Source organism: Zosterops lateralis (assembly GCF_965231275.1).
Source record: "Zosterops lateralis genome assembly, chromosome: 30".
Taxonomy (NCBI): domain Eukaryota; kingdom Metazoa; phylum Chordata; class Aves; order Passeriformes; family Zosteropidae; genus Zosterops; species Zosterops lateralis.
In genome coordinates, this window is record NC_139790.1 from 4,953,303 (window position 1) to 5,022,972 (window position 69,670).

Consider the following 69,670-nt stretch of genomic DNA (forward strand, 5'->3'; position numbering starts at 1 on the left):
GCCCAAGAGAGAACATCTAGTTTCTCTCAGTTATACAGGTCTCAGGTTCGTGGGTGCTACAAGGGGCAGGGCAGGGGGCAAGTGACCATAGGGAAGAGAGGAACAGGACACCCAGACCCAGAGCCAATGAGGAAACAGGGAAAGGGGATACCATGGGGTAGGTGATGCACTTGTGAAACCCAGAGATAAGATTGCACAATGTCTGCAAGGATCCATGGGGGAGAAGCCTTTGCCTACACCTGGGAGGGGTGTTTTTAATCTTCGCTTTTCCAGGGCAAGGCACTTGGAAATTCTTTTAACAGCACAAGGGACTCCACATGTTATAAGCAAAGAAATGTTTCATGGGGCTAAAGGTTCAGTGTTGTAAGTGAGTAATGTTTCTGAAAGTTTTCTGTGTTCAAAGTTGTAAGAGAGCTATAAGAGAGTTGATGACTGTGTGAACACTGAGGGCCAAAAAGTGGTGACTGTTTAAAGAGATGACGTCATGTCAGCGGTGTCAGCACTCCAACCCCGGATTGGTGGATGCAATGGACCAATCATTCGCCGCCCTGGCAAAATGATTGGTCCAGGATGATCCTCGGTAAAGGCCAATCAGAGTCCCGACAAGGAGCCAATGGGAGAGAGGATCCTCAGCACCCCAATCAGGAGAGAGCAGAGAGGGATAAAGGGGACTTTGGGACTTGGCTGGGGCTTCTCCGGTGGAACTTTGTGTCCTAAGGAGCACCCAGTGTTTTTACGCTTACTTGGTATTTTTCTCTAGCTTGTCGGGTGGTGCCTGGGCTTATCTCGGGCTTCTGTCCTTGGTGGTTGCAAAAATAAGCAAGGTGCCTTTTTTTTTTGTTCCATTTGAGTCCCTGCCTTGTTTATTACGATGTCTGGAGAGTCATTCGGGATACCATGCACCTAGAAGCAGTCCTGAGGAAGGACCGGTCCTGGGAAGATGGACACCCAGAAGATATTTTGCACCCTGGATTGTGGACTTCTTCAAGACTGTGGACAGGACAGCTGGTAATTTCCTGAAGAACCACCGAGGACACGACAACCCAACCCGAGAAGACCCTCCGAGAGGGAGTGGGGCTCATGGTGCACAGGTTGGTACTGGGAGTGGGGATTTCTGCCAAAAGGGGGTAGGAGTGTGCAAGAGTGAGTCAGTGAGATGGGGGCTGGTAGCCAAGACCCCCAAAGGGACAAGGCCCTCCTGGTGCTGCCGTTCCAGACTCCTGCGAGGGGGTGGCCAGGAACGGAGGGAAGCAAATGAAGAGTGTGGACGTCTGGTACCCCTAGGGACCCTTAGAGGTGGGAGACGGGGGAGTATCCACCTTTTCACCGCTCTCACCCACGCAGGCTCCCATTTCTCTGTAGTTCTAATGGGAAGGGCACAGCATGAGGGGTTTTTTGTCTCCTGGGTGGGACAGGGGATTCTGAGAGGTGGATTTTGGAACCAGGGTAGTCAAATTCCAGAAGTCCACCTGGGGAGTATTATACCTCAAAGCAGACCGAGGACTGGTGGGGATTTGCGTTTGGGGAATTAGGACCCTTAGAACTGGGAAACACTCCGTACCCGGTGACCAACAAATTAGGGTGGCTGCTGGATAGGGGATTTCCCCCTTTCTGGCAGGGGAGGGGGAGAGGAGTCCAGTTAAAGGGGAATTAGGATCTCAACTATTGGGAATCCAAGGGGGGATTCATAGGTGGGGAAGGACAAGACTCCTTCATGAAAGGGAGTATGCAAGTGGCTCCTCATGGAGCAGACACTGAGTGGGAGAGCCGCCGGTTGCGGGAGGACCCCCACACTCACTAGGTGTGGGAGGGACAGTAGAATCTGTCAAGATAGAAAAAAATTATTTTTTTAATTTCCTCTGAGAATTTAAGTCAACTGAATTTCAATTTTGAGTCTAAGGCTACTTAGACAATGTAATTTCCTCTGAGAATTTCCTCCGAGAATTTAAGTTAACTGAATTTTAATTTTGAGTCTAGGACTACTTAGACCCATTTTGTTGGTAACAGTTGCTTTATTAAAAATGATTTTTTTGTGGATAGTATATTTGTCTTGACCTTGTAGAGTTTTGTTTAAATTGTGATTGCAGGAAGTCTGGTGAGCAAGGTTCTGGAGTGAGGAAAAGCCAAGAGTCCCCAGACCACTCATTAGCAGAGGAGGAATGATTTAGCGATGAGCAAAGAGCCCCAACGACAGAGGTTCTGAGGCAATATTGCCATCTCATGTGGCACAGCGCCACTGCCATTTTGTGAATTCTAGTTGCTCATGTCTTTTGGCAGCAAATTCTTCTTTGTTCTGTCTTACGAACATATTTGTGTTGATTATCAAAGCCCTATATATTCTCTACAATGTTGTTCAGATGTTTGCTGATTAAAAGCCTCAAGACAATCAAAACAAATACAACGATGTACAAGAAGCACTGTGCTATTTCTACAAAGTGTTAAAACAATGACCACAGCGTAAAATTAAAGTTACTGGATTACAACAACCAGGACAAGGCAAACAAAAACACTTTCTCAATTCTACTGATAGCGCTATTTTCCTAAGTGGCTGTTCGTTAACAACTTGAAATGCTGTGGTTTCAGGACGCAAATGTTGACACTGCAAAAAGCCGATCAGTTGTGCAGCTGATTCGGCAGAAAATGATCTTTGTCTCCACTGTCGCCTGTCTTCTGCTTCAGCCATGCAGGTGTCGTAGATCTGCTGGGCACCCACAATGGGCCTTCACCCATATAAACACATATAAACACCACCATTAAGAAGAACTGGTGCAGGACCTTCCTAGATCCCTGCTTTAAGGTCCTGGTAGGTTACAAGCAAATCAGGAAGACTCTGTGGCCATCCACTTTTTACAGTCCAGTGATGAATAACAACAGGAATTTCTTCTCGTCCTTCTGAGACATAAAAAGTTTATCGTGAACAGGACTTGATTAAGTCTCTGATGAGGATCTTTTCCGTCTCCTTGCTGCTTTTGCAAATAGCTTTTCAAAACTTGATGGGTGCGTTCAATAACAGCTTGACCAGTGGGAGAGTGTGGAATGCCAGTGATGGGTTTCACTCCCCATTGCCTCATAAACACCTTGACAGTTGCACCAACATAGGCAGGACCATTATGTGTCTTCACAGTTTCTGGAACACTCATAACAGCCAAACAGGCAGTGAGGTGCTTGCATACATGCTTTCCTTTTTCTCCTGCTCGAGCAGTGGCCCATACCAGTTTTGAATGTGTCCACAGATACATGTACATACTTCAGTCTTCCGCACTCTGCTATATGTGTAACATCCATTTGGCAGATCTCTAAGGCTTTGAGACCTTTGGGGTTGACACCCAGACCAAGGCCTGGCCCATGATGACTACATTGTGGGCAAGCACGAACAATTCCATGTGCCTCAGCATGCAAAAGTCCAAACTGTCTTCTCAAGGCTCTTGCATTCTAGTGAATACATCGTGACTGTTTTGTGCTTGGCCAAACTGATCTTGAGGAGGCATATGCCTAACTGTGCTCACAAGTGCATCAGCACGAGCATTTCTTTCTCCTAAACCTTGATCCTACTGATGACTTCAAATGTGGATGACACAACATGGTTTTGTTCGAATTTTAATTGCACTTGCGAGTTGTATAAACAACTGCCATAATCTTGAATTTTTTGTTTCTTTTAGCAAAGCACCTTCAACTTGTTTGTGCTACTCCAAAAACATAATCAGACACCACATTCAAAGGTTCTTGATGCCAGGTAGAAATGGCCCAACACACTGCTGAGAGTTCCAAAGTCTGAAGCAAATCTTCAACGCTTCCTTGAAGGTGTTGAGATCTCCAGACATCTCCTTTCCAAACACAAACTGCTTTGTGCCAGGCTCTTCCAGCATCCATAAATACAGTTTTTCCTTTCAAAGGTTGTTGCACACCCTTTGGTCATTCAATCCACTGATTTTTATAAATTTTCTGCCATAGAGATCCTTTTGGTTGTTCAGAGTGGACCACACCCAAATATTCTAACAATGCTTCTTGCAATGGGCATGCATGTCGAAGCTGCCATGTGAGGTCTTCTGCTCGGACAGTGTCCTGGTTTAGGATGAATTAGGGGAGAACCTCCAAAGGAATCCCCTAATAACAAAACCTCTACCACCCCTCCCCCAGCTCTGGGTTTGGGAAGGAATTTCTCGAACAAAGTGGAAAAAACCGGTTTATTGACAAATGAGAGAACACCCCCCGACATAAGGGGAAAAAAAAGAAAAAAAAAAAAAAAGCTCAGGTTACTGTGAGGGGGAGGGCGCAGAGCTTCTTTCGCGGGCTCCAGAGATCCTCGGACTTCTCAGGTCAGGTCAAGTCTGGTGCCGGTGCAAAATCTTAAAAGGGGGGGGGGGGCGGGGAAGGGAAAAGAAGGAAAGAAGAAAAAACAAACAGAGGCGGCAGAAAGAGAAAAAGCAAGCAAAGCAGCAGCAAAAAAACCCCAAACCAAGCAAGAAGCCAGAGCAGCCAAAAAACCAGCAGCTAAGCAGAGAGAGCAGAGCGAGTGCCCGCCCAGCCAACAGGAAAACAGAGACAGCTGTTAGACATAACAATGTGGTCCACGATATGGGATAGGAGGCACTGTCAACCCAGGACAGACAGCTATACTGATGTCTGCAGGTTGTGTTCCAGAGATTTCTCAGTTCTGTTCTGCCCTTATCGAATGACAGCTCCAATAGCTTCCGTTTGAGTATAAATACTGACGGGTGGCAAGGCGGGCAGAAAAATCCACTCCAAAATCAAGAATTCAGGTTTCTTCTTGTTTTGCTTCTTGTTGCCAATGGCATCAATGGCATTTAATCCTGGGTCACATTCCCCCTTTTTCTTTTGCCATTGACAGATGACTGCAAAAGGACCATCTTCTGAATTGACAATCAAGAAAGACAAAGGTACTTCTGGAAGTTGTTGAGAGGCCCAACCTGACTGAAGTTTCTGACTTAACATGAACAGGCACTCTCGCTGTTGATCAAACAGTTGACAAGGCTGATCAGCATCATGACCTCTTCAAAGGGGCAACAATGGGCTAAGATCTTAATTTGTGATTCCCGCAATGGTCCGAGCCCATTGCAAATCTCCCAAAAGTTGTTGAGCATCTCGCAGAGTACAGATGTTTGTGGAGAGAACAATTTTCTGTGGGCTTATTTGGGAGTCAGAAACGTTCTACCCTAAATACTTCTATGGTGCTGTCTGTTGCATTTTTTCAGGAGCTACAAGCAGTCCTTTGTTTGCCAACAAGGCACAAATGTCTTTGAGCTCTTGATTGCTGAATGCTTGCTGTCGTGCAAATAAAATGTCATCCATGTAATGATAAATGATGGCCTCATTCAAACGCTGTCCAACTGGTTTCAGGGCCCAAGCGACATAAAGTTGACAGAGAGTGGGTGAGTTGCGCACTCCCTGGGAAAGCACCACCCATTCCAATTGCTGAGAGGGTTCTCCTTTGTTCACAGATGGCACAGTGAAAGCAAACCATTGAGTATCTTAGAGCAAAGTGCAGTAGTGAAAAAAGAGTCTTTTAAATCACGAATTAGCAAAGGCCATTTATGTGGCAGCATGACTGGAGATGGTGAATCTGGTTGCAAAGCTCCCGTAGCTTGCATTTGTAAATTGACCTGTCGCAAGTCGTGCAGCAATCCCCATTTTCCTGACTTCTTGGGAATTACAAAAATTGGTGTGTTCCATGGGCTAACTGATGATTTGATGTGGCTAGCAGCTAATTGTTCTGCTACTAATTGTTGTGCAATTTGTAGCCTCTCAGTTGTCATTGGCCACTGATCCACCCAAACCGGTCTTTCCATGAGCCATTTGAGGGGTGGAATTGGAGGCTGCTCTTCAGTGGCCTGTCCTAAAAAGGCTGAAGTGGTGTTGTGGTGATAACAACTCCAACTTGTGACAAGACATCTCGTCCAATCAATCCTTCTAAATCTCCTGGCAAAGGCATCACATAAGGTCGCAAAGAAATTGATTGTCCTTCAGGAAAACAAAATGTCACTGATGCACGCTGAGATGAGGAGCAGTTGCATCACCCACGCCTAGCACTTGTCCTGGTGGTGTCTGGAGTGGCCATTCAGCAGGCCATCTCTGCTTCCTCAATATAGACACATCAGCTCCTGTGTCAAGCAGTGCAGTAGTTCTTTTTGTTTTCCCCATACATGTGATAGTAAGAGTCTGATGGGTCTTTGTGAAAATGTTTGTATAAAACAAACTGCAGGTCCTGTGCAACCAAATCCTCCAGTTCTTTGTTTTCCCAAAGATTCTTCTTCTTGTAAGTCTTTCTGAAAAGCAAAATGTGGTTGATTGTTAAAAATAGCAATTATTTGAGCTATCTTGCTCCCTTTGGGTACAAATATTGATGGATTTAAAGTACAAGCCATAATATGTATGTGTCCTTCAAAGTCACAATCAATGACACCTGGAATTACAATGAGTCCTTTCACACCAGCTGATGATCTTCCAACCAGAATTCCTCCAAGAATACTGTCTTGACTTGAAAGAGAGCCTGTAGAATTTGATGGAATTTTTTAAACTGCAGTATTATTTAAAGTAACGTCTACTGTTGTTTGCACATCTGCTCTGAGGCTCCCTCTGGGTGCTGGCCATTGTTGATGAAGGGATCCCATGTGGGCCCTACTGTTCTCTTTGCGCGCCTCCCTTGGCGCTCTTGATTCCGTTTCCTCATTTTCGACAAGCTACAGTAGCATGACTATCAACTTGACACTTGTCACACCAGACAGTCTGACTACAATTTGTTCATAAATGTCCTGATTGTCCACACCGATAACATGGTCCCAGAATTCCTCCTTGCCTCCTTTTGGGACAAACAGTTGTTGAATGTCGCTCCCCTGCTTTCAAAGCAGCTGCTATTAACTTGGACTGGGATCCCATTGCTTCTTTCATGACTTCAGCTACCATAGCAGTCTGAGATTGTTGCTCTGCTCTGCTGACACGCAAAAGCATTTCATCAACAGGTGATCCTTGTGGTAAATTCACTAGGATGGACTTTGTTTTGCTGTTGGCATTGTCAAAAGCAAGCAGTGGAAAAAGATGATCTTTCATTTCAGTTGGTAAATCTGAATTCTCTTTGAGTGACTCCCACAGATGATTGACGAAATGAGAGTAACTTTCACTGAGCCTTTGCTTTACATTACAAAAGGTTGCAGCCTTCTTATCTTGTGATATACTAAACAAAGCTTCTTGAGCAAGTTGAGCAACCAAATGATGCCAAGCCAAATATGTTAATTGAGTTGATGTAGATGCATAATTTCCTCTGCCTGTAATCATGTCTGCAGTAATTCCATATAAATCATGTCCTTTGGGTCTTTGCTTATTTGCTTCTATTTGTGCTTTCTAAAACCATTCATTTTCCCACATTAAAAATCCAGATGGAGTCAACAACAATCTTGCTAAATTCTGACAATCCACTGGAGCCATAACATCTGCTGTAAAGATCCATGTTAAAATAGATTTTGCAGCTTCAGATTTCAGTCCCTGCTGAGTGACAGTTTGCTTTGCTTGTTGCAGAATCTTCCAGTAGTGTGGTCTCCATCTGGCCATTTGATTTACATCATCTACTATGACTGGACAGGCAGTGGATGCTGCTGCTTGCCATTCTCCTTCAAGTATAGCATCATGAATGACTCCTGACTACTGAGAGGATGAATTTCACTGTACTTGCATAGAATTCAATTGATGGGGTGTGATGGAGGTCAAATTTTCTGCATCCAATTGTCTGAGTTCCATTACATTCTGACATGGCTGTGTACAGGTTGTCCAAGAAGGAGCTGTTGGCTTTCCTTAATGTTGGTCTCTTCCTTGTTGCTCTACAGTGACACCTTTTAATTTTTCTAAAACTTTTTTCATCATATCTTCTGTTTGTTCTTTCCCAGGCTGTTGTGACACTGGAGTGTTATTTCCGGACTGACTTGAACTGCTCGATCCACTGGATGGCAGTCGTGGATAACTTTTCTGAGAATCACAGCAAAATTTTGGTTTTTGCCCAGCTTTTCGGTCTGATTTTGTTGGCATGGATTCAGACACTTTTTCTTGCTTTTTCACATGGTGCTTGTATATTTCAACTGAACTCTCTGGTACCGCAACCATGCCTCTCATGGGCTGCATGAAACCAGTCCCAAAATGATTTGTAAAGCATCCAGGCTTTGACTTTTCAGCACTCACAGAAGGCTCAGGGCTCAGAACTTGCAAAGCAATCATTGCCACCTGTTGTTCAGCTTTCATTTCCACCAGTGCTCCAGACACCAATTTCCAAATGCCCCAAAAGAAGCTCTGAGCTTCTTTTCCTACTTTCCCTCCTTCAGTCACTTTCTGCCAGAGACATGCTCCAATGCCTTGTCATTCCCCAGGGCTAAACAGCAGAGGGATTTCTTGTGAAAGGCCTTGCTTCTGTGCCCACTTCACTAAATCGTGAAGGTGCTTTGCTTCTGCTGCTTTGCCTCTCTTAGAATATTTTGCAGCAGGTGAACTGCAGCATCTAACTCCATTTGTTCTTACCTTGCAGAAGTCTGAGGCGTGCTTCTCAGAAATCCAGCTCCCACGTCTCTCTGCGATGGGGCCACTTCTGCGTCTCCTTCGTTGGAGCTCCCGTCTCTGTGTCCAGAGTTTGAAGCTTCACTGCTGGTCCATCACCACGGCGGCGGTCACCAATTACTGCGAGGAAGGAGGCCGAGTATCAAACGACACCAATATGATTAGGTTTGATCTCCTCGTTTATTCTTTATTCCCTATACTTATGTGGTTACAGAGTAGAAGCAGGCACAGCTAAACAACTTGTGGTGGGTTAAAATCTCATGTTCAGGCACTCTAAATGATTGTTCATTGACTCACATCTTTTGGCAGCAAATTCTTCTTTGTTATGTCTTACGAACAGCATTTCTGTCTTGAAGCATCTATCAGAAGGTACAACAACTTGTTACATGTCTTCAGCTTCCCTGGGGAGGCATCCCTGAAAAGGACCAACAAATGTTACATTTGCTACTTTCTTGCTAATTCAAGGCAATGTAAGAACAGCACAGCCGGCAGCAGGCACAGTACAAAACCTCACACTATTCCTGGATTGCAGGGATTGTTCAAACCTTCGATCAATAAATTGTGGCCTCTCTCTTCTAAAAACTCTTCTACAAATAACAAGACAAAACTATATATGTAGTGAAACAAGAAACTGGCAGCAATCAGGACTAAGTCAGGTAGAACCCTCAGGAATATTTCAGATAATACCCCTAATCATTAATACATGTGAAATTAGGTAATTAGCAATCTCTGAAATACTGTACCATCATCCCAGAGTCTGCAGACAGCTGATAAACCACAAATCAGTGAAGATTTGGACAATCATTCTCCGCATAATGATTCTCCAGGCTCTTGCAAAGACAGGTCCAGCTCTCATATCCATAGGGTCAAATTGCCAAGTCAAGGTGACTTGAATATTGTTTTAAGGCAGAAAACACCTGGGTCTGTTGGCAAATTTCCCATCCACATAGAGCTAAGGCTGGCCACTGCCTGAGCTCTAACTGGAAGAGAATTCTCTAGTCATATTTCAAAACAAGGCTCCTAAGAATCTTAGGGTGAAAGATTAATTGAACCATCTAATAACTGGTCTCCTCTGAAATTCCCTCAGGATAGGGATGCCTTAAACACAGCAAACTGTCAGAGTGCTTCTTCTTAGTAACAAGAACTAAAGGTCTTGCCAATATCCTCAATATCCTCAGTTCAAAGGAGGTTTTCCACAAAGTTCAGATATCCTTTCTTGGAACTCTGAAAAATACTTAAACATCATAAGACAGCACTGGGTCAAACCACCGAGCTAGTGGAGAAACTAGCATAAACAGCTAGAGAACAATGTAACACATACTTAAAACAAAGTCCTTAACAACAGCAGTTACAAAATGCTTACAGCAATGAAAGAAAAAATAAATAAAATCTTGAAACAACAGCTGTTTTCTAAGAAGCTGGCTATAACACAATAATATCACCTTATGAATAATACCTATTATCATATCAGTAACCTCACACCATACAATTAATTTTCACATTTCATGGTTGAGATAAAAACAGTCAGGCTACAGACTCTTGTCCAAAGATGTGAAAAGGTCCTGGTTTATTCTTTTTTTATAATTCAGCCATCCTGATCCTAACAATTCACTGACCTTTGACTGCAATAAACTCCCACCGTAGGGTTCCTTTTGCAGACTGACTGCTGGTTATTTCTTACTAGAATATGATTGTGTTCTAGTAGGACTATGACAGTAGAATACAAGTATTCCCTTGCTGCCTCTAACCATAGGCCTTCACCAGCTCGACTAGGACTGCAAAACTCCTACTGCAGGCTCCAGCTACCAACCTAGACTGACCTCACAGCAGATTCCTCACAGCAGTAAGGGTCTCTCCCATTTGTCAGTCTTCTAGTCTTCCCAAACCATTTCTCCAATACTTTTGGTTCCTTCTTCCTCAGGATCTTCCCCTGATTAGCTAAGCCTTTCTTTTTATCATGCTTAAACCACGGTTGTGACTGATCAGGGGTGAAGTCACCTGTAACCTTTTGTCTTAAAAATACAGCAGTTGTAACTATTTGCAAGAGTTGAGATAATATATTCTAAACAGTCATGTATTTATAACTGTAAAATGAAACAAAAAGGGAGGTAAAATTATGAGCTCTTTCACCAAAGGAGTTGGAATCCGAAAAACTGGATGGAAGCAAAAAGAGACCACACTGACAAACCCAGTTCAAAGCTGAAAAGACACACAGCATCCCACAGCAAGGATGGACAACAATACTCCATGAAGAAGAAGGCCAGAGAGTCTCTCTAGCACTCAGAATATGGTCCCCAACAGCTTCCTCCTTCTGCTCAAGCTCCAAGACATCAAAAGGCCTGAAGAACCCCTAGAAAACACAGAAAAGCCTGTTGTACTGCACTATTGTTCTATTGCACTGGGTGTTTCTTTGTTGCACCTCCCCATGAGGTTTTGAATCCCCTTCACCTGATAACCCCTATTTTTCCCTTCCCCCTGGTTCAGTCCCCATTGGCCAACAGACCCCCCTCCCCTCCTCCTTTTCCCTGGGGATTAAAACTCCCCACACAGGGAGTCTGGCCCTCTTTCTCTTCCTGGGTTCCAAGGTGTAGGTTCTACATAAAAGCTGTGGGACTGTGTCCCATGAAGATGAAGAGTGCCTTTTGTCTTTTATCTTCATCCTAGCCCAGATTTCCCCCGTGGTCCATAGCTTGCCAGGGTTGGACCACAGGGGAGAATGAATTTTAGGGCAAAAGCCCTAAACAGCTCTGCCTCCTGCACAGCCCTCACGGCCACAACCCATGGGATCAGGATGCATAAAAAAGAAAAACACTCAACAACTGACTAGGAAAAGCCATACTAACTCAGACTGAATAACACTCAAACCTGGTATCAATGAATTTTGACAGCAATAAAGCTTAACCAGATGAACTCAATAGAACTCTGCCCTAAAAGGACTTCAAATTCATAAAATGTAGCTCAATTATTACTTCAGGAAAACACAAGGTACACTTAAGAAAAGTCAAGTCAACCATCATACTCAATACAATTATAAATATGACAAGATGTAACTTGTTCTACTATGATCAACACAAAAATAAAAAGAAAAAGTGAACAATCCATAAGTAGAATAATCGCATGATGGCATACTGGAGGGGTAAAAGTCTCAACAAGCATATGAAACTTATAAGTAAATCAGTTACGAGAAAAACCCATGGCAACTACAAATTTCACCAGAACAGGAATTTAGTAAAACTTCTTAAAGTGCAGGGTTACTGAAAAACAAATATAATAACATGCAATTTGACAGAGTGCTGAACAGCTAAGTAGCTTCTTGCAACTGTACCTTGTGTTTTCTCAGCTGGCAAATTTGCCAACATTCTTGTTTAAGAAATCAGAAATTGTTGAAATCTTTGATAGGTAATAAGGCACTGCATTTATTGCTTCTCATATCTCCAGCAACCTTAACACTTAAAAATTTGGCTTCATTCAAAAAACAGAATTAACCTAAAACCCCCCACATCAACGTGGTTTCAAGGCATACAATCAAATTGCATCCTCTTCCATCTACAAACAGGAGATCATTAGCAGGTCATCACAGCTGCTTTCAGTCAGAGTTGCCTTTTTACTGAAAAAATAAAAAAACTATACTTTGAAATTTAGAGAAGCATCTTTTAACAAAACTTAAGAAGAATTTTAAATTAAGCAACACTTAAATGTGATACAAACAAATCTGAAAAGAATTCAGCATCCAGATACCAAAGCAATAAGACAACAGTAAGTCTTGGTTTGGCAAGACAGGTGTCTGCCAGGGAAAGCTGGGGTTTCCCTTGGAACGGAGAATGTAAACTGCCCCCTTTCCAAATTATTAAAATTTTGCAATTAAAAGCTTTTCAGGCAAAAATCTGGGAATAGGAATAACAGTTTCTTTACTAGAAATATTAAGATACAAATGTTGCTGTACAAACAAACAAGCAAACAAAACAGAGTGAAAATCCTAAAACCCCTGACAGAGTCAAAAATACAACCGTGTTGGTCAGGGTGTTGGAAGCAGTCCAAAGTAAGCCCTCCTGGAGTGGCAGATGTGGTTCTGTTGGAGTAGAGATGGTCCTGTAGAAAGGGACCAGTAATGGCCAGATGGGTCGGATCTTCCTTTCGGAATCCAGTGGAAAACCAGAGTCTGGTGTCCCTACATCTCAGTTTTTATCTGGGTAGGAATGGTTTGGCTCTCCCCACTGGGTGAAGCATCTCCCAATGGCATAATGTAATGTATCATGTCATTGGTGAGCCTTAATGGCCCAGTAACAGAAGATATCCCCTGGAGGGTGGAAAGAGATAAAGAACATTGTTCCACCTGGTTTTAACAGCTGGCCCATTATCAGAAGGCACTCCCCCCCCTTCCCCCCTGGAGTTACAAGAGATAAAGAAAACAATCCCCCAGCTAGTTTCAACAGATGGAATAGAATTATTTTTTTTTGTTACATAACCCAAGATATTATCCATCCCTTATTCTATTACCATCTGCATCATGCCTAAATCAATAAACTCTACTATAAACAATGAACTCTTCCACCAAATTCACACTTAAAATTAGGTTTCCCTGTGGCACACAACAGGTTTCCCCATCTTTTTGCATTACCCACCAAGTGTAACCAGGCCCTGGAGCAAAAACAATCCCATGGATGGGTTTGCCTTTGCCTGAGGTGGAGTTAATCCAAACAGTCTTTCCTAAAATACCTTTCATGTCTACCACAGGGACTTTATCTCCATCCACTGTGTGCAAGGGTTCAGACTGGGCAGGACCAGCTCGGTTGATGGACCCTTGGGTGTTGACCATCCAGGTCGCCTTTGCTAAGTTCATTTCCCAGTTTTTGAAGGTCCCCCACCAAGTGTGTTCAGGGCAGTCTTAAGTAGTCCCTTAACCATTCAACTTTCCTGGCAGCTGGTGCATGATAAGGGATGTGCTATATCCATTCAATACCATGTTCTCGGGCCCAGGTGTTTATAAGGCTGTTCTGAAATGGGTCTCATTGTCTGACTCAATTCTCTCAGGGGTGCCATGTCTCCACAGGACTTGTTTTTCCAGGCCCAGGATGGTGTTTTGGGCAGTAGCATGAGGCACAGGGTAGGTCTCCAACCAGACAGGTGTGTTGCTGTTCATGGCCCCAGTGAAAACAGTTCTTCTTGCAGGTAACCAGGTCGAGAGGGCTCACGATCTGACTGTACTCAGGAATGTGCATTCTCCAAAGGCCTATGGCACCTAGGAAAGCTTGTTTTTCCTTCTTGCTGGTCGGTGGAGACATTGCTGTGATCTTATTGATGACATCAGTGGAAATCTGATGCCATCCATCTTCCCACTTAATTCCCAGAAATTGGATCTCTTGAGCAGGTCCTTTAACTTTGCTTCTCTTGATAGCAAAACCAGCTTCCAGCAGAATCTGGACGACCTCCTCTCCTTTCTCAAACACTTCAGCTGCAATGTTCCCACACACAATGATGTCATTGATGTACTGCAGATGTTCTGGAGCCTCACCTTTCTCCAGTGCAGCCTGGATCAGCCCATGGCAGATGGTGGGGCTGTGTTTCCACCCCTGGGGCAGTCGGTTCCAGGTGTACTGCACACCTCTCCAGGTGAAAGCAAACAGAGGTCTGTATTCTTAAATGCAGTAAAACCAGGATTTTGGCAGCAGCTCCAGGTGCTCCCAGTCCTCCTCCAGCTCTCCTGGAGCCCCTTAAGGCCCTACCAGGGGCTCTGAGCTCTCCCTGGATCCTTCCTTTCTCCAGGTGAACATTCCCAACTCTCCCAGCCTGGCTCCAGAGGGGCTCCAGTTCCTCTGGGCTGCCCTAGCAGCTCCCCACCCTGCAGGTGGGCTCCCAGCTCTGCAGGTGGGGGTCTCACCTGAGCAGGGCCCAGGGGCACAATCCCCCCGGAGCTGCGGCCCACACTGGGGCTCAGCCCAGGGCACCTTTAGGCTCGTGTCCAGGCTCTCACCCACCCACACGGTGCCCATTGGAGGGCACCTCACTGTGGAGGTGACATCAATTATACCAAAATAACCAACCTTACGGTGTTTGCGTTATTTTTCATCCCGTTTGGTGCTGCCGCGGTCGCTCCCAGGTCAGAGATGCCGATTCCCGCTCGGCACCAGCGGCTCCTGCGCAGGTGCCGGGAGGGGCAGACCCGAGCGGCTCCTTTGTGGCGCGGAACGCCATTGGTTGCCGTGGGGGGCGGGGCTTACGGGCGGTATATAAAGGCAGGGAGGCGCGGCGCTCCCCTCAGCGCCGTTCCCGCCGCTGGTGAGGGTAATTCCGCCATGGCCGCCGCGCTCTGGCCCCTCCGCGCCCTCGGCCGCGCCGCGCTGGAGCCCCGCGCCCGCCGCCTGCACCTCAGCGCCGCCCGGTACGGCCCGGGATGCCGGGGGGGTGTGGGGATGGTTGGGAGGGAGGTGGGAGCGGCGCCCGCCCCGATCCGCCGGGTCTCGGCGCGCTGCGGGATGTGCAAGGGGAGGCCCGGCCCGGTTCGGGCGCCCCCCCGGCCCGGGGTCGCGGCCCGTTTGGCCCCTGCGGTTCCGGGAGGAGCGCGCGGGCCCCCAGCGGCCGCGCCGGGCGCTGCAGGCTGATGAAATCTCGCGGCCGCCTTGCGTGGGAGTGTGGGGCTGCCCCGCGCACGGAGGGAGCGAGAGCGCCCCAGAGCGGGGTGCCCCGGGGGACGGGGACGGAGACAGCGCGGGGTGAGCATGGGGATCCCCCGATCATCCCCCAGAACGAGAGGGACAGAGACCGCCCCGCAGTGGGGCTCCTCCCGTGCCAGGAGGACCGAGGCACCCCCAGGCACCCCCCAGGGTGAGGGAGATCGAGACCTCACTGATCATCTTCCAGAGTGAGAGACAGAGAGCCCCCGGGCACTGGGGTGAGAGGGACAGAAACCCCCTGAGGGAGAAGGAAGGAGACCAACCCTTCTTCTTGATTATTCCTTGGCATAGGGGGGACAGAGACCCCAGAGTATTCTCTGGTTTGACAAGGACAGAGACTACCCTGAGTACTCCCTGGGCCCTGCGGTGACAGGGACAGAGACCCCTGAGCATCCCACCCTGCTTCAGGCTGTTCTGAGCTCACTCTTTGCCCCTGAGAGCCTCTGGTGCTTCTCCCTTTCACTAGGAGCAGGGCAGCCCAGTCTCAGGAGAAGATCCTGGTGAGTTTTGGAGCAGTCCCCAGGGAATGGGAACAGCCCCGAGGCTGCCAGAGCTTAGGGAATGTTTGGACAACGCTCCCAGGGAGGCACAGGACGAGAGTTTGGAGTGTAGTCCCAGGATAAATGATTCTAGTGAGTCCCTTCCAGCTCGAGATATTCTGATTCTGCCTTACTTGTTTCTGGCTTTGATGTAACTGAGCTGATGTAAATGTACTGCTGGATGTGGCAGAGCACAAAGATGCCAAAGGCCCCCACAAAGCACAAGGGACAGAGCCTTTTCCCCCTGGTTTTCCTGCTCCATCCTGCCCGGGGCTGGCAGCTGATGGCCCCGAGGCTGTGGTGACACTTTCCTCGCTGCAGGGGGGACGCCGTGGTGATCTCAGGGAGGAAGCTGGCCCGGCAGATCCGGCAGGAAGCGCGGCACGAGGTGGAGCAGTGGGTGGCTGCAGGGAACAGGAGGCCACACCTGAGCGTGGTGCTGGTGGGGGAGAACCCAGCCAGCCACTCCTACGTCCTCAACAAAACCAAAGCAGCGGCTGATGTGGGTAAGTGTGAGGTTTCCTTCCCAAAAAGTGCTGTTTTGTTGGAAATCCTCGATGCTGGAAGGTTTTTGGGATTCACCCACCTGTTGGCTTTTCACCTTCACCCAGAATTTGGGTTCTCGTGGCTGCCCAGTTGTACTGGGGTGTGATTAAATGTGATCCATTGTTGGATCCTTCAGGGCAACTCAAGCTCTGTGGTTGGGGTTTTTCAGCTTTTCCAGAGCCATAAAATGCACAGGAGAGGATTTTTGGCCTCCTTTTCCCATCTGTCTGGGACACATCCCCTGCTCAGCAGTCTTGCTTCCCTCTGACTCCTTCTCATCCTGCAATCCAAGGTCCTGCCTGGGATCAGGAGCTGTAAATGATGTTGTTTAACCTGGGTCCTAAACAGCTGAAGCTGCTTTTGGAGCTGGGATTTTTAGGGAAACATCCCTTTTTTACCTTGTCCAGAGGCCTCTCAGGTTTTATTTTCATGGTAGCAGCCTTTGCTTGGGATCCTCCCTGCTCTGGAAGGGTCCCAAACACACTTTCCCAGGCCACCAGCCTCATGTAATCATCCTCAACAGCAAATCCCAAGACTTGTGAAGGTCTCTCCAGCCTGGAACTGCACAAACCCTTCCATCCTCAGTGTACACCTCCCAGATTTAGCCAGGCAGCAAAACGAGACAGTTTAAATCCACAAAATCTGGGAAAAACACTGTTTTGTGCCTCACTGACACCGTGGGTTTGGCAATTCCAGGGATCAGCAGTGAGACCATCCTCAGGCCGGCCTCCATCACCGAGGAGGAGCTGCTGGAGTTGATCAGCAAACTCAACAACGACGCAAACGTGGACGGGCTGCTGGTGCAACTTCCCTTGCCTGGTGAGCAGCTCTGTTCCCCCCCTGCATTCCTAGGAAGCTCCCAAAGGTTGCAGGATGGGGTAGCACAGGGAGGGATCCTGCCCTGATCCTCCCCCTCAGCACCAGCTGCCTGCAGGGGTTCAGTCTCTGGTCACAGAATCTATTTCTGTCGGGGAATATCAGCTTCCCAAGCTGGGAGTTTGAGCTGGGTATGGCCTTGGGGCTGCCTGAAAATACCCTCAGTGTCAGCAGGGCTGGGATTGCTGAGTGCTTCCAGTGCCCTGTGCTGGCAGCCTGTAACTGGGAGTGCTGGGGACCTTCAGGCCCCAAACTCTGAAGGGGATCAGGGTCAGAATTGCAGCTTGGGGTCAGAGCTCCATTTTGGGGTTACAATTCCAACTTGGGTCTTAGGTTCAAATTCTAGGTCAGGGTTCAAGGTCAGAGCTCCAGCCTGGGACTTGGTGTTCCAGCCCAGGACTCAGGGTCAGAACTTGGGCTCAAGGACAAAATTCCACTTTAAGGCTTGGAGTCAGAGCTCCAGTTTGGGGTCCTAATTCCAGCTCAAGGCCCAGAGTCAGAGCTCCAGCCTGGGACTTGGTGTCACAGTTCCAGCTCAGGACTCAGGGTCACAATTCCAGCTCAAGGCTCAGGGTCAGAGCTCCAGTTTGGGATCAGAGCTGCAGCCTGGGACTTGGGGTCACAGTTGAGCTGAGGATCAGAGCTGCAGAGCACAGCTGGCAGCACAGCCCAGGTGTGGGCTGGTCCCTGAGAGCTGCCTGCCCTCTGCAGAGCACATCGACGAGCGCAGGGTCTGCAACGCCGTGAGCCCACACAAGGACGTGGACGGGTTCCACGTGCTCAATGTGGGCAGGATGTGCCTGGACCAGGACTCCATGCTGCCTGCCACGCCCTGGGGTGTCTGGGAGATCATCCAGAGAACAGGTGAGAGCTGCTGCTGCAGCCTTTGGCTGATTCCTGTTGATTCCTGCTCGGGTTGAAGGATTCCCAGCTGGACAACTCATGGGTCAGGCACAAAAGGGTGACAGGGGTGACACCAGGCTGGAGACAGAGCATTGCTGGGTTCTGCAGGGCTCCATCCACGGCCCTGGGCTTCTCAGCATCCTCTGGGCTCATGGCTGGAAGCAGCACTGGCTATGCTGGTGACACTGAACTGGCAGCAGCTGTCACTATCTGCAGGGGGACCTGGACAAAGCAGGGAGGGACAATCCCCAAACTGGTGGACTTTAACCAGGAAAGGGCTGGATTCTTCCCTGGGATGGGCACCCTGGGTGGGTGGGTGGGCTGGAAAGGGGAGGCTGGAGAGCAGCTGGGAAGGGCCGGGGATGCTTGTCCAGGGTCACTTGAAACCCAGTCAGCTGTGCCCTGGGACCAGCAGGGACATCCCTGTCCTGGGGACAGCAAGGACAGCGTGGCCAGGGAGGGACTGTCCTGTCCTGGCAACACCAGGGACAGCGTGGTCAAGGAGGGATTGTGCTGTCCTGGGACACCAGGGACAGCATGGCCAGGGAGGGACTGTCCTGCTCTGCTCTGGGCTGAGGTGGCCTCAGCTCAAAACTCACCCAGTTTTGGGTGGCACTGTGTAAAAAGGACAGTAAATTATTGGAGAGTCCAAAGGAAGGACACAAGGGTGGGGAAAGGTCTGGGGGGGGCCACACGAGGAGTGGCTGAGGGCACTTGGGGTGTTCAGCTGGAGAGGCTGAGGGAGACTGATCCCAGTTCCAGCTTCCTTGGGAGGGGGAGAGGAGGGACAGACCTTGAGCTCTGTGTGACAGGAACAGGAGGCAGAGAACAGCTGGAACTGTGCCAGGGCAGGGTCAGGCTGGATTTTGGGAAATCCAGAGGGTGCTGGGCACTGCCCAGGGAATGGGCATGGCCCCAAGGCTGCCGGAGCTCCAGGAGTGTTTGGATTTTTGTGTGTCTGTGCAGGGCCCAGGGTTGGCTCAGCGATCCCTGCAGGTTCCTCCCAGCTCAGGACAGTCAGTGACTGTGTGATTTGTCCCCTGCAGGAATCCCCACGCTGGGCAGGAACGTGGTGGTGGCGGGCAGGTCCAAGAACGTGGGGATGCCAATCGCGATGCTGCTCCACACTGACGGCAGCCACGAGCGCCCCGGAGGTAGGAGCAGGGTGGCTTCGGGGAAGGACCCTCACAATTCTCCTCTTCAGCCTCCTAAAGCACTCCCTGCAGTTCCCTGGTCAGGGGTCTGGCCCAGAGTGAAAAAATCCTTGACATGATCTTAGAAGCACAGAATTGTTCAGGTTGGAAAAGGTCTCTGAGGTCATTAAATCCAGGCATCACTCAGCCATGGACACCACCAACCCATGGCCTCAAGTGCCACATCCACACGTGGTTTGAACACTTTCAGGCCTGGGGATCTCCCCCCTTTCCCTGGGTGGCCTCTTCTAATATTTTACAACCTTTCCATGACAATTTTTTTCCCTGATACCCAACTAAACCTGCCCTGGCACAGCTTGAGGCTGTTTTGTCTCATCCTGTCCCTGTTCCCTGAGAGCAGAGCCTGACCCTGCCCTGGCTTCCCCCTCCTGTCATCACGGAGTTGTGCAGAGCCAGAAGGTTCCCCCTGAGCCTCCTTCAGCAGCTCCTTGTCTTGTTCCACCCCAAATTCCTGCTTCTTCCTCCACGGGCTGATTCTGGGGTTCACCATCAGGCCTGATGCTCCTGAGGAACACAGGGATGGCCTTGAAGGTGAGGACGCAGAAGAATGGCTGGGTTTGGGTGCTGTGTGTGAATCGCTGTCCCTTGTCACCACAGGTGATGCCACGGTGACAATCTCGCACCGCTACACGCCCAAGGAGCAGCTGAAGCAGCACACGATCCGCGCTGACATCGTGGTGGCAGCTGCGGGTGAGAGGCCCTCAGCAGGGCTGATAAAGGGATTTTTATCTTCTTTTCTTGTGTGAGAGCTGGGATTAAATGCTCAGGAGATGCAGTTTGTGTTTAGACTCAGGTGTTTATTAATTCTTATCTATGTTACAGTCTCACAAGCTGTGAGTTCTGGCTAACAAGGTGAAAAATGGCTCTGTCTCTATCTCTTTACAAGGTCTTTTGAGCACAAACTGTCCAATTGTGAAATGACACCTAAATTATTTTTACTTTTAACCCAATAACCAACCACCCATGGCCCGCAATGTGTATTTTTCTATCCAATTACAAAACACCACCTAGACCCATGAGGAATAAAATTAAAAATAAGAACTTAGCCTACACCCTAAATCCTCCATCTTGCTTTATATATATTACTGTATTTTAAAGCCTTAAACTCTTTTAAATTTTCCACCCTGTGATATTACACACTTCTAGTCAAACTACACACCCATAATCCCAGTGCTGTCACTCAGTTTTGGAAGCCTTCTCCAAAGCCTCAGGTCAAATGCAGTGTTTGCTTGGGGGTCAGTGCCTGTCAGCACAGAAAGCCTAAAATTCTCAGTGCCCAAGATTCCAAGAGGCTGGGGGGTGTTCCTGCTGGGAATCCTGGGCATGGAATGTTCTGGGGCCTCTCTGGGAGACTCTCAGGGCTGAGGGTGTGGTGCTCTTGGAGCTGGGATCTCCTATGGTTGAGCCAAAAAGCTGCAGGTTTGGTGTTCCTAGTTTGGGGTTCTGCCTTTGGAATGGGAAACAGCACCTGGCAGGGGGCACCTGATCACACCCTGGACAGCCATGGAGAGTCATGGAATAGTTTGGGTGGGAGGGAACCCACCAGGATCATGGATCCAGCCCCTGGATCTGCATAGACAGCCCAAATTCCCACCCTGGGCAGCCCTGGCAGTGCTGTCCAAAGGCTCCTGGAGCTCTGGCAGCCTCGGGGTCATGCCCATTCCCTGGACAGTACCCAGCACCCTCTGGGGGAAGAACCTTTCTCAAAATCCAGCCTGACCCTGCTCTGGCACAGCTGGAAAAGGAGCATGGAGGGAAAGTGCTGGAAAGCTGAGGAGTGGTGGAGGAGGCTCAGGACAGGCGTGGGGTGGGAGTGACCATGGGAAGTGTGAGCGGAGCAGAGGGAGACCAGTGACAGAGATAAAGCCGGGCTGGGAGTGGATCCCCCCCGATATCTGGCAGAACCAGACACTCACTCCACCCTAACAAACTGGGTTAGCCCCGGGAAGTTTCTCCCAGCCCTCCCTCCCTCCCTGGCACAGCCAGAGCCGTGCCTAGCTGGGGTGGGGTGGGTTTGGGCACTGCCCCAGCTCCTCCTGCCTCAGTGCAGGTGGAAAATGTGTAGCACAGAGCTGAAATGTTTGAAGGTTCCCCCTTGCAGAGGGGGTGTGGTCCTGGCTGCTCTGCCAGAACTCCCTGAGGACGATTCCTGTTCTGTGCTTAGTGATTATCAGGGAACGTGGACTCACAGAATTCAGGCTGTAAGGGCCTTAAAGATCATCCTGTTCCAACCCCCTGGACACTTTCTATCAGATCAGATTGTCCCATTTCCCATTCAGCCTGGCCTTGGACACTTCCAGGGATGGGGCAGCCACAGCTCCTCTGCCCAGGGCTTCCCACCCTCCCAGGGAGAGATTCCTTCCATAAATCCAACCGAAATTTCCCCTCTTCCAGATGAAATATCTGAGCTGAACACCAGAAGCTGGTTGTGCCACCGTGGGGAGATTTGCATTTCTTATGATGGTTTAGGTTGGGAAAAACCCTTAAAGATTCTTGAATCCAATTATTTTGGGAGGCAGGAAAGCCCAGGTGGATTGGAACATCCTGGGAATGTGGGATTAGGGGAGTCAGAGGGATGTGGAGCATCTCTGAGGGTGTGGTTGTGTGTTCCAGGCATCCCCAACCTGATCACGGCTGACATGATCAAGGAGGGTGCGGCAGTGATCGACGTGGGCATCACCAGGGTGCAGGATCCCGTCACGGCCAAGCCCAGGCTGGTCGGGGATGTGGATTTTGAAGGTGAGGAAAGGCTCTGGATCAGCGTTTTTGGGCACTGAGGGGTGGGGACAAAGCCTGGTTTGTGTCACTGAACTCAAGGTGTATCCCAGGATTCTATGGGGACGCTCCAGAGGAGCCTCCTGAGCCTCAGCACTTGAATCTCTACCTCTGCTCCAACCCTGGTCTTGGATCTGACATTTCTGTGCTAGAAATCAGCTTTTAGGCCTGGCTTTTAGTGCTTTTAAGCCTTGGTGCCTTCTGACACAGCTTTATGCTGCCTTTGGGCCTGGTTTTTTTGGCACTTGCATATCTTTGTACTTCTAGACCTGGCTTAGCACTTTTGGGCCCAGCTTTTTGGGGCTCCCATGTCTGTTTTTTTGTGCTTTTAGACCTCACTACCTGTGCTTTTAGGCCCAGCTTTTTGGTACTTTATGGCCCAGATTTTTGCTGCTTTGGACCCTTGTCTTCCAGGCCTTGCTTGGTGCTTTAAGACCTAGCTTGGTGCTTTTGGACCCGGCTTTTTGGTGCTTTCAAACCTTTGTGCTTTTGGGCCTGGCTTTTTGGTGCACTTAGGCCTGGCTTTTTGCTGTTTTGGACCCTTGTGCTTTCAGGCCTGGCTTGGCCTTGGCCTTTGCAGTTAAGCTCCTTTCACACTCAGGCTGGACGCACTGGGCTGTGCCCCCCTGGCCAACAGGGAAAAGCCACCTGGACCCTGCTCCTACAGTGTTAATCCTGACAGAGCCTTCGTGGCTTTAGGCTGGGAAGCCTCACCTGGCCCTTAACCTGAACTTTTCCTCTCAGAGGTGAAGAAGAAGGCGAGTTACATCACCCCAGTGCCTGGCGGCGTGGGGCCCATGACCGTGGCCATGCTGATGAAGAACACCATCATCGCTGCCAAGAAACTGCTGAAACCCAAAAAGCTCGAGGCTCTGCCTGCCTAACCAGGGCCCCCTGGGAGCCGGGCCTAACCAGGGTCCCCTGGGAGCCGGGCCTAACCAGGGCCTCTCCATCCCATGACATTCCAGACTGACTCCCAAACAGGCCGATAGAAAATGCAATATTTTTTATTTATTGACTCGCACATGGGGCTTTTCCCCACTCACAGATATTTATTGGAAGCGTGGCTGAGCTGGGAATATCCACGCTCCTGGTTTGTGTTTGAGCTGGGATTATCCACACTCCTGATCCAGCCCTGCTCCTGCAGGAGCTGTTTGGCAATTCCAGCAATCCCATGAGATGTGCACCTCGATGGCTCTGTTCTCCAAGTGCTGGCATTCCAGATTTACTTCTCAGTGCTGGATGCTTAGTTTAAGCTCTTCTGTAGAGGAATTACTTGAAAAAAAAAATTAAATTAAAGCCATATTTGTGTCCTGGGCCTGTGCAGGCCCTGGGCTGGTGTAGCATGTTCTAGAGTGCAGCTAGCTGAGCTTTTTTGCTCTTTGAATGGTGAATTTTTTTAAAGCCTTTTTTTTGTAACCAAAGAACACCTTTGGACTGGGGGGAGGTTTCCTGCACTGTGCTGTAAAGTATGAGTGCTCAGTGAGTAGTGCAGGCTGGATAAATAAAGTGTGAGAAGACAAAAAAAATTTAAATCCTCTGTGCCCTGGAATTATTACAGAGCAATTATTTCACTTCTGGAAAGGAGCAAGGTGGTTTTTAAAGTTTTTGTGAGCTGTCTCTCAGCAGGGCAAAACTGTTCCACCTGGGCTGAAAAGTGGGAAAATCTCATCCTTTCCTACCTGGACAAATCCTGTCCAGCTTCCTGAGTGTTTCCTGACTAAATCCACAGTGGAGGATGAATGAATTTGTTTGCAGGCTCTGATTTTCTCTGTTGAACCTCAGGAGAAGCTTCTTTGCAGAATTATCCAGGTGAATCTTGGGCTCTCCTCTTCCTGAAGTGGCTGGAGCATTCTCAGAGCAGGAGAGGTTTGTTGTGATGCCAGACTCGATGATCTTGGAGGTTTTATTCTGATTTTTAGGGTTCCAACAGGCTGGAGGTGCTGCTGGTGCTGCAGCCCCAGTGCTGACCCCCTCCTGCCAAAACCCCGCAGGGAGGGAAATTTGGGATTCCTGGATGTGCCCCAGAAACACACTGAGAGCTGGGACTCATGGAAACGAGGTTTTTATTAGGTTGTATCACCGAGAAATACAAAATGGTTCAAGTGGTGCCGTGCTGGAGGCGGCTGAGCTGAGACTGCTGTGCTTTGTACAAAAAAACCAAAAACCTCGTGGGGAACCTCACCAAAAACGGGACAAACTGAGCCCAGAGCAGCCTGGAGTGGCTTCAGCTCTGCCCTATGGCCCAGCTCCCAGAGCCCACAAGCCTGGGAAGCAGAGAAAGCAAATGAAACCTGCTTGATTAAAACCTTAAAGCCTACCTGGAGCACGCTGCAGCTACTGCTGGGTGGGGACAAAAAGCTACAAAAGGAGCCGCGGTGCCCTCGAGTTCTGGGTGTTCCTGGCAAGGTTTAAATGCTGCCAGGGTAGGGCTGGGGCACTGACACGTGTCCCCAGGAGCTGCACCTGAACCAGAACGAAAAACTGCTATAAATAGGAAATGGCCTTCAAGTCTTTGTTGGATTTGAGTATTTACAGGGATCATGCCAAGGTTCAGACCAGTGTCCAGTGTTTGACTGGTCCCAGCTGCAGTGTGTCACTGGTGTCCCAGTTTTGCAGTGTTTAACTGGTGTCCCAGCTGCAGTGTGTCACTGGTGTCCCAGTTTTGCAGTGTTTAACTGGTGTCCAAGAAGAACCCCAGTGCTGCTGGTGTGAATGTCAGGTCAGTTCTGCTCGCAGGAGGGGTTTGGGAGCTCTGGGAGGGAAAAGAACAAAAGGATTCATCTAGGAAAAACAAGGGAAAAAATTGGTTCCAGTGGTGCTTTGGACCAGTGTTCCTAAACCATGGCTGGGCCTGGGCCTGGGCCTGGGCCGTGGGTGGAAAAAAATCCTTTAAAGCCTTGGCACTGCTGGAAGAAAGGTGGAGGGAGCCTGGCAGAGCCAGCATCAGCTCAGAGCCTGCCTGGATCCCAACCTGCTCCTTTCCTGGGTGGGAAGAGCCTCTTGGGGACCCCAAAATGCTGCTAGGCACCAGGAGGAGCTGCTGGGTGGAACTGGGAGCACTGGGGGGCAGGGGCTGCTCTCCCCTCCTGCTCCCAGTGCTGGGAACGGCCGGAGGCAAGGAGCTTGAGTGGGAGTGGAGCCCCTGGGCAGCAGAGCCAGAGGGAATCCTCGGATTCTCCCAGCTAGGGGATGCCTCCAGCCAGGGGATTTCCCCATCCAGGGGATTCCTCCAGGGAGAGAAGGGCTGGAGGAGGGGTGGGGGCTGTTCCTGGGGCTGGGAGAGGCGATGGGTGAGGATGTGGGGTGGGCGACTGAATGGCTTCCCTGAAGCCATTGTTCCCATTTCCCTCTGGAAACCACCCTGGATTCCATCAGAAATGCTTCCCAACTCCTTGCATGAACCATTCCTGACTCCCTGTGGATACCATCCTAAATTCTCTAAGAAGCCCATCTGTCTCCTTCAGGAGCCATTCCTGACTCCCTGCACGAACCATTCCCAACTCCCACAGGAACAATTTCTGACTCCCTGTGGAAAGCATCCTAAATTCTGTCAGAAATCCATCCTTTCCTCAGGAGCCGTTCCTGATTCCCCCAGGAACTGTTCCTGACTCCCTGCAGGAGCCAAGGCCCCCTTCCTGGCCCCGTTGTCACCCTGTGTTGCCCTCAAGCAGCAAAACCCTTCATGCTGAGATGCTCCTCCTCCTCCCCTCCCCAGCACTGGCTCCTCTCCATCCTGCCATGCCTCCTCCTCCTCATCCCAGGAGTCTTCTCTTCATCCCCATCCTGCCATGCTTCTCCTTATCCCCATCCCAGGAGCTTCCTCTTCTTCATCCCCATCCTGCTGTTCCTCCTCCTCCTTCTCCTCCTCCTCCTCTTCCCCATCCCAGCAGAGCCGGGTTCTTCCAGCTCCGCTGCCACTCCTGGGATGCCCAGCAGGGTTTGGAGCAGCCCCTTTCAGCTCACACCACCCCTGGCACCCCATTCCCTCCCCAGAACAGGGCTCCTCCAGGAGCCATGTGGTGATTCTAGGGATTTGGGAGCAGGGATGTGTCCTCTCCTTCCCTCTTGGCCCCACAAACCTCCTCCCACCCCAAAAGTACCCCCCTGACACACATTGCACTTTTCCATCGGCACATCCCAGCTGCTTCCACAGCCCCAACCACCTACAGCTCCTCCAGCCCAGCACCACAGCGGGGCCAAAATCACCAATTCCACCTTTCCAGGGCCAGAATCAGCAATCCCACCTTTCTGAGGTTGAAATCACCAATCCCACTATTCTGTGGTGCCAAAATCCCTAATCCCACCTTTCTGGGGCCAAAATCACAGATTCCTCTTTCTGGCCCCATTTTGCCGCCCGCGGCGATGCCTTCACCCATTGGGAAGAGAGGGAATTATTCCATGACCCTAAAAATCTACCGGAGCTTGGGACCGCCGGGGCCTCCTGCGTCCAGCAGAGAGAAATCAACCCAATTTCCTTTATATATATATATATGAAAGCGGCGATCTGGATATATCTATATAAATTAAATGGTGGATAAGGCGGGGAGCGCCGCGGGGCTATAGCGTGGTCTCACTGCCCATGTCCCGGGCAGCCTTTTCCGTGTCGGTGTCCTCGTAGTCCGACTCCATCTCGATCTTCACCTGGGGCACGGCACAGATGGGGTTTCGGGAGTAGTTAAAGGCGGGAGACGATGGGCACGAGATCTTCAGGTGAAGGGTGATACTGGGGGGCAGGAGGGGAGAGGGGGGTGAGCAGCCAGGGCTGCTGCCCCCACCCCAAACCCGCCCCGGGGAAATGCTCCGGGGGATGCTGAGTTTTATGTATAGTTTTTATGTTTTTCTTATGTTTTCCGGGTTTTTTTCATATTTTTTATCTATATTTTCCATGTATTTTTCATTTTTAAATCTATATTTTCCCTATTTTTGTATTTTTCATCTATATTTTCCATATATTTTTCATCTATTTTTTCATATATTCACATATTATTCCTATATATTATTTTCCATATATTTTCCATATATTTTTTGATATTTTCTATATATTATTTATATATTTTCTAAATATTTTCATATATTTTCCATAATTTTTTTCATATATATATTTTAATGTATATTTTCATATATATTTTTTAATGTATATTTTCCATATATACTTTTCATATATTTTCATATATTTTTCAAATATTCATATATTTGGTAGATTGTTCATACATGGTTATATTTTTGGCATTTTTCCTACCCTTTCTCCTAGATTTTGGAATTAAATTCTGTTTAGTCTTAAGGAGAAGAAGAAGCTGGACAAGGATATTTTGTTTTCCACCAGAACTCAAAAGGCAAAGAAGCCGCAGTGGGGCAGAACCTGGGGGAAACTGCTTCACCAGCTGCTCTTCTAATTGGACAATATTTGTTAGATTTATTATTTATAGATTTAAGATTATTAATCAACCTCGTAAAAACTGTAGGAATTCTCTGCCCCTGAAAGCTTTCCTTTAAAGACTTTCTTTTATATCATCATTTTAATGCTGTTTGGAAAAGTTTTGTGTTTTATTCCAGGCTACTGCTGAGAAATTAGTGAAAATCTGACATTCTCCCATCAACCCACAGAATTTGCAGAGCATATTCCCAAAATTTCAGGATTCAGAGTCTGAGAAATCCCCATGGCTGTCACTGAGCAGAATTTTTACAGCTCCAAACTCTCCCTCTGGTACAGCTCCAACCCCACAGCAGGGACAACAAAACCACCCCAAATCCCGAGGCACGCTGTGAAAATCAGCCTGGATATTTTGTAATTGCTCAGGGATGGTGGAGCCAGGAGGATGCCCAATTTGTCCCCCCAGGGATGGGGATCCCGGTTACCTGCGATCCATGTCCGAACCGTTTGGGGAGGAGTCAGAACGCAAAGCTCCAGGTGGAGGCCCTCTTTCCTGGGGGGACATGGAGCTTAAACACCCCCAGGTGACCCCAAAAACCCCCTGGTCACCCACTCCCCGCTGCATCCTGGGGCAAAATCACCCAATCCCACCTTTCCTGGGCTGAAATTACCAATTCCACTTTTCTGGGGCTGAAATCCATCCCACCATAAATCCTATTACCAATTCTAATTTTTTACACACACTCCTTTAGTTGTTGTATGCTCTTATGGATGGATTCTGAGTGATTAGATAAATGCGTACAATACATCCCTTTCCTGGGCAAAAATCAGCAATCCCATGTTTCCAGGGCCAAAATCACCAGTCCCACCTTTCTCAGGCTAAAATCACCAATCCCTCCTTCCTGGGCCGTGGGAGGAGGAGGAGGAAAGCTCCTGGGAATCGCAGATTTTGGGGGTGATCAGCGAGAGGAAAGGCCCTGCCAACTGTGCCAGCAGCAGTTCAGGAGTTAAAAACTGAGCTCAAACCCGCTGGGGTTGTGGTGCAGCCTGGAATGAAACCCCCCCAAAATTTATTCCAAGGATTTTTGGTGAAGGTGGAGCACAATCTGCTCTTTCACAATTGGAAATCTCCAACACGAGAGGCTTTTGGGGGCTCCAAACACAGGTATTTTTCATGAACCCCCATCAGCACCAGCTGGAGGGGCAACAAAACCCAGGAGATGGCCAGATGGGGTTTTTTTTTGAGATTTACGGAAATCTTGGCAATGCCCAGGCCTTGAGATGAGTGGTGCTCTGGCAGCTCCTGTGCCTCTCCCATCCTGCATTTCCCCTGATCCCGGTGATCCAGGGGGGATCCCGGTGTGTGTCCAGCGGGGTTAGTGCCGAGCGGAGCCCATGGGAGGGGTTAGGAAGGGGCTCCTGGGCTCGGTACTTACGGCTGAGGCAATGGGGGCCCCCATTTCGGGGCTGCGCGGGCAGGGGCTCCATGGGGATCTTAATGACTGAGGGAGGTGGGAACTGGGGAAGAAATGGGGAAATTCCTGGTGAAGGCAGTGCCTGGAGGGCTCTGGGACCGCCTGGAGCTCCCAAAGGGACCCGAAACCTCCAGAGGAGGAAGAAGAGGAGGCTTTGCCTTCCTCTTCCCAAATCCCCGGGCTGGAGTTGCACAGAGGCTTTGAGCGATGGGTGCTGTGCCCTAAACAGGAGGATTTGGGCTCTTCTCCCTGAGGATTTCCTTTTCTTTGCTGTGATTTTCCAGCTTTTGGGACATTCCCTGGAGCCTCTTGTGAGCCCTTGAGCCCCTCACTCAGCCGGAATCCCAGACTTTCATCCCAGACCTTCACCCCAAACCCGGAGGTTCCAGTGGGAATTTTCCCTCCCCAGCTCTGGGATGTCCCCACTGTCCTCAGGATCCCCCCAATGACCTCGTGCCCACCTCCTCGTCACTGCTGCTGTCGCCTTTGTTGCCTTTTTTCTTCTTCTTCTTGTCATCCTCCTTCTTCTTCTCCTTCTCGGGGATGATGTTGTCGATCCAGGCCAGGTCGTGTTGGGAGAAGACGAAATCCAGGAGCCGCCTCACCAGGATCAGGGCCAAGATCTGACAGGGGAGAGGTCCAAGAGCGTCTCAACCCAAGATTTGGTTACCACCATGCCAAAAATCCCTTAAATCTCAAAAAGCCCTCTGGAGTGAAGATGGGATTACCCATGTTGCAGAAGATGATGGCAGCCATGGTGGAACCATGATAAAAATTCCATTAAATCCCAAAAAAATCCTTTGGGTCAAGGATGGGATTACCATGACAGGGAAGATGATGGCGGCCATGGTGGAACCACACCAAAAATTCCATTAAATCCCAAAAAACCCCCTTTGGATCAAGGATAGGATTACCGTGATGGGGAAGATGATGGTGACTGTGGTGGAACCATGCCATAATCTCCTTAAATCCCACAAAACCTCCTTTGAGGCAAGGTTGGAATTTCCATGGCAGGGAAGATGATGGTGGCCATGATGGGACCACAACACAAATTTCCTTTAATCCCCAAAAACCCCTTTGGAGAGAGGATGGGATCACCATGACAGGGAGGATGATAGTAGCCATGGTGGACCACACCAAAAATCCCAAAAAACCCCTTCCAAGGTAGCATGGGATCACCATGACGGGGAGGATGATAGTAGCCATGGTGGACCACACCAAAAGTCAAAAAAAACCCCTTCCAAGTTGGATGGGATCACCATGATGGGGAAGACGATGGTGCTTGTGGTGGGACCACACCAAAAATTTCATTAAATCCCAAAAATCCCCTTTGGATCAAGGATGGAATTACCATGACGGGGAAGATGATGGCGGCCACGGTGGATTTGAGGATCCAGAGCACAGCCAGGCAGACGATCTGCACCAGGGTGAAGAGGTGGATGCGGCGCAGCGGGACGTGCCGCAGGAACACGTAGTCAGGCTGGTGCTTGGCTGGCATCAGGAAGAGCTTGCAGCGATCCCAAAACTGCCCAGGGAGGAAGGCCCAAGTTAATCCTCTGCCCCAACCCACAAAAAAACCCCTCTTAGTCTCCAACATGGAGGAAGAGTTTCAGTGATCCCAAAACGACCAGGGGAGGAAAGCCCAGGGTTAATCCTTAGCCCCACCCCCACAGGCTGCCCAGGAAAAGTCTCTCTTGTTCCCCCCAAATGGGGAATTCGCAGGTTTTTGCTGTTTCTCTGAGGGTTTTGGGTATCTGCTGTTCCATGCATGGAAATTTTGGAGTAAAAATCCTCCTTTTGGAGCCAGTGTGGGACAGTCTGTGGCCAGGGAGGAGGACGACAAGGAGGATGAGGAGGACAAGGAAGAGGAGAAGGAGGATGAGAACAAGCATGAGGAGGAGAAGGACAAGGATGAAGACGGAGGACAAGGATGATGAGGAGGAAGGACACTCACCTGGATGCCATTCAGCGATGCCACACCCATGTAGAGGAAGACCCCGTAGAGCACCGGCATGGGAATGTACTGGGAACAGGGAAAAACCACAGCCCTGACCCCAGGGAAGGCAGCAGCTCCTCCCCAGGGACATGAGGACGGGGCAGGATGCATCTTTTTCATCCCCATGTCCCAGATCTCTGCAGGGAGGGGGGAACGGGAATGTTTTACCTTCAGGATAGGAGCCAGGAAAACTGAAATCCCCGTCAGCACGAAGACGATGATGCCGGTCACCCTCTGCTCCCTGGAGTGGGGACAGGAGCAGGATCAGCCTGTGCTGGGCTCCCCTCCCCGAGGAACCACAAAATCACGAATGGGAATGGGACTGATCCACTGGGATCATGGATCCAACCCCAGACACCTCAAAAATATCTCTGGGAACAGTGTCCAAACCTGGAGCTCCAGCAGCCTCGTGGCTGTGCCCATTCCCTGGGCAGTGCCCAGCACCCTCTGGGGGAAGAACTTTTCCCAAAATCCAGCCTGACCCTGCCCTGGCACAGTTCCAGCTGTTCTCTGCCTCCTGTTCCTGTCACACAGAGCTCAAGGTCTGTCCCTCCTCTCCCCCTCCCAAGGAAGCTGGAACTGGGATCAGTCACCCCCCTCAGCCTCTCCAGCTGAACACCCCAAGTGCCCTCAGCCACTCCTCGTGTGGACCCCCCAGACCTTTCCCCACCCTTGTGTCCTTCCTTTGGACTCTCCAATAATTTACTGTCTTTTTTACACAGTGCCACCCAAAACTGGGTGAGTTTTGAGCTGAGGCCACCTCAGCCCAGAGCAGAGCAGGACAGTCCCTCCCTGGCCATGCTGTCCCTGGTGTCCCAGGACAGGGACGTCCCCCCAGTTCCAGGACACAGCTCAGACCCACCTGAGCCCCCCAGGACCCACCTGACCCCCAGGAACTGGGGCTGCTCCCCCGGGGCGCTGGTCTCGGTCTCCATCTTGAGGCTGTCGATGTGGGCGATGGAGATGACGGTGGCGGCCACGTACCAGGGCAGCCCCATGAAGGAGCACACGGCCATCAGGATGCCCACCCAGAACAGGTCCAGGTGGTACCCGGCTGCCTTCTGCAACACAGCATGGGGGGCTCTGCATTGTGGGGTTCCCCCAGCCCAGCACCACGGGGTGCCCCCCAGTCACCCCCCCGAGGCCTCCAGCAGGGCCTCAGTGTGCCCCAAATGGCCTTGGGGCACCCTGCATCACCCTGCTGCACCCCAGATGGGAATGGGGCACCCTGTGTCATCCTAAAACACCCTGTGTCACTGTGATATCCCCACACAGACATGGGGCACCCTGTGTCACCCCGTATCTCCCCACATCACCCCACATCCCCCTGTATCCCCCCATCTCATGCCATATCACCCCCCTGCATCCTATTGCCCACAGAACTTCACCCTCCAGGCCCTCCAGCACCCCAAACCCGCAGCTGGCCAAGGCCAGGGGCAGCCCCAGCCAGAGCCAGGGCAAACTCCCAACCCCACCCCAAACCTGGGTGCTGTGAGGGATCCCAGGGTGCTCTGGGTGTTATGGGGGGTCCATAGGGTGCCCTGGGGGATCCATGGGATGCCCTGGGTGTTGTGGGGGATCTCCCGAGTGTCTCACCCGTAGCTTGTGCTCCTTCCTGTTAACGATGACGGCCGTGATCTGCTGGTCCATGAAGATGAGGATGGTGACGAGCAGGGCGGGCAGGGCACTGGCCAGGTACACCCACCACGGGTTCTTACCGAAGGGGAAGACGAACCAGCCCCGGTCCACACGGGTGGGCTGGGAAGGACAACGGGGTTGGAACCTCGGGAATGGGGCACAGATTGGGAAAACCCAAGGGCTGCTGGTTGGGGACAACCCCATTGCCCCATACTGGATTCATCCTAAATCCTGTGCCCCAAACTGACCCCAAATCCTCACTGGGACCCTCATTGGGATTCTCATTGGGATCCTCATCAGGATCTCCATTGTGATCCTCATTGGATCCTCATTGGGTTCCCCTTTGGGATTCTCATTGGGATCCTCACTGAGGTCCCCATTAGGTTCTCCACTGGGGCATTGGGGTCCTCATTGGGATCTTCATTGGGATCCTTATTGGGTTCTTCATTAGGATTCTTATTGGGATCCCCATTGGGATCCCCATGTCACCCCCTGGATGGGGGAGGAGAAATCCTTCCAGAACAGAGTTTTATGGAGTTTTGTGGTTTTTACCTTGAAATCGGTAGGCACTTGGAGCTTTGGGGTGTTGAGTCCAAAAAGCACATCCAGCCCCACAAACATTAATATGGACATAAAGATAGAGAAATCACTAATGAGCTTACGGAGCTGCCAGGAGAGAGTGGGAGAGAGAGAACAAAGGGAAGGAAAACAGCAAAATAGAGAGGAAAATGGCAAAAAGGAGAAGAAAGCAATAAAAAAGGAGGAAAAATAACAAAACAAAACAAAACAAAACAAAAAAAAAAAAAAAAAAAAAGGGGGGGGGAGGAAAAAAAGGAAAAGCAACAGAAAAAGAGAGGGGATAAAGGAGGAAAAACAGTAGATAAAGGAGGTAAAACAATAAAAAGGGGAGGAAAACCAACAAAATGAAGGGATGAAAACCAAGAAAAAAGCAAGGGGAAACAATAAAAAGGGAGGAAAATTACAAAAAAGGGAGAACAAACAACAAAAAAGGGAGGAAAAACAACAAAAAAAAGAGGAAAGAAAGTTAGAATATTAGAATATTGTTAGAAAAGACAAAGTAGCTTTTCAGAAGGTGCCTGGAGCTGTGATATTCCCTAAAAAACCTGGAGAGGAGCTGGAAAAAGAGTGGGGGAGAGGAGAGGAGGCCGAACCTTGATGATACTGGGGATGTGGAGTTTGGGGGTGTCCAGTCCGAAACAGGCGTCCACTCCACAGAAGATCAGGATGGAGAAGACATTGGAAAAATCAGCAATGAAAGCCCTGACCTAGAGGCAAGACAGGGAAACGGGGTTGGAAAGGGCAATTAGCAGGGTGGGAAGGAAATTAATGGGATGGGAAGGGAATTAATGAGGTGGGAAGGGAATTAACAGGGTGGGAATGGAATTAATGGTGTGGGAAGCAGAACTGGGATGGAGATGTTTGCACCTGCTTTGGGATCTTTCCAGCTCCACTCAGCCACAGATAACCTGGGAATAACCCCTAAAATCCACATTTTCTCACCTTTCTTCCATGAGGTGAGGTGTTATTGGGATTGTGAGAGGCAAGAGAGAATCCTGGAATAGTTTGGGTTGGATAGGATCTCAAACCCCATCCAGAACCACCCCTGCCATGGGCAGGGACACCTCCCACTGTCCCAGGTGGCTCCAGCCTGGCCTTGGACATTTCAGGGATCCAGGGGCAGCCACAGCTCCTCTGGGAATTCCATCCCAAATCCCATTTAAATCTCCCCTTTCCCAGTGGGAAGTCATTCCCTGTGTTCTCTCTCTCTGTCCCTGGTCCCCAGTCCCTCTCCAGCTCTCCTGGAGCCCCTTTAGGCCCTGCAAGGGGCTCTGAGCTCTTCCTGGATCCTTCCCTTCTCCAGGTGAACATTCCCAGCTCTCCCAGCCTGGCTCTAGAGGGGCTCCAGTTCCTCTGGGCTGCCCCAGCAGCTCCCCACCCTGCAGGTGGGGTCCAGCTCCGCAGGTGGGAGTCTCACCTGAGCGGGGCCCGGGCGCACAATCCCCCCGGAGCTGCTGCCCACGCTGGGGCTCAGCCCAGAGCCCCTTTGGGCCCCCTCGTGTCCAGCCTTCACCCACCCCAAAACCCCTCCCCCAATGCTCCTCTCCATCCCTTCATCCCCAGCCTGGATCCACCCCAGGCATTGCCAGGGGCACCTCCAGCACTTGGAATGGTCAAACTCCATGAGATCCCCTGGAGCTTGTCCAGGTCTCTCTGCATGTCCCCATCCTTCAGGATTGTCCCTTAGTGTCACCTGCAAACTTCCCGAGGGTGCCCTTGACCCCTTGGTTTCCATCGTTACTGAACACATTAATTAACTCTGGCCCTGACAGGGACCCCTGGACACCACTGGTCACTGATGTACCTCAGACTCTGGGGTGGTGACCACTTCCCTGTGGATGGGATCATCCCACCCATTCCTCATCCATCATCCCACAAATTCGTATCCATTAATTGTTCACTCTTTAATTGTCCACCCATTAACCCAACTCCAGTCCCAAGAGGAGGATGTCATCAAAAGTCTCACAGAATTCCAAAAATTGCCTAAAACCTCAGGAAGGATCCCAGTTGTGGTCAAAACCTCCTAAAAACAGGGATTTATTTTCCTGGAGTTCTTTGCCTCTACCCAAAACTCCCGGCAGCTCCCATTTTCCCTCATTTTTGGGAATGGGGTTGGCAGAACTTACCTTGGTGGGGAAATAGCGACTGAATTTGAATTTTTTCAGGGTCAGGGTCATGGAGTAGGTGCCAAAGAAGAGGATGAAGGACATGAGGGCCAGGTCGGGCACGAATTTGCAGGATTTTCCCACTAAACTGCCACCGTATTTGAGACATTCCTTCTTACTCAGCTGCGTCCAGTCCAGAGCTGTGAGGTTGATAGCATTGGACTGGTGAGAGACCCCAAAAAAAGCAAAATTAGCAAAATTTGAAATTATTGCAGGGGAAGGGGGAGTTTCAGCCCAAATCGAGCAGAATTGGCATTTGTAAGGTGCAGCATGGGAAGAAAGGGAAATTTCATCCAAGCCCCCAAATCTTGAACTTTAAGGGATTCCATTGTACAAGAAAAGGGAAATTTCCTGTCCAAGCCCCCAAATTTTGTACTTTAAGGGAGTGCATTGTGCAAGAAAAGGGGGATTTCACAACTGAATTGGGCAAAATCAGCATTTTTAACAACTGCAGCTTGCAATAAAAGGAAATTTCCTGGTCAAACCCCCAAAAACAGAAGGTTGAGCCTTTTCAGCATGCAAGGGAAGGCAAATTTACAGAGCTGCTGCCACTGGGGTACCCAAACCCACAGGAAAACCACAGAGCTGATATAAATTTGGGGGGGAAGTGTGGAACTGGTGCTTCTGAGCCCCACTGGAAACCCAAACCAGCCGAAATTTGAGTTTCCCTCACTCCGAGCTGCTCATCCTGGCCCCTGGGTGTGAAATCCCTCAGATTCGCCCTCCCTGACCCAAATTTCCCACCAGGACGAGCAGATCTCGTTTCTTACCAGAGAAACATTAGTGGTGTTTGCTGCCACTGGAGCTGAAGCATCGAACAAGGTCACGTTGGCTGCGGGAAAGGAGTCAGTTATTGAGGTTTTGGGGCTAAAACTGAGCTTTTGGGCGCTCACACCGGCCGGGCTTCACCTGCTGAGCCCAGCAGGGATCGGCAGCCCCAGATTTTGGGGGAAAATTCCCCCTTTTCTATCCCCGCAGCCACTTCTCCCTGATCAATCCCACACGCCGGGGAGGATGCAGCGGCTCCCGCAGCGGCTTCTCCCTCCGGGGCTGGCGAGGTCCGGAGCCAGAGGGGATTTTTTGGGAGCTTCCCCGTTCCTAAAATTTCCAGGAGTTTCCCAGTGAAGCCACCAGGAGTGGGGTGGGCCTAAAACCCTGGGGGTGGAAGGCTGGGGAAAGCAGACTGGGCATTTTTGGTGGGTTTTTTTTTGGAGAGGCGGCACCCAAATCACACCCAATTTGCCTTTTTAAAATCATTATTCATTTTTTAAAAAATCGTTTTGGTGTCATCAGTGCAAAATTCCATCTTTTCAGGCCCCTGGCACCTTCTCCTCCTTGGCTCTTCAGGCGATGCAGCTCCGCAGCTCCGGGAGCGCCCCCAGGTTCTCTCGGGGTGCCCCTAAAAGAGGGAATTCAGGAATTCTGGGGCCGCTTTGCCGCCCCCCTCTTCCATCTTCTTCGCCAAGCGGGAATTTTGGCCGCCGCCTCCATCCCCGGCGCCGGGGATTAATGAAGGAGAAGCTGGGTTAGGACAGAGACCCCGGGACTGCCGGGACTGAACTCTGGGGAACAAACCCGGCCCTAAAAACATCAGCTTTGTTCTCATTTTTCTCCTCCACAACCTTTTCTTTTTCCACAAACCCCATTTTGGGATTTCTACGCCTTTAAAGGGCGGCACGGCACCAGTGGGATTAAAGAGAGGAACCCTAAGGGCTCTACACAAACCTTTTTAGAGAGAGAGAAAAGTCAATTACATGGGAAAAAAAACCCAACTGAACCCCCCCGTGGGGGGAGAGTATCAAATATTAAAATAATTTTAATATTTAGAAGGTGATACTCACTTGAGATTGAAATCAGCCCCAATTGATGTGTGCAGCAGAGACAAATATGGGACAAATCAGTTATAATAATCAAAAATCAGCACGGATGAAAAAAAAGGGAATTAAAAAAAAAAAAAAGGATGGAGGGGGGAATAAACATAATTTCTAGAGGAATTTTAAATCCAGCATGGACACCGCTGCCTTGGGCAGCCAGGGTGAGGAGTGGGATCGGGAACTGGGGTGCAGATTTCTCTCGGCTGCTCAGGGTTTGCTCGGGATAGGGGCTTGGAGAAGGGGAGACCTCCCTAGAGGCTGAAGGCTCCTCCTGCGGGAGCTGCTGGGCGGATCCTGGGGGCGTGCTCATGGTTCCATTCAGGAATTCCAGCTCTGGAGGTCCCGCAGTTCGGGTTTGGGGGGCTCGGCTTGGGTTGGTTCTGGGTGCTGCTCTGGGCTCTGGGATTCCAGTGGGATCGCAGCGCTCGCGGAGGGGTGGATGAGCAGGAATTGAGGAAAAAAGCAAAATTAAACCTGATCGCTGCGATCGAGCTCTCCTTGGAATGGCAGATGCGTTGGGAATGCGTTGACAATGCGCTGGGTGGAGAGTCTTGGATGCTTTTCTTGAAGGAAGGAGATGGGAGAATTTCACCATGACCTTCATCCACCATGACCTTCATCCACCATCAACATCCATCATCACCTTCTTCCATCATCGTCTTCACTCACCATGACCTTCATCCACTGTCGCCTTCATCCACCATGACCATCCATCATCATCTTCATCCACCACCACCTTCATCCACTGTCAGTCTCCTCTGGCTGCCACTGGTGCTCCCCAAAATTCAGATTTTTGACATAAATTCAGCTCATGGGAGAGCAGGTGGTTGCTGCCATGAGCCCAAAACCGTCTCCACTCCCTTCCAGGAGTATCCGGGCTTTAATTTGGATCTGGGATAATCCAGGACGTCTATCCAAGAGCAAAACCATGGAAGGACCATCTCCTCTGAGCCTGATGGCCTCTCCTTTTGGGAAAGGAGTGAAAAAAGAGGAGTAGAAGCAGTCCATGGAGGTTTCCACACCCAGCTGGGACATCCCAGGGTGTCCCAGACACCACAAAATAACCACTCTGGGTACTTTCTGGAGATTCAGTTTCCATCGGCAGCAGGCTGGAGTGACCTGAAATGTCCTTTTATTTCTTCCATATTTCCTTCTAATCTATCCAGGTCTGGCTGCTCCAGGCTGAGATCCGATCCTGACTCTCCGTCCGCTGTGTCCCAGGAAGCACCGAGTCATTCATCCAAGGGGGTAAAGCTCTTCCTCCATCTTCCAAACCCCCTCGGAGGAGGACAGTGAGGACGAGGTCTCTCCACCCCAGGCAGCTGCCTCCTCCCACATCCTGGGCCAGCAATCCCATGGGATTAATCCACGCCAGGACCCCCCCACCCCCGGCTCCTGCCCGGGCAGCCCCGGGATGAACTCACCTGGGTCGGGGGCCACGCACTCGCACTTGTACATGGTCACGTAGTCGGGCTTGAAGTCGGAGTTGATGGGGTAGTACTTGAAGGCCCCGATCATCTTCTTGATGGCGTCGTAGATGAAGATGAAGCTGATGAGGGTGGAGAAGCCCTCCTCGGTGAAGCGTGTGATGTACTTTATAATGAAGCTGGCGTCAGTGGCCACCAGGATAAGGCACTGCAGGGCCGAGTGCAGCCCGATCCACAGGCGGAATTCCATGTAGTCGATCCCATTGCCTCTGGAAGAGGGGACACATAGCCCTGTGAGAGCGGCTGGGGGCTGGGGGACACATCCTACTGGCACAGAGACGGGCCCTGGTGTCCCCAGGGGTGGCCCAACACTTACTTGCTGAAGTCGAAGAGCAGCTTCTCGAAGATTAGGATGGGCCCAGTGCTGCTGAGGATGATGAGGGGCTGCCCGGCAAAGAGGCAGAACATGGAGCCAGCCATGGCCGTGCCCAGGAAGCTCTCCATGACCCCCTGGGGATGGAGCAGAGGCAGCGTTACGGGGGTGCTGGGCCACTCCCTGTCCCCAAGGATCCCCCAATGGAAATGGGGCTGAGGGACCTCAGGTTGCACCCGCTTGAGACAGTTGGGATCATGTCCCATTGCTCCTGGCATTGCCATGGAGGAGATTCTGGATTGCCAGTCCTACCTGGCAGGGAATGCCCAACCCCAGAAGCTTGGCATGGCACAAGTAGGCTAAAATCCATTCCTTCCCACCCCATGCCATGCCATCCCATGCCATGCCATGGATCCCATCCCACCCCTGCCTGTCCCCAAGCCGGTGACATCCCGGGCCACACCTGGTAGTTGTCAGTGGCGTCCCCCAGCAGCCCCCCGAAGGTGATGGCGTTGGTGATGCAGCCCAGGTAGATGAAGAGGATGGCGGAGATGGACTGGATATGGAAACCTTCGTAGAAGTCGCTCGGGAACCAGGGCAGCTTCCTCTTGATGTCCAGGTAGAGGCCACCACAAAACCTGTGGAGACACCACCGAGGGCCTGGTGACTCCCACCAAAACAGAACTGTGGGATCCTGGAGTAGTTTCGGTTGGGAGGGACCTTAAATCCCATCCCACCCCTGCCATGGGCTGGGACATCTCCTGCTGTCCCAGGGTGCTCCAGCCTAGCCTTAGGCACTTCCAGGGATCCAGGGGCAGCCACAGCAAATCTGAGAATTCCATCCCAGCTGCCCCCCACCCTCCCAGCCCAGAATTCCTTCCCAATATCCCATCAAATCTCCAATTTCCCAGTGGGAAGCCATTCCCTGTGTCCTGTCCCTCCATCCCTTGTCCCCAGTCCCTCTCCAGCTCTCCTGGAGCCCCTTTAGGCCCTGGAAGGGGCTCTGGGGATTCCCTGTATCCTTCCCTTCTCCAGATGAACATTCCCAGCTCTCCCAGCCCAGCTCCAGAGCAGAAGGACTCAAGCATCCAAGAATCCTGGAATGGTTTGGGTTGGAAGGAGTCCTGAAGACCCCTCAGTCCCACCCAGGGACATCTCCCCCTATCCCAGGCTGCTCCAAGCCCCATCCAACCTGAGCTTGGACACTTCCAGGGATCCAGGAGGGGCAGCCACAGCTCCTCTGGCCAGTTGGGAGATGTATAAATATGGGATATATAAATAGATTTGGTGCTGACAAAAACCTGTTCCCACCAGGATTTCACCCGTCCATGCCCCAGGACACTCCAGAATCAGCCTGAAGGAGACTCTGGCGGATCTCGGCACCCTCTGGAGGTGTTTGGGGGGTGGCTCCTTGCTCACCTGCCAGTCCAGGCCAGCTCCTCCCCGATCTCGTGGACTTCGGGCATCTCCCCATCGTCGCTGCCGCCGCCGCCGCCCCCGGCGCCCGCCCCGCCGGCCGCGCCGTTCATCTGCCCCACCTCGTTCAGCGAGAACACCGACTTCCTGCGGGACACGGCACCGGATCGGATCCGCTCTGGCACTGCCGGATCAGCACTGCTGGATCGGCACTGCTGGATCGGCACTGCCAAATCACAGAATTCACAGAATTCACAGAATCACCAGGTTGGAAGAGACTTTCAAGATCATCGAGTCCAGCCCAGCCCCAACACCTCAACTAAACCACAGCACTGAGTGCCACATCCAGTCTGTCCTTAAACACATCCAGAGATGGTGACTCCACCACCTCCCCGGGCAGACCATTCCAGAATTTTATCACTCTTTCAGTAAAAAACTTTTCCCAATATCCAACCTAAATTTCCCTTGGCCCAGCTCTCATTCTGTCAGTGCTGCCTGGATAAAGAGACCAACCCCACCTGAGCACAGCCTCCTTTCAGGGAGTTGTAGAGCGTGATAAGGTCATCTTTGAGAGTGATGATGTCACCTCTGGGAGTGATAAAGTCACCCTTGAGTCTCCTTTTCAGCACTGCCGAACCCTGCATGGTGTGAGGACCATGGCCAAGGCCGTGGTGCAGCTCTGAGCCTGCACCGAGCATGGGTTTTAGGGTGAATTTGGACAAATCCAGAGCTGGATTTGCTCACTTTGTGAAGTCATGGGTTGGGTTGGCTTGGGAGGGACCTCAAGGATCATCCAGTTCAACTCCTGCGCTTCCACTAAAAGTTGTTCCAGGAGAGTGGAAATGTCTCTGAGCCAAGCTGGGAATAAAACCTGCTGCAAATCCAGCATTTCTGGAGCATCTAGAGGGGTTATTTCCAGGGACAAAGCCAAACAAGGCTCTTGTCCCCCAGAACTGGGCACACAGAATGGCCACAGGGCTGCTCCAGCCCCGTGGCCCCCACCCACCTCTTCTCAGCTGAGGGCACTTTCTTGGGAGGCTCAATGCGAATGTTGGGGTCCCACTCGCCAGGCGGGAGGACAATGACCTCATCCAGGAACTCGTCGATGCCGGCGATCAGGTCCTCCCTGTCCCGGGCTTTGTAGGCAACATCACTGAAGAGCTGGGAGTGGACGACACAGGACAGGGGTCAGCCTGGCCACGGCCTCCAGTCCCATGTCCTCCTGGGGGGCTTAAATCTCAATTTTTGGGGTGAGAAGGTGGAAATTGGGGGGTTTTTTTGCTTGGTTCTGAGCCAGGGGGTCCCCAACAAGGGCTGGGGTTGGCCTCAACTCACATCGTCCACCATGAGAGTGGCGATGGCCCTGCCAATCTCGTTGTAGGACTTGGCTTTTCCTGCCGGGCCGAGGAGGATGAAGAGGAATCTGGGGAGAGAACAGCACCCATGTTGGCCACTTGGTGCTCTGGTGCCACCAGACCACTCAGTCCCCAGGGGACAGCACCCACCTGGTGGGGACGGGCACCTCGGTCACCCCCCCCAGCATGGTGGCCTGGAGCAGCCTCACGAAGGCCACAAAGGGCTTCTCCAGGAACTCCACCTCCCCCACCAGCACGTTGGAGGCCTCAGCGTCCTTGGGGATCTTCTTGATGAACTTGTTCTTCAGCTGTTGGGAAAGACAAGACCAAGGAAGGGAGTGGTGGCCAAAATTTGGCTTGTCCCCCTTTTTTTTCCCTTTTTTACCCAAGTTGAAGCCTCAGGCTCCAAGATTTCACCTCTGGTTGTCCCAGGGGCCCCAGAGGTGGGGACTGAGGAGCCACAGCTGGGAATCAGCCAGCAAAAATTCACAAAGCCAAATTGCTTCAAAAACATGGCTGAGAAAACTGAGGCTGGCTCTAAAATGCCTCCCTAGGGCTCTGCAACCCAACCAGCGACGTTTGGTTTTGCTCTCCTGGGTTCTCCGCAAGGAAAACTCCCTGAAATCCCCCTGTGGAAAAGCCCCACGGATGCTGGAGTGAGCCAGAAACGTTTCTGGAATTTATTTGCGGCCGCAAACTCCTGCATGGCACAGGACCCCCCCAAAGCCCTGCATGGGGGAGGTTTTGGTCCCTTTTTCCTCCCCAGCCCCATTCCTGGAGCTGGAACAAATAATGGGAGCAGGAAACCTCATTCATGGATTTGTTCCCCAGGTCTCTTCTCCCCTGCAGCTCTTTTCATTACGAGCCTAGAAGGGTTCAATACCAAGCCAGGCAGGGAGTTATGATAATCTATATGGCAGCATGAGGGGAGGCATGTGAGCTGGGCAGCCGCCCCTCCCTGTCCTAATCTTTTAAATCCAAATGGAAAAAAAAAAAAAAGAAAATCATAATAATAAAGCAACTCCTCCAGTGCAGCTCACAATAAGACCAGGAGTTACCAGTGGCCACTAAGCTTCATGTAACACTTAAAAAGTCCCTTTGTAGTGGGCCTATTAGAGCGATTAAACCTAAATGCTTTGCATATTTTGGGATTAACCCTCCGAACCCCATTGCTGGAGGGGATATTTGGGGTTCCTGCGTGGGCACCAGGATGGACTCATTCTGGGAGGTGGCCGGGAGAGCTTTGTGGTGTCCCTATCCCTTGGCTCCCAGCAGTACATGGATTTCCATCCATGAAATCCACGGAAATAAAACATTATTTATTGTATTTGGACTTGCCCTGAAGTGCATCACCCCAGGTAAGCCCAGTGAGGACATCCCAGGGGAAAAGCAAGTTGTTATCCCATTCCCTAAAAATCCAGGGCAAGTTGTTATCCCATTCCCTAAAAACCCACAGGGTTGGTGGTTCTGCCTTCAGTTTGCAGTGAAATCACGAACAGAGACAAAGCAAAGGTCCTACAATGATCCAACCATTCCCAGACAAAGAGTCCAGGATGGGAACAGGACAAAATCCTGCTGATCCATCCCATCTCCAAACCGGGATCTACCAGAGCTGGACCTGCTTCCCAGCTCCCTCCTAAAAGCAATCCCAGAAGGAAAAGCCCCCTATGGCCTCTCAGTTGAGCTTTGCATTGAGAAACCCCAGGAAAAACAGATCCCATCCCAAATTCCAGCCCCTCATCTCCAGAGCTGAATTCCTGTGTGCAAACCTCAGAGCTCGGATGGGATTTACTGCCCTCTCCCAGCCAATCCTTTAGGATCTCTACACTTCCAAGCACCTTTCCTGTCCTCCCTGAAGAACTGGAAGGAATTTTTGCCCCACCCTGATGGATCTGAGCAGCCCCAGCCTCCTGGCTCATCCCTAATTCTGTGCTGAGAGCGCAGGTGTCACTTCTGGGGCAGCTTCCCTGCGGATCCACTGCAATCAATACAGCCATTAACTCCCCTAATTAGGAATTTGTGCAGATGTCAGCCAAGCCAAGGCTCACATGGACCCGACCAACCCCAGAGCCCAGCAAGGATCATGTCGGGATGCTCCTCCCAGTAGGATTTTGGGATTTTGGGATGGATACCTGGTCAGTGCTTGGCGTGTCCGAGATGTCGTTCATGCTCCGGCTCTGGGCGTGACCTGGTGGAGGGAAGGGAGGGAATGTGAGGAAAAGCCACCCCTGGTGCCAGGAGAAAACCCAGTGGGGAGAATTTATGCAAAGAAATAAAATGTTGTTTATGGCATTTGGGCTTGCAAAGCAGCAGCAGGGCCGTGAAACCTCAGGAATTAGGGAAAATTCCTTCTCTGAGAAGGTGGAAAGGCTGGCACAGGGCAGTGATGGAGTCTGCATCCCTGGAAGGGTCCAGAAACCATCTGGATGTGGCACTTGGGGACACTGTGGTGGTGCTGGTGTTCAGTGATCTCAGAGGGCTTTTCCAACCCTGATGGTCCCAAAGCCCCATTAAATGGGAGCACTTCCAGTCTCAGCTGCACAAACCAAGCTCCCAGGTTCGGGTTGGGATTTCCCACCTGCCCTCTCCCAGCCAAGCAATCTTTTAGATTCCCTCCCTCTTCCAAGCCCTGTTCCTTCCCTCCATAAAGATTTCAAGCAATTCTTTCCCCCACCCTAAGGATCCTGAGCTACACCAGCACCCTCACTCATCCCAAATTCTGTGCCACACTTCTGGGGATGAGGGCTGTGGTGGGCCCTCATTCCAACCTCCCACTCTGCCCTGGGGACTGGGAACGTGGCTTTGCAGGGAATTTGGTTGTCCCGGGGGTGTTCTGTGGTGTCTGTGCCCCACTCACGCAGGCGGCCGTAGCTGGCGCTCTGCCGCACCCGCAGGTCCTCGGTGGAGCGGTGGAAGGTGGCGCCGGCGGCCGGGCCCCGCGCGGGGCTGCGGGCTGGGGAGGAGAGAGGGGCCGTGAGAGCAGGATCCCGTTGGGAATGGGGGGCAGGATCCCGGTGGGAATGGGGAGCAGGATCCCCGTGGGAATGGGGGGCAGGATCCCAGTGGGAATGTCAGGGCAGGATCCTATTGGGAATGTTAGGGCAGGATCCCATTGGGAATATCAAGGAAAGATCCCAGTGGGAATGTTAGGGCAGGATCCCATTGAGAATGTCAGGGCAAGATCCCATTGGGAATGTGGGGAGCAGGATCCCATGGGGAACATCCTGTCGGGAACATTGGGAGCAGGATCCCATTGGGAATGTTGGGAGAAGGATCCCATGGGGAACATCAGGGGCAGGTAGAGAAAATTCATCTGCCCAGCACAGGAGACACCAGCAATTTGTTTTTCCCTCCTGTGCTCTAATGTCACCCATGGGAATATTCCTGTTGGCAATGAGGGGATGCTGATGAAAATGTCCCACCCCAAATCCTCCCGCCCCACACAGGAGCCGCCACCCCCCACCCTACCCCAGCGCTCCCTTTGGGGCCACCAATGGCCCCTTTCTGCCCCTTGGGAAGACCCAACACTTGGTTTGGGTTTTTAATCCCAGAATTTTCCCAAGAACCCCACTCTTGGGATCTGCCATGGACTCCACACTCCAAAATATTCCCATTTTCCTCCATTAAGCTCCGCATTTCTCCTCCCTAAACAGGCAACAAATCCCGTTTTTCATCTCGGATATTGATGCTGAATTCTTCACTCTAAACATTTTCTTTTCCCTCCCATATTTTCTGTCCCAACATTTTCTCAAGAAACCTCCTAAATTCCCAAAATTCCTTTTGGAAAACCCTCTGGACCACTTTTGCCAGGCTGGTCTGCATCTCTGCAAGGCCCCAGCTGTCACCACTGGGAGTCTCTCCCAGTTTTTCATCATTAAACCAAATCAAACGAGAGACAAAATTCCCGCTGGATTCCTGTGCTGGCAGGATTTATCCCAATATCCATCACCAATGTCACAACAAACAGAATGGACTCCCCTTTCTCCTCCATTCCCTCTTTGGAATGCCCCTCTTCAGGAACTCGGAGCGATCCAATGCCCTCCATTCCATTTTTAGGAATTAAACCCAACATTCCCAGAGCTGGGTTCGGTTTTGGTGGAATCTGGGCAAATCCTGGCTCAGGAATCCGGAGAATATGGGAATGGGAATGTTGGTCACTGATGGTCACTCCCAGGAGCTGCTGACCCCGGGAGCAGCCGCAGCCCGGCAAATCCCGGGCTCCACTGAGTGACCTCCCGCTAAACCCAAGTGGATAATCGGGAAGACGACCAAATCCCCTTTTGTAAGGGCTGGGAAAGGCGGGATCAGCCGGGAGCAGACCGGATTTGTCTGTGGCGGCCGCACCAGGAAACCCCCGCGCCAAGCCACAGTCTCCACACTGCGCCATTGTTCTCGCGTGATGTCATCACATGGTGACATTGTCCCCACAGTGATGTCATCACATGGTGACATTGAGCCTACAGTGATGTCATCACAGTAACATTGACCCCATACAGTGACACTGACCTCACCAGTGACATTGACCCCACACTGTGCCATTGTCTTTGTGTGATGTCATCACATGGTGATACTGTCATCACACAGCACCATTGTCCCTATAGTGACGTCATCACACAGTGACGTTCTCACACTGTGGCATTGTCCCCACAGTGACATCATCACGCAGTGACTTTATCATGACACACTGATGTGTGATTGTCCCCACTATGATGTCATCACACAGTGACATTGACCCCCACCATGATATCGTTGGGCAGTGACGTCCTCACATGGTGCCATTGTCCCCATGATGACATCATCACACAGTGATGCTGTCATCACATGGTGCCAATGACCCATGGTGATGTCATTGCACAGTGACATTGGCCCCACACAGAGACATTGTCCCCATGGTGACATCATCAGACAGTGACATTGACCTCACACAATGACACTGTCCTCATGATGACATCATGACACAGTGCCATTGTCCCCACAGTGATGTCATCACATGGTGCCGTTGTCCCCACTGTGACATCATTGCACAGTGCAATTGTCATCACCCAGAGCCATTATCCTCATGGTGATGTCATCACACTGTCATTGTCCTCACACAGTGACATTGTCCCCATGGTGACATCATCACACGAAGACCATGTCCTCACAGAGCACTACTGTCGCCACTGTGATGTCATCACAACACCATTGTCCTCACATGGTGATGTCACAATAGAATGGCATTGTCACCACACAATGTTGTTGTCATCACACAGTGATGTCACTGCACAATGATGTCATCACACAGTGCCATTGTCCTCACACAATTATGTCATCATACAATGATGTCATCACATGACATTCCCTTCACACCATGATGTCATCACATGATGATGTCAACAGACACTGATCTTGTCCCTCACACAACAATGTCACCACACAATGGTGTCACCACACAGTGACATTGTCATCACACTGGGGTCTTGTCCCTCACACAACGATGTCATCACACAACAGCATCAAGATGGTGACCTTGTCCTACCCATATCCCCACCCCCTCACACAGCACCGTCCCTGTCCCAAACACCTCCCTGCCCCCAGCTCCTCATGACCCTGAAACCCACCAGGGCAGAATTCTGGGTCCTTCCCAACAATGAACACACAGGTGTCTCAAACCCCTGGGTTCCTTCTTCCCTTCTCCTGAGCTGTCCCTGCCCAGCACCTCTGGGTGTCACCAGGCCGGGCCCCGGGGCCTCACCAGTGTTGGAGGACACGGATTTGCCAATGTCAGCCAGGGAACGGTGGATCGGCTTCTTGGTCTGGTGCCGGTGCTTGCGGAGGAGGACGTAGCTGAGCTTCTCCCGCAGCTCCGGCTTCAGCAGCCCGTCCTCGATCTGCTTCTCAATGACATCGTCTGCAAAAAGTGGCCATGGGGACCCAGGGGTGAACCCCAGAACCCACAAAATCTGTTCCTTGAGCACTGAACCCCAGAAGCCCCCAAAATATCCCATCCTCAATCTGCTTCTTGATGACATGGTATGCAACACGTGGCTGTGGTGACCCGGGGTGACCCCCAAAACCTCCCCAAAACGTCACAGCCTCAGTCTGCTTCTCGATGACATTGTCTGCCACACCCACCCACGGTGAACCCCAGAGTCCCTCAAAATCTGCTCCCTCTTGCATTGAACCCCAGATCCCCCCAAAATCGGCTGCTTCAGCACTGACCCCTAAAACACCCCCAAAATCTGTTCCTCGAGCAGCCCATCCTTGATCTGCTCCTCAATGACATCATCTGTAAGCACCCAGCCACAGTGACCCAGGGGTGATCCCGAAAACCTCCCTAAAATCCGCTCTTTGGGGGCAGTGACCCTCCCCAGATCCCCTCTGAAATCTCAACAAAACAATTTTTGGAAGCAGACAGTGGCTCCCAGCTCCTTCCTTTGCTCATTCCCGGAAAAACTCAGAATATGGAGCAAACAAATGAGTTTAAATCCATAACCAGCATTTTAGGACACGGGGCTCATACTGGAACCCTGGGCACCGAGAATTTCAGACTTTCTGTGCTGACAGGCATTGACCCCCAAGCAAACACTGCATTTGAAACTTGCAGAAATTGCAGAAAACTGCATTTGACCTGAGGCCTTGGAAAAGGCTTCCAAAATTGAGTGATAGCATTGGGATTATGGGTGTGTAGTTTGAATAGAAGTGTGTAATATCACATAGTGGAAAACTTAGAGTTTAAGGGTTTACAATATAGTAATATATACATAAAGCAAGATGGAGGTTTTAGATGGAGTTCTTCTTCACCTTCTTCTTCATGGGTCTGGGTGATATTTTGTAATTGAACAGAAAAATCTGCATTGTGGGCCACAGGTGGGTTTATTAGGTTAAAAATAAAAATAACTTTGGTGTCATTCCTTAATTGGACAGTTTATCCTTAAAAGGCCTTAGAGAGAAAGAGAGAGAGATGGGAGTTCCATTTTTAGTTTGTTAGCGTGAAGTGCTGTAGGACTCACGGCTTGTGAGACTGTAATAGAGATAAGGATTAATAAACATCTGAATGGAACAAATGTTGGGTGAGGGGCAATTAACAAACATCTGAGTCTGAACAAGAAACTCTGTCTCGAGCATTTAATCCCGAGCCTGGCAAAAAGAAGATGAAACAGAGCAGAGTCCTCCCTACCGATGATCTGTGGCAAGGAGTATCCGTCCAGGTCCAGGAGCACCGTTCCCGTCTGGAGACACGTCCGCAGCTCAAAGAGGCTGTGCAGGGACAGCGTGGACACGTGGGGTTTGCTCCACCTCTCACCACCTTCCTCCACCTTCTCCTCAAACTTGATCCACCTGGAATGAGAGCGGGATGAACTCGGAATGGGGCTGTGAGGATACGGGAACAGCTTTTCCTGGGGAGTTTCCCTGCTTGGAAATGCTGGGTAAATTCATCTCACTAAATTCTCACTCGTTATCCAGCCTGGGAAGGGAGAATCTGGTGAAGTCATTCCCAAAAGTGCTGCTTCCAGGATTGTAGAGGCGAGGAAAAACTCCCAGTCCCACCAGGAAACCCAAACCTACAGATTTTTTTCCTACTCAAATTGCTCCTGTGAGGTTTGGGAATTGTGGAGTGGAGGAAAAAGTCCCAATCCTACCAGGAAACTCAAATCCATGGATTTCACCCTCCTCAAGTCACTCCTGGGAGCTCTGGGAGCTTTTCTCATGGAGGTGACCTGGTGTGAGCCTGGATCTGTTCCTGCCTGGAGCAGCCTGTGGGAGAGCAGATCCCAGAGCATTCCCAGTGTCCCAGTTCCTTAGGAATGCTCAGACCCCACTCTGGGCAATCCATCCTGACCCTGGGAGATCGGAGGATTCCCAAACCCTGGGAAATCAGCCCTTCCCTTCCTTGATTTTACAACAAAAACTCCAGAGAAACTTCTGGAATGGGGTAGATGATTCCTCCCAAATTCCTGAGAGCAGGGTTTGGGCTCCTGGAAGGGCAGCTCTTGGTTTTTTTGGGAAAAAGCGGCTTTTCTCCCATGGATTTTCCTTCCTGGAGTTTAACCTGACCCATCTGAGCAGGCACCACCAGGACCTGGCCTCCTGCTGCTCTAGGTGGGAAGGATAGAGGAGGAGAAGGGATTTTGGGAACAGCTGATGACCCCAGAATGCTGAGGGGGAAGGATGGGGAAAGGCCAGGGTGGGATCAGCTGCTGCAAAAATGGTGCCCCCACTAAAAAACTCCCAAAATATTACCCAGGAGCACTGGAATGCTCTGACAGAACCCCAACACCCCCCAAAACCCATCCCACAGCTCCCTTCCCCTGATTCCTCTGGAGAATTCCTTTCCCCAACTCTTCAGCTTTTTCTGGGATGGAATTCAAGCTTCCCGCCAAGCGCCAGCACTGCTCTCCCAAAGCCGATTACGCCGCTTCTCCTCTCCTTTCTGCCCCATTTTCCAAGGAATTTGGGTTATTAGGGAGCTCGGGCCACAGTGTGGGATTCGGGCCACGGCTCCAGCAGCGCCTTTGCCCCAGTGTCGTCATCCCGGGATCCTTTGGCCGAGGTTACAGCCAGTTCCCACCTGCCTGCTGCTCCCAGCATCCCAAATTCCCATTTTTTCCCCATTTATTGTTGATTTAGGTGCTCCCCTGAGGATAAAGAGTCCCAACGTGGCTGGAGAGGGGGAGCTGGGACTTGGGAAACCTCTGTGATCCTAGAAAAAATTCCCATTGTTCCCCACTTATTGTGGATTTTTAGGGGCAGGTGGAGGTGCTCCCCTGAGGATAAAGGGGCTCAACCTGACCGGAGAGTGGGAGCTGGGACTTGGAAAATCGGGAGAAATTTGGAAATCTTCACCTCCAGCCCTCCCTGATAAAAATCCCGATGCAAATGTGGATTTTTTGCCTGCCAAGATTTTCAGGGAGTGGGAAGGCAGAAATAAACCTCGATTTATGGAAAATTAAAGATTTTACCAACAGAATCCAGACACTGCAGGGTTTGGAACCAGAGAGATCCTGAGGAACTTCCCAAATTTCAGCTGATGCAAAAAAACAGCCCAGAATTTGGGATGAGCATCCACAGGGCCCGATCCCAATCTATCCCAATCCCTGGGATCAGAATTCCACACCCAAACTGGGAAATCCTACAGGAAAGGCTTTGAGATAACACCTGGACCCCCTTCCCCAAAAACACCCCAACCCCACTGGTCCTTAGACAGCTGTGGTCAGGAAAGGAAAATCCTGCTTGGATTTGGGATCTTCCCACGGAAAAGATTCCACTTCAATGGAGAAAATTCCACTTGCAGCTCCTTTGATAATTTTATTAAGGATGGAGCAGGTGGGGTTGGTTTTTTTTTATGGATCAGGAGTGGGAAAAGTTTCACTCTTGGCCTGGCTGGAGAAAGTGTAGAGGGGAAAAAAACCTGGGGAAATGTTCTTTATTCCCATTTCCTGGCTGGAATTCTCCAGTTTCCCAGCAGCTTATCCCATTTTTTTCACCCTCCCAGCCCTTCCTGCAGGGCTTTGGTGACTGGGAGGGGGAAAAGCTCCAGCTCTGTGATTGATCCAATCTGAGGAAATTTGGGATAAGCTGGGAAATGTTCTGGCTCCTCCCCAGGATGAAGCTGAGGTGCACATCCCCCTAAAATCCCATTTTCCCTGCATTTCCCTGATTTGGGAATGTCCCTTTTAAACACCATTATAAACAACTCTAATTCCCTGATAGTCCATTTTCAAACCCTCCCCAAATCCCATTTTTCCAGCATTTCCCTGATTCAGGAACATCATTTTTTCCCAATGCTGATTCCCTGATATTCCATTTCCCTCCCAAAATCCCATTTTCCCAGCATTTCCCTGATCCAGGAACGTTGTTTTTTCCCCGATGCTCAATCCCTGATATCCCATTTTCAAACCTTCCTAAAATCCCATTTTTTCCAGCATTTCCCTGATTCAAGAACCTCCTTTTTCCTCAATGCTCATCCTCTGATATTCCATTTCCATTTCCCCTCCCCAAATCCCATTTTTCCCACACTTCCCTGACTCGAGAATGTCCTTTATTAACACCATTATAAACAATGCTCATTCCTTGATATTCTATTTTCAAACCCTCCCAAAATCCCATTTCTCTGATTGAGGAATGCCCTTTTTTTAACACCCCTAAAACCGACGCCTGTTCCCTGATCCCATTTCAGGATATTTCTGGATGGGATTTTTTTCCCTGACACATTCCCGGATCCTGGCTCACCTGGCAGATTCCTTCCACTCCATCTCATCGCCGTCGTGCTGCAGCGTGTCCATCTCCGTGAAAAGTGTGGGATTGGGGGGCTCGTCGTCCTCCCCCAGGATGTAACGGAGCCGCTCGGCAGCTGGGGACACTGCCGAGGGGAAAAGGGCTTTAATGCCGTGGAAAACAGGAAAAATTCCATGGAAAACAGGAAAACTCCAAGATCCTGCTCCATTCCCACCGGGAAAGGCCCCTGGGGATGTTTGGGATCACAGAAAAGGGATAAAAATGGATGAAAATTGGAGCAAAATGTTTGAGGGAATTCCAAATTATCTCGTCCCAAATTCCCTGTGGGAAGAGACGTGGGATGCTGGGGAAAGGAGGAGTGGGATAAAGTCCAGGAACCAATTCCTATCAATTTTCCCCTTCCAGGAGTTCCCTGTGCTTTTTCCAGGGCTATCCCACATTTTCCCCTCCCACAGATCCTGTTTTTCCAGGCTCCATCACAACCAAACCCTTCCAGCACAGCACATTGGGATTTCCCACTTTTCCCACTGCATTCCCAGGGGGAATGACAGAAATCCATCATTCCTGCCGGAAAAAAATTCCATCTTTTTCCTGCCAACAGCTGGGAAGGGGCATTTATGGCCTCCTGCTCCCTGTGGAGCAATCCAGGAATGGGATTGGGATCACAGCCCCCTCCAGGTGGGAAAAGGCTTTTCCATCCCAGCACATTCCCCGTGCCCACAGGACAGTCACCAACTCCCAGGAAAGAAAAAAAAAGGTTGGATTTGCTCTTAACCCTCTTCATCCTCGGGGGGTTTTCCAGCAAAACTTCCCAGTTGAGCGATGAGCCCCGGAATGCTCCAAGGGAGAGGTGAAAATCCACCTGAAATCCATGGAAATGGGGTGTTTGGAATTAAATTCTGTATTTCCTAATTCAGCAGGAATGATCCAGGCTTGGAAAATGTGATTTTTTTTTTTTTTTTTTTTTTTTTTTTTTTTTTTTTTTTTTGGAAATCCTTCTTTTCTTCATGCTGGGAATAACAAAGTTGGGTAATGCAGCTCCACAAAAATCAGGGAATTAAATTGCCACAGATAAATGGAGGGAAAAATGAAAATTTTGCCCATTTTCCTGCACAAAGCAGACGAACCCAGGCCCCAAAAGAAGAGGATGTCCCTTTAGGCTGAACCTGCTTAAACCACTTAAGCTTCTCTAAGCTGAGCCCAAAGCCCTGCGGCCCAGCCCTGCCGCCATTCCCATAAATCTGTTTTGTGATTATTAATATTCCCGGGAATTTTGGAGCCTGGCTCTGTGCCTGGAGGGTTTCAGGCTCCCTAAGCCTGGCGGTTGTTCTCGGAAAAGGGATGAAATGGGTGAAATTTTGGTCAAGCCCTGCCACCAAGCCTGAAATCCCCAAAAACCCCAAATTTGATGTGCTAAAAAACCAAACCCCTCCCCCCACAAAAAAAGCCCCAAACACCCCCAAACAAAACCCCTCATAACAACAAAAAGAATTGGGATTTTGCTGGAAATCCCTGTCGTGGGTGAAATCTCTGGTGGAAAAAAAGGGGATTTGGAATTCTCGCCCTCGTTTTTGGGGTTGCTGCTTCTGGCTCTGCCCAAATTCCCTCTTTAGGAGTTTAAAAATGAATCCTTTCTTCCTCACCCTCCCCCAGGGCCTCATTTTGGGGTCTCAGGGCTGTGTCATCCCTGAAACCCCGAAACCCAAAAGCTTCTGTTCCTTGCCCTCCCAGATTTTAGGGAGCAAATCCAATTTCCAGCTCCTGACTTGTGCTCCCTTCCCTCCCCGAGGTGTTCAACCAACCCCACCGGGGCTCGGCCAGGCTGCCAAAATTCCTGGGATTTGTTCACCTGGAGAACCTTTCACGCCCGGGAGAGCTCCCAGCTCTCCTTCATTTGGGATTTTTTCAGTCCTGGGAATTCGATCCAGCACGGAAAATCCTGGGAAGCAGCAGGAGTTTGTTGGGGAGGGGGAAAGTGGTGGGGATGGGGCCAAACCCCAAAAACCACCCCAAAATCAGCCCCTGCTCCTTGAGGGGGACTCAGATCTCCCTGAACCAGATTTTAGGATGGGAAAGCTCCAGGATTTCAGCCACTGCGGATTCCCAGGGAATATTTGGGATCATTTCCACAGGAAACAGGACAGCAACAATTTAAATCTCCTTAACCTGAGGTGCAGCCGCCCCTTAACATCCCAGCCCGACCCAGCAACAAAACCTCGCCCCGGGATCCTTTTCCAAACCGAAATTCCTGCTGTGGCTTTGGATAGAGCGAATAAAACGGGATAAAAATATGGGATAAAACTGGGGGATGAGGGAATGCGGCGCTGCCGGGGCTCCGTGGTCCAGCCGGGACTAAGCCTGGTTTAAGGTCCAGCATTATCCCGGGGCTGCTGTGGATTCTGCTCGGCTTTTCCCTGGATTTTCCTGCCTCAGACCAGTCCCCACCTCCCCGAAATCCAGGAGACTGGGATGCACATCCCACGGGATCCAACGCTCCTTCCCTATTCAAGAAACCCCCGGGTGTGGGGTATTTCTGACCCTTTCAAAAATCAACTTTTCCGCCCTCATTTTGGGGATGAGCTTCGCATCTCCGTGCCCGGAGTTCATCTGGGAGCTCCCAAGGTGCTTTTCCGAGGGAAAAACAGGGGAAAAAAAGACCCCATGGAGCTTTTCCCCCTCCCACCGCGGCCGCCACGGAGCGCTGGGAAAAAAAAAAAACAAAAACAAAAAAAACAAACCCAAACCGTACCTGGAGTTGTTTCCATTTCTTCCCCCATTTCTCCCCGGTTTAACCCCAAACCTTTGCTGCGCGATCCCAAAAAACTCCAAAGCCCCGGAGTTCCTTTATCCTTTATCCACTGCGGCTCGCTAAACTCCCGCGGCTTAGGGAGCAGATTACCGGGAATAAAAACCTTCCCTCTCCTTTGGCTCCCATGACGGGAAGTTACCAAATCGCCAGGATGCACTTGGAAAAGCAGCGGGAAGAGGGAGAGAAGCGCAAAATTCCAAGATCTGGGGTGGTTCCCTGCGGAGTTTTTCTTTCCCGCCGGCAGAGGGGTGGGAAAAGCCCCTCCAAAATCAAGAGTTTATTTTTCAGGGGAAAAAAAAGCACTTGAATGAGGGAGATTTCCTGGGATTTTGTGGGGCTGAGGGGGTTTGGTGTGGGGTTTTTTCCTCCATTAAATGAATTTTTCTGTCCAAACTCCCAAAGCAGCCCAGAGTTATCTCCGAGTGGCATTTGGTGCCTGTGGGAAGGAGGGAAAAGGAGGAGAAAAGAGACAAAAGGAGGGGGAAAAAAAGACAAAAAAAGGGGAAAATAAAAGGAGAAAAGGGGATAGGAGGGAGAAGAAGGGAAAGGGAGGGAAAAGAGGGCAAAAGAGGAGAAAAGAGGGGGAAAGAATAGAAAAGAGGGAAAAGAAGAGGAAAAGAAGGGGAAGAGAGGGAAGAGAAGAGGGGAAGAGGGAAAAGAGAGGGGAAAGATAGGAGAAAGAGGGGAAAATAACAGGAAAAGAGGGGAAAGAAGGAGACGTGCTCCTGCTCCCGCCTCCGCCGAGGGCACAAAGGAGCCGCCAGCGAATAAAAAACCTCTTCCCGTGAAAAAAAAAAAAAAAAAAAAAACAACTGGAAAACTTCGGCTCCCGAAGGGAAAAGCGGAGCCGAGCCCCCGCCCGCCCCGCTGGGCCTGAACCCGAATGCAAATTTCCAGCGAGGGGGGGCTGGAAAAATCACAGCCCATGGAAGGGCTCGGCAGCCGCTTTGCCGTGCAAAATGTTAATCTGCCCTAAGGAGATTTCCCTGGAGCCGCAAAACCCGTCGGGAACAAGGTGTGATTCCCGAAAGTTGTCTGGATCCTGAATTCCAGCTGGAAAACCCCTTCAAACCCACCCCAATCCCATTTCAACAAGAAAAACCTGTCAGGAACAAGGTGTGATTCCCAGAGCTTGTCTGGAACACCAATTCCAGCAGGAAAACCCATCCAAACCCATTTAAATAGGAAAATCCTGTCAGGAACAAAGTGTGATTCACAGAGCTTATCTGGAACTCCATTCCAGCCAGGAAAACCCCATCCAATCCCATTTAAATAGGAAAAAAAAAAAAAAAAAAAAACCATCAGGAACAAGGTATGATTCCTGGAGCTTGTCTGGAACCCCAGTTCCAACCAGGAAAACCCATCCAAATCCCATTTCAATGGGAAAACCCTGTTGGGAACAAGGTGTGATTCCCAGAGCTTGTCTGGAATGCCAATTCCAGCAGGAAAGCCAATTCCAGCAGGAAAGCACATCCAAACCCGTTTAAATAGGAAAAACCCATTAGGAACAAGGTATGATTCCTGGAACTTGTCGGGAACCTCAATTTCAGCCAGGAAGCCCCCATCCAAATCCCATTTAAATAGGAAAATCCTGTCAGGAACATGGTGTGATTCCCAGAAGCTTTCTGGAACACCAATTCAATTTCAGCAGGAAAACCCATCCAATCCCACCCAAATCCCATTTCAATGGGAAAAACCCATCGGGAATAAGGTGTGATTCCTGGAAGTTTTCTGGAACCCTAATTCCTGGAGGAAAACCCCATCCAACCCCATTCCAACGGGAAAACCAAACCCGGGAACAGGTGGGACAAGCGGTGGCGGAACCGTGGATCCAAGGTGGTTCAATCCCACCCGGAGCTGATCCAACCATGCACCCCAGGGTGCTCCAAAGCCCTTCCCGGTGTGTTTTTTGGGAACTCACTGGTCCTGCTGGCGTTGTCGTTGCCACTCTCAGGCCAGCCCTGGCCCTCGTCGGTGTCCGAGGGCTCGCGGTGCCCGAAGTGCCGCTCGCTCTCGCTGCGGTCCCGGCTGGAGCTCGGTGACCTCCGGCGGCGCCGCTTCCGTCGGAACCCGCGTGGCACCGGCACCCCGATGTAGATGGAGTGGTAATCTGGGAATGGGGATGGAGAGTCAGGGGGGTTCTGGCTTGTGGTTTAAAAAAAAATAAATTCAGTTTTCAGGGAGAAACTGATGTGGGTGGCATGATAATCACAGCGAAAAAATCATGGAGAAAAATTCCTGGTGGAAATTATGTGGATGGACCAACAATTGAAATAAAAAATTCACTTTTTCAGGAGGAGAATTTCCAGGTAAAAAAGGCAGGGGGAGTTTTCCCTCTTCTCACCAGGCCTAACACACTCCCAGGAGCCCTTCCCAGGGATTTGCTGGGAGCTCAGATGGATCCACAAGCATGGAGACCCCGCTGCCACCTGGGAATTCCCAGGACATCACTCACCTTCCTCATCCTCCAATCTCCATTTTGGGACATTCCCAGAATTTCACTCACCTTCCTCATCCTCGAATCTCCTCCGGGAGCCGCCGAGGCCGCGCTCACTCATTCCATCCTCATCCTCCAGCATGGTCCTGCTGCTCTGGAGGAGCTGGGGAAGGATTGGGAATGGGATTTGAGCAGGATTTGGAATTTGAGTGGGATTTGGGATTTTTATGGGGCTTGGGAGGGGAGGAAGCTCTCTGCATCCCTGACAGGAGCTCCCTGCCATGGAATCCTTCACCCAGGAATATCCCAGTGGGATTCCCAGGGGGAGAGGCGGGAGCTTCCCTGGGATCAGCAGGGCACTCCGGCACCTCCTGGTTGAGCCCTGCCTGTCTGTGCCACTTGTCCTGTCCTGTGCCACCCCTTCTCTCCTCCCCCCATATTCCTGAAATTCCAGCTGGATTTCCCCAGAATTCCATCCCCAGCCCACAATTCCTGGTGCTCAGAGGGTCCATGAGGTCCAGGAGAACATTCCAGAGATTTCCAGACACAAATTGCCAGGAATTCCAGAGTCCGGCACAATTCCCAGACATGGATCTCCCACAACGTGAGCCTGGAATTCCCGATCCCACATTTCCCTGGAATTTCACAGAATTTCAGAGCCCCCTGTAATTTTGGGGTGACCCCGCACATCCCAAAGGATTTTCCAGCACAAATTTTCCTTTCCCCATCCCCAATCCCACATTTCCTTTCCACTTCCAGCTGTTTCCTTGTTTGATTCCGGTGAGATTTTTCTGGCATTTTGCCAGGAGTGTTGATTATTAATTAATTAACGACCCCCTAATTAGCTGACCTCCAGTGATTGCCTTTCACACTCGACTGCCCGGGTGCGGCTGTTTCTATTCCCGGCCGCCCGGTCGATGCCTCCCAAAGTCACTTGGAGGGCGATCCCGAGCGGCATTCCCGCATTTTCCATCTATTTCGGGGAGAAAAATCCCAGCTCCAGCCAAAAGCCTGGGAAAACACGAACGGCCGGAGCTGCTGGACCTGGCAGGGGGGGCTCTGCTGGCTGGGAATTCCTGACCCTTTTTCCCTTGGGAAAATCCACTTTATCCCAGTCCAAATCAAATCCACTTTATCCCAGTCCAGCTCAAGTCCAGTTTATCCCAGTTCAAATCCCCATCCTGGCTGAGATTTAAATTCGATTTCCAAGATTTGGGATTTTTTTCCGTCAATCTGACGCTTTTGGCAGAAATTGATTTCATTTGGGGCAAACAAATTTAGGGGTTTCCCTCCAGACAGAAAATCCAGACAGGGGAGTTTTATGGAAAACATCATCCACAAGCCTTGGCTTCCCAAAAAGATTCCAGGGTGAATCCTGAGGATTTTAGGAAGCTGGAAAAGCAGAAAAAGCAGGAAAACACCCCCCAGCTTCAGGAAGGAATATTTTTACTCTAAAAATGACCTTTTAAAAGATGAAGGATCACAACCCTCAGGAAATTCCAGCAGGTCGGGGCTCCTGGGTGATGGATTAGGATACAAACCAACTAGGATAACATGGGGGAAAAATGGGAATTTTTTTGGAATCTGGATGAGCTAGGAAGCACAAAGACCCCCTGGGATAAAGCCAGGCTTTGTCAGGCACAGATAAAAATGAAAGCTCCCGATCAATTCTGGGGTCAGAGAATCTGGGATTTTCCCCTTGGGTATTTCCCACTTGGAGCTTTTCCTCCCTAAATCCCTGCAAACCAACCCAGGGCAGAACCACTGGAAAACCCAACTCCAACTCCACAGAAATCCATGCAGGGAAAGGAAAGTGCTGCCAGAATTCCCATTAAACCCCTCAAAAAATTAAGTTTTCCCCTTCCAAACTCACCTGGAGCTCCCCAAAAAAATTCAGGAAGGGGTTCAGGGAAAGCTGGGATTGCCTGGAGTCAGAGCTGCTCTTCCCAACATCCCGTGGAGCCCAGTGCCGGCAGCTCCGGCTCCCGATGGATTTTGGGCAGTGCCAATCGACGCCGGGAGCGCGGAGGATCACGGGGCGCTCCGGAGGGAGGGAAAGGAGCTGGCCCTAAACAGGGATGGGTTTTCCATGTGGGAGCACCAGGATGTGGGAAATCCACCCTGACTGGCAGGACTTGGGGTTTCTGGGGTGGTGGGGGATTTTTTTTTCATGGATTTTGGCACATTTTTGAAGGATTTGGGAAAGGAACTGCTCTGATTTCTGTGCTCCAGATCTTAGGGAATGGTGGGAATTTTCAGCAGCGAGATGATCTCAAATCCCCCTCAGTGGGATGATCCCAAATCCTCTGTAAAGCTGGGATTGGCCCCTGACAGCTCCCCCAACCTGGGCAGGTTTAGGGTCAGGGTTTCCCCTGGATTAATTCCCAATTCCGCATTTTCCTTTCCACATCCATGAATTCAGGGTTGGGAATCTCGGCCATGGCTCCTCTGCCATTTCCGCCTGGATTCCTCCACTCTGTGCAGCCTTTTATCGGGAACATCAATAAATCCCCATCCAACGGCACCCGGCCTCTCGTTCCAGAGAAAACCGGGATTGGGAAATGGGATTTGGAGCTTTGGACTGATCCCAGACTGGGGCTTTTCCCTTGGGACTGATCCCAAATCCCCTCAATGGGATGATCCCAAATCTCCTCAATGGGATGATCCCAAATCCTGCTCCAGGGGATGATCCCAAATCCCTTCACTGGGATGATCCCATGTCTGGGCCTGGGTGGGATCCGAGCTTTTCCCTACTCCCATATCCCTGCCAGCTCCCTCTGGATGGGATTTTCCCGTCCTTATGGAGCAAGGACAGCTCCGTTCAGTGGGAATTTGGGAATGTCCTTGGTGCGCCTGTTAATGTGGAATTTTGAGGAAAGATTTTGGGATTTCCTGCTCCTTCTTCCCTTCACTTTTCCCATTTTCCAGGCGTTTTGTTCTCTGTGGGAATTGCGGAGCTGGGAGCCCGAGCTGAAGGAAAATCCATTTTTCCCAAAAATGCCGGGATGAATCCCGAGATGAGGACCCATTCCCATCCCCACCAGCAAATTGAAATCCAGGTTTTGTCCCAGAAATCCAGAGAAAAGAGTGGGATTTCTCTATTTCCCTCAAAATCCACAGGAATTTACTGGACTTTATCACCTCACATCCCTCGAGGTTTTATTAAATTTCCCGGGGGGCGGGGGTGAAGGAAGCAAAGGAAAATCCCTGGAGCCCACAAGGAAAGAATTCCCAAAAGATCCCAGTTCATCCCAGGAAAAAGCCCAATTCCCTGCTCTTCCCAGTTTTTGCCTTTTTCACCTCCCTCCCGCCCCCTCGGATTTTGGCCAAAATGTTCACAAATATTCCCGAGGTGCCCCAGCTCCGCTTCCAAGGGGAAAATCCCGGATCCAGAGGGGTTTTCCTGCCCTCGCTGGGAACTGGGGCCGGGTTGGATAAAAGGAAAACTGGGAACGGTCGGGAGAGGGAGACAGAGCCCGGGACTCGCATCCCGAGTTTGGGAATCCACGGGATGCAGGCCGAGCTCTCGCAATTCACGGGAATTGCTATGGAATTTCCTCTGGGAAAAGGGAGATTTCCCCCATTTTCTTGGGAAAAAATGGAATTTGGAAAGTTTTCCCAATTTTCTTCTGAAAAACTGACTTTTTTTCTCTTTCTTTCACTCACCCACTTTCCCCCCCTCACTTTTTTCCCTTTTCACATTTTCTCTACTTTTTCCCTCTTTTTTATTTCACATTCCCCCCCATTCCCTCTTGCTTTCCCGTTTTTAACTTTTCCTTTCCCTTCACATTTCACTTTTTTACTTTTCCTTTCCTTTTTACTTTGATTTTTTCCTTTTCCTTTCACTTTCCCCTTTTTTTTATTTCATGTTTTTCCCTCTCTTTCCTTCTTTTTCCTTTTTGTTTCCCTTTCTCCATTTCTTTCATTTTTTCATTTTAATTTTTTTTTCTTTTTTCTTTTTTTTTTTTTTTTTTTTTTTTCTTTTCCTTTTTCCCTCTCCCCTTCCCTTTTCTCCCTTTTCTTTTCCCTTTTTGTATCCATTTCCATTTTTTGATTTCTGGCTCCCGGGAGAGATTTTCCTTCCCCAGGCCCAGGGACCGTGGCAGAGGGATCCACTGGGGTTTTCTGGGGACAAACCCCCACATTTTCTGGAATAAAACCCCACATTTTTGAAGGTAAACCCCCCCATTCTTGGGAGAAATTTCCTATTCTTGCAATTCCTCTGCCCCAGGGTTTCATCAGCAACCCCTCCCCAGTTTTTAATTCCCAGATCCCAAAAGATCCGGGAGGGAATTCCCACCTGGATCAACAAATTGGGCTGAAAAAATAAAACACCGGGAAAGGCAATTCCTCACCTGCTCCTTCCAGGGAATTTCCTCCATCCTGGGACTATCTCAGACAAACCTGTCCTGGTCTTAAAAATTCCTGGGATCTCCTTCAGGATTTCCCAGGAAATCAGCGGGAATAAAACGCCCCAACCCCGACCGGGCAGAAGTGACCTTGGAAAACGTGTCAGAAATTCCATTTATTGGGAAAAAAAAACAATTTCCCCCTCACAATCTAGGGAGGGTTCAGACATTCCCAGAGTTTTTTACAGTTTTCCCAAAGAAACTTTGGGGGCTGAGAGGAAAAAATCCCATTTTTTCCAGTTTTCAAAAAAATATTTCAGGACCTGAGAGGAAAAACGCCTTTTTTTTTTGTTTTCCCAATGAGAGCTGAGAAGAAAAATCTTTTTTTTTTTTTTTTCCGTTTTCTCAAAGAAAGGAAAAATCCCAGTTTTCCCAAAGAGATGCTGGGGGCTGAGAGGAAAAATTTTTTCACCGTTAAAAAAAAAAAAAAAAAAAAAAAAATTCAGGACCTGGCAGGAAAAATCATGTTTTTTCCACAGTTTTCTCAAAGAAAGGAAAAAAACCCTTTTTTTTTTTTTTCTTCTTTTTAGTTCTCCCAAAGAAACTTTGGGACCTGAAAGGAAAAATCCCGTTTTTTTTTTTTTTGTTTAAAAAAAAAATACTTCAGGACTGAGAGGACCTGCAATTTTTAGTTTTCCCACTGGGACCTGAAAGGAAAAATCCCATTTTCTCCCCAGTTTTCCGGAAGAAATGTTGGGAGCTGAGAGGAAAAATCCCTTTTTTTTTAAGTTAAAAAAAAATACTTCAGGACCTGAGAGTACCTGCAATTTTTACAGTTTTCCCAATGGGAGCTGAGAAGAAAATCCCATTTTTTTCAGTTTTCCCAAAGAAACTTCAGCACTTGAGAGGAAAATTCCCATTTTTTTACAGTTTTCCCAATGGGAGCTGAGAAGAAAAATCCCATGCTTTACGGTTTTCTCAAAGAAACTTTGGGAGCTGAGAGGAAAAGCCCCATTTTTTCACAGTTTTAAAAAAAACCCCACCAAACCTTCAGGACCTAAGAGGAAAAATCCCATTTTTTTCCCAGTTTTCCCAAAGAAACTTAGGGAGCTGAGAGGAAAAACCCCAATTTTTTTAGTTTTCCCAATGGGAGCTGAGAAGAAAAACATTTTTTTTTACAGTTTTCTCAAAGAAAGGAAAAATCCCAGTTTTCCCAAAGAAACACTGGGGCCTGAGAGGAAAAATCCTTCAGGACCTGACAGGAAAAATCCCATTTTCTCCCAGTTTTCCCAAAGAATCTTCAGGAGCTGAGAGGAAAAACTCCATTTTTCCCACGTTCCACTCCAAGTCCGAGTCCTCCTCACACTCTGCTGTTGCAGGCGGCTCCTTCCTCCTCCTCGTCCTCGTCCGGGGCATTCCCGGGGTGTACCGGGACGTACCCCCCCTCCCGGGGCAGGCACCAGCACCAGCCGGCCCCGCGCAGATCCAGCGAGGCCAAGCTGAGATCCCGCGGGTCCCGGAGCGGGAAATCCACGGAATCCAGGCGGGAATGGATCTCGTTGAGCTGCTGCCAGTGCAGCCAGGCCATGGCCAGGCCCAGCACCTGCGGGACAGGGACACAGGGCTCAGGGACAATTCCCAGCCCAGCCTGGGCTTGGACATCCCAGGAATCCAAAATTCCTTCCCAAAATCCCATCCAAACCTGCACATGGAGCCATGGGATAGTTTGGGTTGGAAAGGACCTTAAAGCTCATCTGGTGCCACCATGGGCAGGGACATTTTCCACTGTCCCAGGGTGCTCCAACCTGGCCTTAGGCACTTCCAGGGATCCAGGGGCAGCCACAGCAAATCTGGGAATTCCATCCCAGCCCCACCCCATATCCCAAATTCCCACCCCAATCTCCATTTCCCAGTGGGAAGCCATTCCCTGTGTCCTGTCCCTCCATCCCTTGACCCTAGTCCCTCTCCAGCTCTCCTGGAGCCCCTTTCAGGCCCTGGAATGTGCTGGAAGCTCTCCCTGAATCCTTCCCTTGTCCCAGTGAACATTCCCAGCTCTCCCAGCCCAGCTCCAGAGCAGAGGGGCTCCTGGAATTCTGGCTCAGTGTTGATTTTTCCTTCCCAAATCCACCCTGGAGTGGATCCCAAGGGGATTTTCCTGGATCAACAGCTTCCCAGAGCCAGATAAAGCAGAAAATCCCACCCCATCCCTGGAATTCTCTCCCAGCACTGAGCCCATCCTGGAGCTCTCCGTTGGCTCCTGCCCCATTCCCACTTTCCCAGTCCCTCCCATGGATCTTCAGGGATTCCCAGATTTTTGATATCCCAGCTGATCCCTGGGAATGGGATCAATTCCAGTCTGGCCCACAGTTCCAGGCCTTTCACAGCTCTGGAAATTTGGGATTCCTGCCCTTGGGGTTGGAAAAAGCCCTGCAGGTGCTGGAGCGAAAAGTCTGGAAATCTCTGGGACTCTGGAATGAGGCTGTCTCACCCCATTTGGGATGTTTGGGAACAGCTCCAGCACTCCAGGAACTCCAGGGACAGCCTGGAGTCACCTCTGGGATAATGGGATTGTGCTGATCCCCATCCAATGGCAAATCCTTTGGAATTAAAGTTTTCCAATCCCATTTCCATGGATGTCAAGCTGCTCATTCCCATTATTGAACTGTCATCGTTCCCAATTCAAATCCCGCTCCCCATCCCGTGAAGCCGGAAAAACCCTTTGAAATGAGGGAGTTGGGGGCAAATCTGTCATTTTTCCCTCCCGAAAAGATTTGTGTTTGCATTCCATGGAAACAGAGCCAGGTCTGGAGCAATGATCCCTCCTGCTGAGGAACCCCAGAGAAAATGGGGAACTCAGGAATTCTGGAAGGGAATGAAACCATCCCAAGCCTCAGTCAGGATCCCTAATCCCAGAGAAAATGGGGAATTCAGGAATTCTGGAAGGGAATAAAACCATCCCAAGCCTCAGTCAGGATCCCCAGTCCCAGAGCCGTCACTGCCAGCTGAGTTACGATCCCATTCCCATCCCAGCCCAGCCCTAAATTCCCTCTCCCCCTTAATGAGCAGGGTGGAAGCTGTCAGGAATTATGGATGTATCCAATATCCGAGGGCTCCACGTGTTCCTGCAGCGCCGGCAGATCCGTGGATTTTACGGCACCGCGGAGCTCGGGAGGAGCCACTGTGGGGGAAAACGGGAACAAAACGCAGCAAAGCTGAAGCTGGAAAAATGAAAAAGCAGATTTTTTTCTGGGATGGGGATCTGGAAGAACGATTTGGGAATTGTTGCTGTTGGAAGTCAGGGAACTGCCTGTTCTTCTGGCTGGAATTTGACTCTTCCTAGGCTTTTTGCTGTGGGATTTGAGTGTCCAGGGGGTGGAAATCCATGGAAAAGCTGCTCCTCCAGGGGGCGAATAAATCCTGGAAGCGTCACACAACAAGGGAATTCATAAAACTTCCACTGGGAATCATGAGAATTCCTGCCATGGATGAGATGGTCCCAAAGGTCCCTCCCAACCCGAAGTATTCCATAATTCCTCTAAACCTAATTCCTGTCTCCCATGTAAAGTTCCAAGGCTCAGCTCCATCCCAAAGCCCAGCTTTGCTCATGGTTTCTCCACTGGTTCCTTTGGAACAGTTTTCCACTGGGAATTGGGGCTGGAATCATCCCAAATCCTCCCTGGAAGTGATGGACAGATCCTCTCTTCCTCCTCTGGAAAAAGGGCCTGGAAGTCCATGGATGTTTTCCCTTAGGGATGGGCTGTGCCTGACCCCAGCAAGGAAAATTCCCTGATATTTCCCTTTTCCATGGAAATATGGGAACATTGCCTAGTTCTGGCTGGATCCTGCTCACCCTGAATGCTGAACCATTCCAGGCTTTCCCAGAGTTAACAAAGCCCAAAGTGAGGGGTTTTTCCTCCATTTTTGAATTTTTATCCCTAAATTGGGATTTATGGAGATGTCAAATGGAAAAATCCCATTTATTCCCTTTTCTCACTCCCAACCCCAGAGCCATGGGGAGATTGGAGAGCAAACCAATCTCAAATTAATCTTCCAAGGAAATGTTCCCTTGGCACAGGGAACGTTTTCCATCCCTGTCATTGGGAGATGAAGATGCTGCACTGGAAAAAATGCCCGGCTCGAGGAAAATTCTACTTTTTTTTACGTAATGGAGTCGTTCATCTCCAGGATTGACACTCCGGGGAGGGAAGGGCCGCCCACAGAGAGGATCTGGGATGCAGAGTCTGGAGATGGATGGGACAGGGGGAAAAATGATTCACCGGGATGGATGGATGGGCAGGGATCTGCTGGGGATGGCTGTGCCTTGGTTTGGGTTGGATGCGGCACTTTCTGCTTCCTTGGGATGGGAAAAAATCTCGGTTTTTAAGGGAAAAAAACAGGATGCAAAGGTTTTCCTGCTCCTGTTTCTGTTTTATTAAAGTGGCTGAGAGGAGCAGGGAATGGTCCCGGAGCTGGAGCCCCTCTGGAGCCAGGCTGGGAGAGCTGGGAATGTTCACTGGGACAAGGGAAGGGTCCAGGGAGAGCTTCCAGCACATTCCAGGGCCTGAAAGGGGCTCCAGGAGAGCTGGAGAGGGACTGGGGCCAAGGGGTGGAGGGACAGGACACAGGGAATGGCTTCCCACTGGGAAATGGAGATTGGGGTGGGAATTTGGGATATGGGGTGGGGCTGGGATGGAATTCCCAGATTTGCTGTGGCTGCCCCTGGATCTCTGGGAATGCCCAAGACCAGGCTGGAGCCACCTGGGACAGTGGGAAATGTTCCTGCCATGGCAGGGGTGGGATGGGATCTTGAAGGCCCTTCCCAACCCAAACCATTCCAGGATTCTCTGGAATAACATCAGGAAAAAAAAAAATCCCTGGACAGGCCTGGGAAGGAAAACGCTGGAGCTGCAATTCCCTAAAAGCCTCTGGAAGAACAACATTGGAGTTTTTGTGCTTCATTTGCAGCCCCAGCACGTCCCCAGCCCCGTGGAGGATCCTGCTGGAGGCAGGGAAAGGATGGATGAGCTGGAAAATCCGGGGCTGCTCCGTGATTAAACACAGGCAGCCCGAGGCCGTGGCGGGGGTTTGGGATGAAAAGGTCCTTAGGAATGACAGGGAATGTGTGGGATGAAGGGCACGGAGCTGGGGTGGGAACAAGGGCATTTGAGTTGCTGGGGAACGGGGAAAAAGAATTCCAGGGATGGATGGAGGTGGAGTTTGTGCCTGGCTCTGAATGGAGGGGGAGAATGAACAGAGCCTCTCCCATGGGATTGGGGTTTCCCTTTAAAAAAGGCTGGGATGTTCCCGGGTGTGGGGGGATCCTGGATTCCCTGACTCCTTCAGCCTCGGGAGCAGCTCCAGGAGGAATTTTCTCATCCCAACTCTCCCATCTCAGTGACTCGCACAAGGACCAGCTTTTCCTGAGCCCCATTCTGGAGGCAAAGGCTGGCTGTCCCTCCTGTGCCTCAGGCTCCCACTTGGACATGGGAAAAGCAGAGAAAACCTGGAATTCCGGCACTTCCTGCGGGATGGGAATGTCAGGTGGGATTGTTCCCCACCCCTGAGCCAGGTGGGAAGAGAACACAACAATTCTCACTCTCCAGGGGTGCTCCAAGCCAGCCAGAACTTTCCTTGGATTGTTTTTCCAGGATCCAAGAGACGGTGCTCCTCTCAGATCCAAAGAAAACCTGGGATGCCAGGATGAGGGACAGGAACCAAGCTCCAATCCTCAACCTCGGAGCCCAGGGGCTCAGCCAAGGCCCAGGTTTGACTTCAAGGAAGAGGAATAATGAAGAAAAGTGGGAAAAAGCCCAAAGCTGGGCTCAGGACATGGATCAGAATCCAGGACATGGATCAGAGTCCCAAATTTCCCTGCACCATCCGGGAAGTTTCCCACCGAGGAGGTTGGATCCCTACCCAGGGACATTTTCCCTGTGGGACAAAGGGCAGGGCTGGCACAGCTCAGTCCCTGAGCTCTTCCCAAAATTCCTGGCTCTGTCCTCTCCTCACATCAACCTCTTCCCTCCTGGATCTGCAATTCCAGGCCAATCTAAACCTCTCCCTACGGATCTCTGGAAATGGAGCTGTCTGAGGGATGACAGCTCCTGGCAGCACCATTTTCCACTGAATTCCCTCCAAATCCTGGCAGGATCCAGCCCAATCCATCTTCCAAGTGCTGAAATTTGGGAGCAGATGGGGAGGACAAGCTGCTCCGGCTCTGTGGGAAGAGCTCACGCTGAGATCCATCAGCATTCCCGTGGATTTCCCAATTAATGGCACCACTTCAGATCCATCAGTGTTCCCAGGGATTTCACAATTAACAGCACCACTCTGGATCCATCAGGGCTCGACATTCCCATGGATTTCTCCCCAGCATTCCCAATTAATGGCACCACTCTGGATCCATCAGGGCTCAGCATTCCCGTGGATTTCTCCCCAGCATTCCCAATTAGCCACTGGCTGTTAATGGCTGAGGCTGCGGGAGGCGGCGCCGGTGGATTGGGATGAGATAAATCGACATTGTCTCTCCAAGCCCCATTCCGGCCCTTTTTCCCCCATTCCTGCCTTTCCCACAGATGCCTGATGCTCATTTGGAAAGAAACACTCCAGAAAAATTTTGGAATGGCAGCCAGGAAGGGTCTCCTGCCTCAGGATCGCGTCTGAACCATCTGCGAGCCCAAAGTCCAGCTCTGACAAATTATCCCAAATTTCCCACCAGCTGCTGCTTTACCCAAGCCCTTCCTGCCTTTTGGTGAAAGCAGAAAACTGAGAAGAATTGCAAAGATAAAGCCGGGAATCACTTCATTCCCACTGGGATCAAACCCCACCCCTGGGAAGCACCACCCCCAGCAATCCCAATGTGGCCACAAAAGGGAAGTTTTCTGCTCAAAATAAATCCAAAAAAAGGTCAAATCCACAGCAAATCCTCATGGTTTGGTCAGGAACAATTCAGGGGAGATCCAAGGCCTGGCAAACCCAGCAGAATTTGGAACCGGGACTTACCTGGAGAGGAATTCGGGATTGGGAATTATCCAGAGCAGAGGACAAGATTGGGATTTATCCAGAGTGGAATTTGGGATTGGGATTTATCCAGAGGGGAATTCAGAATTGGGATTTATCCAGAGTGGAATTCGGGATTTATCCAGAGCAGAATTCAGGATTCTGATTTATCTGGAGTGGAAAATGGGATTGGGATTTATCTGGAGCAGAATTCAGGATTGGGATTTTTCCAGAGCAGAATTTGGGACTGGGATTTATTCACAGAAGAATGCAGGATTGGGATTTATCCAGAGCAGGATTCAGGACTGGGATTTATCCAGGGTTCCTCCATTTGCCAAGGGCTGGGAGAACAAACGGGTCAGGATTTGCTGGGCCAGGATTTGCTTCCAGGGGCTGTTATTGGATCCCAAACCGGATTCCATGAGGGACCCCAGCCCCTTCTGCCAGGGATGACTTTTCCTGCCCAGCCACAAATCCCAGCTGGAACTGGGATTCCAAATGATTCATTTCCCACCCTCCAGCACAGGGAAAGGAGCTGAGCCCTCAGATCCCGCCAGTCGGGATGGAGCTGAAAACCCCAAAACTGGGGGCTCATCCCTGATCCTTGGGGGGTCTTCCCAACTCAGAATTCCAGGAATCGGGGAGAGGATTCCCGGGGATCCTGCCCGTACCTGAGGCAGCAGCAGGGAGCAGACGATGGCCAGGGTGGCCTGGAAGTTGTCCTTGAGCCAGAGCCCCACGGCGTGGATGCAGCCCCGGACGTGGATGGTGCCGAGCAGCTCCAGGCGCTGGAGAGCGGAGAGAGGAGCCCAAATTCCTGCCGGATTCCCAGAAACTGCGGCTTTCCCGGGACTTTGGTCAGGAACAACCTCGGGCTGGGGGTTTCTGGCCCAAATCACCACCCCAGGGGGAGAGGGTTTTGTTCTCAAACTCCCAAAGGAAGTTTCAGAGCCGAGGTCTGAATGTTGTTGGGATTAAATTGCAAATTTTGGGGCCCTGAGTGGGACCTGGGAGAGACCCTGGAGCATCAAATTCCCCCAGCTGGGGCCTCTCTGAGCTGGGAATTCCCACATTTCTGCACTTGGGGTATGCCTGAATGGATCCTGGGC

General features: G+C 50.5%; 3 protein-coding genes and 1 long non-coding RNA gene across 6 annotated transcripts in view; 1 reads left to right on the forward strand and 3 right to left on the reverse strand.

The window, feature by feature from the left end:
* Positions 1 to 4,478: 4,478 nt before the first annotated feature.
* On the reverse strand, positions 4,479 to 14,705 carry LOC310920401. Of its 2 annotated transcripts, XR_014591988.1 has the most exons (4): positions 14,595 to 14,705; positions 10,374 to 12,850; positions 8,851 to 8,968; positions 4,479 to 8,673 (listed from the first exon to the last, which is right to left on the reverse strand). It is a non-coding gene; the product is annotated as an uncharacterized lncRNA (long non-coding RNA). The 2 variants fall into 2 exon arrangements; XR_014591989.1 differs by lacking the exon at positions 4,479 to 8,673 and having other exon boundaries at positions 8,710 to 8,968.
* Positions 14,706 to 14,825: 120 nt separating this feature from the next.
* MTHFD2 (methylenetetrahydrofolate dehydrogenase (NADP+ dependent) 2, methenyltetrahydrofolate cyclohydrolase) lies at positions 14,826 to 23,612 on the forward strand. Of its 2 annotated transcripts, XM_083880439.1 has the most exons (8): positions 14,826 to 14,932; positions 16,085 to 16,269; positions 17,006 to 17,128; positions 17,897 to 18,049; positions 19,135 to 19,242; positions 19,900 to 19,992; positions 21,916 to 22,041; positions 22,822 to 23,612. In XM_083880439.1, the coding sequence occupies exons 1-8, from the start codon at positions 14,847 to 14,849 to the stop codon at positions 22,959 to 22,961; spliced, it is 1,014 nt and encodes a 337-aa protein (XP_083736565.1). In that variant the 5' UTR covers positions 14,826 to 14,846; the 3' UTR covers positions 22,962 to 23,612. The 2 variants fall into 2 exon arrangements, with proteins under 2 accessions (XP_083736565.1, XP_083736566.1); XM_083880440.1 differs by lacking the exon at positions 17,897 to 18,049.
* Positions 23,613 to 26,637: 3,025 nt separating this feature from the next.
* SLC4A5 (solute carrier family 4 member 5) lies at positions 26,638 to 52,029 on the reverse strand (the record flags this gene model as incomplete). Its single annotated transcript, XM_083880277.1, has 23 exons — positions 51,962 to 52,029; positions 48,909 to 49,069; positions 47,484 to 47,639; positions 44,607 to 44,702; positions 43,882 to 43,937; positions 41,900 to 42,057; positions 41,730 to 41,817; positions 41,401 to 41,555; positions 40,398 to 40,541; positions 39,442 to 39,616; positions 38,982 to 39,115; positions 38,603 to 38,874; positions 36,075 to 36,136; positions 35,266 to 35,466; positions 33,733 to 33,846; positions 32,519 to 32,680; positions 31,805 to 31,983; positions 31,091 to 31,163; positions 30,881 to 30,949; positions 30,278 to 30,451; positions 29,388 to 29,549; positions 27,937 to 28,004; positions 26,638 to 26,803 (listed from the first exon to the last, which is right to left on the reverse strand). The coding sequence occupies exons 1-23, from the start codon at positions 52,012 to 52,014 to the stop codon at positions 26,638 to 26,640; spliced, it is 3,078 nt and encodes a 1,025-aa protein (XP_083736403.1). The 5' UTR covers positions 52,015 to 52,029.
* A 10,218-nt stretch (positions 52,030 to 62,247) lies between these two features.
* The window catches only part of LOC310920469 (tetraspanin-15-like), a 20,724-nt gene continuing 13,301 nt past the window's right edge, over positions 62,248 to 69,670 (reverse strand). Inside the window, exons 7-8 of the mRNA XM_083880454.1 lie at positions 69,233 to 69,349; positions 62,248 to 63,165 (exon numbers count right to left, since the gene is read on the reverse strand). Coding sequence (XP_083736580.1) covers positions 62,923 to 63,165; positions 69,233 to 69,349 — 360 coding nt within the window. The 3' untranslated portion in view covers positions 62,248 to 62,922. The remainder of the gene's footprint in view (positions 63,166 to 69,232; positions 69,350 to 69,670) is intronic.

Bases quoted from the DNA above. Each gene is read 5' to 3' on its own strand.
- MTHFD2 (XM_083880439.1), top strand. From the start codon at position 14,847: ATGGCCGCCGCGCTCTGGCCCCTCCGCGCCCTCGGCCGCGCCGCGCTG. The intron at 16,270-17,005 runs GTAAGTGTGAGG...TGGCAATTCCAG, and splicing joins CAAAGCAGCGGCTGATGTGG to GGATCAGCAGTGAGACCATC. The intron at 19,993-21,915 runs GTGAGAGGCCCT...TGTGTGTTCCAG, and splicing joins CATCGTGGTGGCAGCTGCGG to GCATCCCCAACCTGATCACG.